We start from the raw sequence: 72,089 nt of genomic DNA on the forward strand, positions 1-72,089 counted from the left end.
TTAGTTAGGGAATTAATCTTGATATGCTCATGGTTTGTTTTGAGATCATTTGATGCTGAACTAATGTATACTCTGCCATTATGACCAGTTTTTGTATTATTAACAAGTGTGATTCTTTTGGAGATAATTTGTTTGATTGTATTAATCAAATTGAGATATATCTGTCATTTTAACCAACCGCTATTGATCTTATTTGCTTATCATTTGTGTTTGAGAGTTATTTTAGTGGCATTAGCATTGTTAATTTAGGGAAATAAATCCATGACTTCTTATTACTAAACTGGTGTAGTTCTTGACTGAAGCTTTATAATATTGAATGTTGTTGTTTATGATGGTCCTCACACCTCCCATTGGTGACATCCCCTCAAACCTATGTCGCTTCGATCCATCGTCCTCTAGCGCAGAATCCACTATTTAGTATTGATAATAGCTAGGATTCCGTGGCGCATTAGCACCTGTTACTGATACAAGTTGCACAGGTGGTGATAAAACCCTGGGACACTGGCACAGGGCCGATTTAGGCCTTGATGCTGAAGTGGGTTTACTCTTTGTTTTATCCAATGCTGGTGTCAGTATTCGCAGGGGGGAGAGGAAGGCAGGTGTAGGTTGAACCGGAGTACAAAGCTGCTGGGGCCAAGCAGAAGCCAGCAATCGCTGGTAACATTGCAGGAGCTATAGCAATTCCAGAGTAAAGCGCTACTGGGCTTCAGCCTCTGGGTAAAAGGAATGGCCAAATAGGCTGATTAAAAACCCTGAATTCGTCCAGCAGAGGCTCTGGGTTGTGGAAGGGAAGGGGCTGGTGCAGTTGCTGCTAATGACTTGTTACTTACTGGTAAATCGTCATTACCCTGACTAGGGGTCCTCCTAATGCCAGTCCTCGTCCCTCCTGTAGGAGGCTGGACTGGCTTGTAGTGAGTACCAAGGGGTACTTGCACCTTGCACCAGGCCCAGTTATCCCTTATTAGTGTATAGGGTGTCTAGCAGCTTAGGCTGATAGATAATGGTAGCTTAGCAGAGCAGCTTAGGCTGAACTAGGAGACGTGTGAAGCTACTACAGTACCACTTAGTGTCATATGCACAATATCATAAGAAAACACAATACACAGTTATACTAAAAATAAAGGTACTTTATTTTTATGACAATATGCCAAAGTATCTTAGAGTGTACCCTCAGTGAGAGGATAGGAAATATACACAAGATATATATACACAATAGCAAAAATATGCAGTATAGTCTTAGAAAACAGTGCAAACAATGTATAGTTACAATAGGATGCAATGGGGAAACATAGGAATAGGGGCAACACAAACCATATACTCCAAAAGTGGAATGCGAACCACGAATGGACCCCAAACCTATGTGACCTTGTAGAGGGTCGCTGGGACTATTAGAAAATAGTGAGAGTTAGAAAAATAACCCTCCCCAAGACCCTGAAAAGTGAGTGCAAAGTGCACTAAAGTTCCCCTAAGGACAAAGTAGTCGTGTTAGAGGAATAATGCAGGAAAGACACAAACCAGCAATGCAACAACTGTGGATTTCCAATCTAGGGTACCTGTGGAACAAGGGGACCAAGTCCAAAAGTCACAAGCAAGTCAGAGATGGGCAAATGCCCAGGAAATGCCAGCTGCGGGTGCAAAGAAGCTTCTACTGGACAGAAGAAGCTGAGGTTTCTGCAGGAACAAAAAGGGCTAGAGACTTCCCCTTTGGTGGACGGATCCCTCTCGCCGTGGAGAGTCGTGCAGAAGTGTTTTCCCGCCGAAAGAACGCCAACAAGCCTTGCTAGCTGCAAATTGTGCGGTTAGCGTTTTTGGATGCTGCTGAGGCCCAGGAGGGACCAGGAGGTCGCAAATTGGACCAGCAGAGAGAGGGGACGTCGAGCAAGAAAAGGAGCCCTCACTGAAGCCGGTAGCACCCGGAGAAGTGCCAGAAACAGGCACTACGAGGATGCGTGAAACGGTGCTCGCCGAAGTTGCACAAAGGAGTCCCACGTCGCCGGAGACCAACTTAGAAAGTCGTGCAATGCAGGTTAGAGTGCCGTGGACCCAGGCTTGGCTGTCCACAAAGGATTTCCACCGGAAGTGCACAGGGGCCGGAGTAGCTGCAAAGTCGCGGTTCCCAGCAATGCAGCCCAGCGAGGTGAGGCAAGGACTTACCTCCACCAAACTTGGACTGAAGAGTCACTGGACTGTGGGGGTTACTTGGACAGAGTCGCTGGATTCGAGGGACCTCGCTCGTCGTGCTGAGAGGAGACCCAAGGGACCGGTAATGCAGCTTTTTGGTGCCTGCGGTTGCAGGGGGAAGATTCCGTCGACCCACGGGAGATTTCTTCGGAGCTTCTGGTGCAGAGAGGAGGCAGACTACCCCCACAGCATGCACAAGCAGGAAAACAGTCGAGAAGGCGGCAGGATCAGCGTTACAGAGTTGCAGTAGTCATCTTTGCTACTATGTTGCAGGTTTGCAGGCTTCCAGCGCGGTCAGCAGTCGATTCCTTATCAGAAGGTGAAGAGGGAGATGCAGAGGAACTCGGATGAGCTCTTGCATTCGCTATCTGAAGTTTCCCTCCCCAGAGACAGAGACCCTAAATAGCCAGAAAAGAGGGTTTGGCTACCTAGGAGAGAGGATAGGCTAGCAACACCTGAAGGAGCCTATCAGAAGGAGTCTCTGACGTCACCTGGTGGCACTGGCCACTCAGAGCAGTCCAGTGTGCCAGCAGCACCTCTGTTTCCAAGATGGCAGAGGTCTGGAGCACACTGGAGGAGCTCTGGACACCTCCCAGGGGAGGTGCAGGTCAGGGGAGTGGTCACTCCCCTTTCCTTTGTCCAGTTTCGCGCCAGAGCAGGGCTAAGGGGTCCCCTGAACCGGTGTAGACTGGCTTATGCAGAATTGGGCACATCTGTGCCCAACAAAGCATTTCCAGAGGCTGGGGGAGGCTACTCCTCCCCTGCCTTCACACCATTTTCCAAAGGGAGAGGGTGTAACACCCTCTCTCAGAGGAAGTTCTTTGTTCTGCCACCCTGGGCCAGGCCTGGCTGGACCCCAGGAGGGCAGATGCCTGTCTGAGGGGTTGGCAGCAGCAGCAGCTGCAGTGAAACCCCAGGAAGGGCAGTTTGGCAGTACCAGGGTCTGTGCTACAGACCTCTGGGATCATGGAATTGTACCAACAATGCCAGGATGGCATAGAGGGGGAAATTCCATGATCATAGACATGTTACATGGCCATATTCGGAGTTACCATTGTGAAGCTACATATAGGTAGTGACCTATATGTAGTGCACGCGTGTAATGGTGTCCCCGCACTCACAAAGTTCAGGGAATTGGCTCTGAACAATGTGGGGGCACCTTGGCTAGTGCCAGGGTGCCCTCACACTAAGTAACTTTGCAGCTAACCTTTACCAGGTAAAGGTTAGACATATAGGTGACTTATAAGTTACTTAAGTGCAGTGTAAAATGGCTGTGAAATAACGTGGACGTTATTTCACTCAGGCTGCAGTGGCAGGCCTGTGTAAGAATTGTCAGAGCTCCCTATGGGTGGCAAAAGAAATGCTGCAGCCCATAGGGATCTCCTGGAACCCCAATACCCTGGGTACCTCAGTACCATATACTAGGGAATTATAAGGGTGTTCCAGTAAGCCAATGTAAATTGGTAAAAATGGTCACTAGCCTGTTAGTGACAATTTGGAAAGAAATGAGAGAGCATAACCACTGAGGTTCTGATTAGCAGAGCCTCAGTGAGACAGTTAGGCACTACACAGGGAACACACACATATAGGCCACAAACTTATGAGCACTGGGGTCCTGACTAGCAGGGTCCCAGTGACACATAACAAACATACTGAAAACATAGGGTTTTCACTATGAGCACTGGGCCCTGGCTAGCAGGATCCCAGTGAGACAGTGAAAACACCCTGGCATACACTCACAAACAGGCCAAAAGTGGGGTAACAAGGCTAGAAAGAGGCTACTTTCTCACACAACCCCCCCCCCCAAACGAAGGACAATAAGGCTAACCTTGGCCAGTTGAGACTTTATTGTCTAAGTGGTGATAAGTAGAGAGTAGCTCTGCAATAGACTGGTTACTCCCTTTATCATCCACTATATGGTTACTTCCCTGTGGGGATGTAAACCACCCTGTTTGAAGTTTTTTAGCTAAGCAACAATGTGAAGATGTATTTTCAGAGTTTCTATCAGTAAGTTTAAGTTTAGAGCAGTGGGAATTGTCCACTGAACCTATTTGTAATGATGGAAATGCCAGACAGGAATGCTGTCTCAGTAAAGCCATAGCTGGGCAAAAACTTTGTCCATATGGCTGGAAGAGAGAACAGGGATGCTGTTTCTCTTGAGTTGGAGCAGGGCAGGGATGCTGTCCTATGAGCTCCACACTAGGGCAGGGATGCTGTCCTAAGTGTTGTGAGGCACTGCAGGGTTTCTGCACTAAAGTTTCTCTGGGAGGGTTGGAGGGATGCTCCATGTTAACTAAAATGGTGCTCTTTTTGTCACCAATGTTAGTTATCCCACAGAGAGGTACTTCTACCTCAGGGAGTCCAGCTTTGCCAGCTGATGATTCCCTTGGAACAGGTGCCACCCCAGGAGAGGTTTCTCCCACCACAGGAATGGTATCCTGAATGGTAGGGTGGTTAGGGGATACTGTGATGCCCTTTTTACCTGTTGATGGAGAGGGATCCTGAGTTTTCAGGCCTTCTCTCCTTTGCTTTTTCATTTCAGTAGAAATGAGAGGGAACAATTCCTCAGGGATGCCCAGCATGGCTGCATGGGCATAAAACTCTACATCAGCCCAACCTGAGGCCTCTAGGTCATTACCTAAGAGACAGTCTACAGGTAAGCTAGGTGATACCACCACCTGCTTAGGGCCAGTAACTCCACCCCAACTAAACTGAATTATAGCTAAGGGAAGAAACTTAGTGGAGTTATGGACATCAATAATCTTATACTGTTGTCCAATGATGTGTTGATCAGGGTGCACTAGGTTTTCAGTCACCAAAGTGATACTGGCACCTGTGTCCCTGTAGGCCAAGGCCTCAACACCATTTATTGAAACTGTCTGCCTGTACTTATCCATTGTAAGGGGACAAGCAGCCAGTGTGGCAAGGCCAATGCCACTAGGTGAGACAGAAACTGTCTTGGGAGTGACTACCCCAGTTTCTACTATGGACCCAAAAGTGAACCCAACTACACCCTTAACTTGACTGTTGCCAGCAGTCCCACCACTAGTACCACTACTGCTAGGGGCACTAGAGCTTGATGTATTAGTGGTGGTAGGCTCAGGGGGTTTACCTGGACAGGACTTATCCCCTGGCCTATGGCCTCTGTTTTTACACACAAAGCACCAAGGCTTTTTAATGTGTGCAGGTTGAGAAGAAGAGGAAGAATTAGTTTTATCCCCACCCTCTGAAGAGTGTTTAAGATTTGAAGTGGGATCTTTGGTTTTACCCTTATCCCCATGCTTATCTTGAGATTTTTCACCATCTTTCTTCTTATTGCCATCTTTGTCACCCCCTGTATGAACTTTTCTGTTCACCCTTGTTCTGACCCATTTGTCTGCCTTCTTTCCCAATTCTTGGGGAGAGGTCAGATCAGAGTCTACCAGGTACTGGTGCAACAAATCAGACACACAATTATTAAGTATATGCTCTCTCAGGATTGTGTTATACAGGCTTTCATAATCAGTAACTTTACTGCCATGTAACCACCCCTCCAAGGCCTTCACTGAATGGTCAATGAAATCAACCCAGTCTTGTGAAGACTCCTTTTTGGTCTCTCTGAACTTTATCCTGTATTGTTCAGTGGTTAAGCCATAACCATCCAGGAGTGCATTCTTAAGAACTGTAAAATTATTGGCATCACTTTCTTTCACAGTAAGGAGTCTATCCCTACCCTTTCCACTAAATGATAGCCATAGGATAGCAGCCCACTGCCTTTGAGGGACATCCTGTACAACACAGGCCCTCTCAAGTGCAGCAAACCACTTGTTAATGTCATCCCCCTCCTTATAAGGGGGAACTATCTTGTGCAGATTCCTGGAATCATGCTCTTTTGCAGGATGACTATGGGGAATACTGCTGCTGCCACCATGGGTTTCTAAACCCAGTTTCTGTCTCTCCTTCTCTACTTCTAAAGTCTGTCTATCCAAATCCAGCTGTTGCTTCTTGAGCTTCAGTCTGGTTTGTTCCACTCTCAATCTATTGAGCTCCCTTTCTAACAATCTGTCATCAGGGTGGGTGGGAGGGACATGCCTTGAAACAGAAGTATGGTGAGAATGGACAGAAGGAGACCTGTCCCTTACAGAAGCCACCCTAACAGCTTGGCTAACAGAAACATCACTACCAGTATGGTGAGAATAAATGCTTTTGCTATGATGTGAGACAACACTATTTATATGGTGTGGCTCCTCATCATTACCAACTATGCTAGACTGTCTAGTAATGGGCAGGCTAGGAAGTTTCTTTCCTGAATCTTTTCCTGGGGGAGTCCCTGGATCTGATTGAGAACCATTAGCTACTTTTTCTACAGATTGGGCACTTATGGCCTTATCCTGTACTCTAAGCATGTTAATTAACAGTTCTAAGGAAGGATTCTTCCCTACACTCAAACCTCTCTCTATGCAGAGATTCCTTGCTCCTTTCCAGCTAAGGTGATCATATGCAAGTTTGGACAGATCAACATTTTGGCCTGTGCCAGACATTTTTAGAGAGAGTTAAAGTGATAGTAAAAGATAAAAAGTTTGTCAGAGCTTTTAGAAAGACAGAGAAAAAAACTTTTAAAACTTTTTAGAACTTTTTAGAAAGTTAGAAGTACTTTTCAGCACTTAGAAAAGAGTGAAAAGAGGAAATGCAAAACTTTTTGGCTATGTGTATATACACTGACCTTGTTTTGTATATTTTTCTCTTATGAAAAGTACAATGACAAGAGTGGTAAGTAGTCTCAAAGCACCTATCCCACCACTGCACAACCAATGTAGGAGGCTGGACTGGCTTGTAGTGAGTACCAAGGGGTACTTGCACCTTGCACCAGGCCCAGTTATCCCTTATTAGTGTATAGGGTGTCTAGCAGCTTAGGCTGATAGATAATGGTAGCTTAGCAGAGCAGCTTAGGCTGAACTAGGAGACGTGTGAAGCTACTACAGTACCACTTAGTGTCATATGCACAATATCATAAGAAAACACAATACACAGTTATACTAAAAATAAAGGTACTTTATTTTTATGACAATATGCCAAAGTATCTTAGAGTGTACCCTCAGTGAGAGGATAGGAAATATACACAAGATATATATACACAATAGCAAAAATATGCAGTATAGTCTTAGAAAACAGTGCAAACAATGTATAGTTACAATAGGATGCAATGGGGAAACATAGGAATAGGGGCAACACAAACCATATACTCCAAAAGTGGAATGCGAACCACGAATGGACCCCAAACCTATGTGACCTTGTAGAGGGTCGCTGGGACTATTAGAAAATAGTGAGAGTTAGAAAAATAACCCTCCCCAAGACCCTGAAAAGTGAGTGCAAAGTGCACTAAAGTTCCCCTAAGGACAAAGTAGTCGTGTTAGAGGAATAATGCAGGAAAGACACAAACCAGCAATGCAACAACTGTGGATTTCCAATCTAGGGTACCTGTGGAACAAGGGGACCAAGTCCAAAAGTCACAAGCAAGTCGGAGATGGGCAAATGCCCAGGAAATGCCAGCTGCGGGTGCAAAGAAGCTTCTACTGGACAGAAGAAGCTGAGGTTTCTGCAGGAACAAAAAGGGCTAGAGACTTCCCCTTTGGTGGACGGATCCCTCTCGCCGTGGAGAGTCGTGCAGAAGTGTTTTCCCGCCGAAAGAACGCCAACAAGCCTTGCTAGCTGCAAATCGTGCTGTTAGCGTTTTTGGACGCTGCTGAGGCCCAGGAGGGACCAGGAGGTCGCAATTTGGACCAGCAGAGAGAGGGGACGTCGAGCAAGACAAGGAACCCTCCCTGAAGCCGGTAGCACCCAGAGAAGTGCCAGAAACAGGCACTACAAGGATGCGTGAAACGGTGCTCGCCGAAGTTGCACAAAGGAGTCCCACGTCGCCGGAGACCAACTTAGAAAGTCGTGCAATGCAGGTTAGAGTACCGTGGACTCAGGCTTGGCTGTGCACAAAGGATTTCCGCCGGAAGTGCACAGGGGCCGGAGTAGCTGCAAAGTCGCGGTTCCCAGCAATGCAGCCCAGCGAGGTGAGGCAAGGACTTACCTCCACCAAACTTGGACTGAAGAGTCACTGGACTGTGGGGGTCACTTGGACAGAGTCGCTGGATTCGAGGGACCTCGCTCGTCGTGCTGAGAGGAGACCCAAGGGACCGGTAATGCAGCTTTTTGGTGCCTGCGGTTGCAGGGGGAAGATTCCGTCGACCCACGGGAGATTTCTTCGGAGCTTCTGGTGCAGAGAGGAGGCAGACTACCCCCACAGCATGCACAAGCAGGAAAACAGTCGAGAAGGCGGCAGGATCAGCGTTACAGAGTTGCAGTAGTCGTCTTTGCTACTATGTTGCAGGTTTGCAGGCTTCCAGCGCGGTCAGCAGTCGATTCCTTATCAGAAGGTGAAGAGGGAGATGCAGAGGAACTCGGATGAGCTCTTACATTCGTTATCTGAAGTTTCCCCAGAGACAGAGACCCTAAATAGCCAGAAAAGAGGGTTTGGCTACCTAGGAGAGAGGATAGGCTAGCAACACCTGAAGGAGCCTATCAGAAGGAGTCTCTGACGTCACCTGGTGGCACTGGCCACTCAGAGCAGTCCAGTGTGCCAGCAGCACCTCTGTTTCCAAGATGGCAGAGGTCTGGAGCACACTGGAGGAGCTCTGGACACCTCCCAGGGGAGGTGCAGGTCAGGGGAGTGGTCACTCCCCTTTCCTTTGTCCAGTTTCACGCCAGAGCAGGGCTAAGGGGTCCCCTGAACCGGTGTAGACTGGCTTATGCAGAATTGGGCACATCTGTGCCCAACAAAGCATTTCCAGAGGCTGGGGGAGGCTACTCCTCCCCTACCTTCACACCATTTTCCAAAGGGAGAGGGTGTAACACCCTCTCTCAGAGGAAGTTCTTTGTTCTGCCATCCTGGGCCAGGCCTGGCTGGACCCCAGGAGGGCAGATGCCTGTCTGAGGGGTTGGCAGCAGCAGCAGCTGCAGTGAAACCCCAGGAAGGGCAGTTTGGCAGTACCAGGGTCTGTGCTACAGACCACTGGGATCATGGAATTGTACCAACAATGCCAGGATGGCATAGAGGGGGCAATTCCATGATCATAGACATGTTACATGGCCATATTCGGAGTTACCATTGTGAAGCTACATATAGGTAGTGACCTATATGTAGTGCACGCGTGTAATGGTGTCCCCGCATTTACAAAGTTCAGGGAATTGGCTCTGAACAATGTGGGGGCACCTTGGCTAGTGCCAGGGTGCCCTCACACTAAGTAACTTTGCACCTAACCTTTACCAGGTAAAGGTTAGACATATAGGTGACTTATAAGTTACTTAAGTGCAGTGTAAAATGGCTGTGAAATAACGTGGATGTTATTTCACTCAGGCTGCAGTGGCAGGCCTGTGTAAGAATTGTCAGAGCTCCCTATGAGTGGCAAAAGAAATGCTGCAGCCCATAGGGATCTCCTGGAACCCCAATACCCTGGGTACCTCAGTACCATATACTAGGGAATTATAAGGGTGTTCCAGTAAGCCAATGTAAATTGGTAAAAATGGTCACTAGCCTGTTAGTGACAATTTGGAAAGAAATGAGAGAGCATAACCACTGAGGTTCTGATTAGCAGAGCCTCAGTGAGACAGTTAGGCACTACACAGGGAACACACACATATAGGCCACAAACTTATGAGCACTGGGGTCCTGACTAGCAGGGTCCCAGTGACACATAACAAACATACTGAAAACATAGGGTTTTCACTATGAGCACTGGGCCCTGGCTAGCAGGATCCCAGTGAGACAGTGAAAACACCCTGGCATACACTCACAAACAGGCCAAAAGTGGGGGTAACAAGGCTAGAAAGAGGCTACTTTCTCACACCTCCCTCCCCATTAGTTGCTCTTGTGCCTTTGCTTGGTAACATAACAGGAGGAGGTGAGGGCGGAGAAGCTTATATTAAAAAAATAAATAATAATGTAAGTAAGACTAGCGTGCTATGACTGTCGCAAGGGGCATAAACTTTAGTGTGTAAGGACTGGTACAAGGAGGACCCCATGAGGGGATAATGGGACAGGAAGCTCACCTGAGGCTGTAACTTTAGAGTAAGTACTAGAAGTCGGAGAATCACTTCTATGCCTTCCTCCTGTCTATTGGCTGAGCAGCGTGAAGGGGAAGAGGAGGCTCTCTTGTGCTTTTATGCTTCTCGAGGTGCGTGTCCTTTTTCTGGGAAACTGCATCTGGAAAGGCATGAAAATCCTGGCCTCCCTTTCTTAAGAGGCTATAGAAATCAAGAGTTAACAGAGCTTTTTACTCGGCTGTGTTGTGGCACCACAGATACAATGTGTGCATTTGTCACTGATATCTGTGATGGCAACATGAACAGGGTTTAAATACAGAGCACTTGGAAGACGACATGACCAGAAAATAATTTCTTAATAATAACCAATTAAAAGGAGACTGTTGCAAGGCCGAGAGTGAGCAATAAAAACAAGCATTGGGAAAGCCAACAGGTGTTGCCTCTGTGAGAGCTCTTGGCTTGGCCAATGTCTTTTAGCCATGTTGTACAGCAGTGTGGCTGCTGTTTAACACAGTTAAATGTTAGTGGCATGGACGAGGACCCCTTGATGAGGGAAAGTAGTGGCTTGTGGCCGGTAACCACGGTAAAGGCTTTGCCGTAGAGATAGATGTGGAAGTGCTGGCACCCCCAGTGGATGGCGATGGCCTTCCGTTCTATTTGGGAGTATCGCTGCTCTGAAGGTATAAGTGTTCGGCTGGCAAAAGCAATGGGGTCCCACTCTCTGCAGTCTTGTTTCTGGGCCAGAACAGCGCCCAGGCCAGTGGGACTGGCGTCTACACCCAGCTGTGATTCGCGTCGAGGATCAAAGAAGCCTAGCGTGGTGTCAGCGGAGAGGGCGTACTTTGTGCTCTCAAAGGTGCTTTCTTGCTCTTCGCCCCAGACCCAGGGATGATCAGCTTGGGTGAGTACTCGCAGGGGGCTGTTGAGGTCAGACAGGTTTTTCATAAACCACCCATATTATGTGACCATACTGAGGAAACTCCTGACCCCTGAGACAGAGGTCGGAGCTGGGGCCTCCTGTAGGTCTTTCACTTTGTGCGAGTCTGTCCCATTTAAGAAACTTGCACTTCTCTTGGTGCAACGTCAGCCCATGTTCCTGCAATCTTGTGAATACTGCTCGCAGCCGTACTATGTGGTCTTCCAGTGTGGGGGCATGCATGCACCAGAATATCGTTGCTCATGTTGAGGACCCCCGAGACCCCTTGCAGGACCCCCTTGATGGTGTGCTGGAACACCTTGGCTGCGCTGGAGATGCCGAAATTTAACTGGGTGTACCTCTAGAGGCCCGTGTGCGTGGAGAAGATAGTTATTGGGCGGGAGGTTGGGTGTAACCCAATCTGGTGGTACCCAGACTGGAGGTCCATTTTAGAGAACCACTGGGATCCTGAGAGCTCTCCGATAATATTGTCTATGGTTGGGGCTAAATGTCTCTCCCTCTTGATGGCCTCACTGGGTAAGTGCATGTCCACACAGATCTGGATGGTGTCAGGTTGCTTGGGTTTCCTTGCAATGACTATCGGGGACACCCAAGGGATGGGGCCCGACACTTTTTCGATGATACCTGCTTGCTCAAAAAGCTGTAGTTCACGTTCCACCTTTGGATGCAGATGGAAGGCCACCTGTCTGTGTCTGAGGGTGACGGGGGCTACGGAATTGTCTTTATGTAGTCTGAAGAGCAGTCCCTTCAGGCACCCAATGCCGTTGAAGAGCAAGTGGAACTCTTTAGTGAGGTCTCCCAACCTGCTAGCGTGGACGCTGAATGCAAAGTGCACCAGATTCATGCCTTAGGCTGCCTGGCAGCTGAGCAGGAAACCTGACCCTTCGTGTGACACATAAACTTTGGTTGTGATTTTCATGCTCTCGTGGGCAACATCCGCTGTGAAGACTCCAGCTATATCGAGCGTGTGTGCATTCCCAAAAGCGTAGACTTGCACCCTTGTGGGTTTGACTGTCGGTGGGTTTGGTAGCCCATGGTACACCTTGGCGGCCATGAGATTTATCGAGGCCCCAGTGTCAATCAAGGCTGAGATGGGTTGGTGTTGCAGTAGCACCTGGCACGTAGGCAGCTGCTGGTTACAGATCGCCCGCACTACATGGACTACTTGTTGGTCGTCATCCATGTCACTGTCTGACGAGGTGGTAGGGAGAGCTGCTACGGCCCTGATGGCTTTCTTGGGTGTGGGCATCGCTACCTTGGGTGAGGAATGGCTAACCTTTGTGAAATGGTTGAGCTTGCCACATGTGCTGCAGGTCTTCCCTCGGGCCGGGCAATCCCCAGGGTGTGGCAAAGGGTTCCTACACCATCTGCAGAGTGTGTCTCTCAGTTTCCCCTTATAGCCTTCAACTCTCGCCTTTGACACGTCTGTGGTCACCATGTTGACTGGCTCCATTTTTACTTGGACGGTTGGCGCCTGCTCCATATGCATGGCACTGCACCTTCGATAGCTCTTTTAAACGTCCTAAGGTAAGGATTTCTCTCATCCGCATGTTCGGTTCATGCAGGATGCATTCCCGGACTTTTGATGAGGAGCACCCTTGGATGAACTGCACCCTGACTTTGTTTTCTTTGTCAGGCAACGTACATGTGCTGACCAGTTCTCTTAGGTGTGCATAAAAAACATCCACTGATTTGTCAGACTTTTGGCACGCTTGGTGCAGTAGGAAACATTCATAGTCCGGATTTGCGTAAGGTTCAAAATGCGCAGTGATCAAGCCTTTCAACATGTTGTGCATGTGAGGTGTTGCTTCTGTCACTTACTTGGATACTTTGTGGATGTCCACCCCTCACAAATGAAGGAGCAGAGGTCTTTTGTGTTTATCTTTCACCTCTAATGCCTCGAAGTAGGTTTTGAGACTTTCAACCCATGCCTTCCACCTCACAGCTTGGGTGGGGGGACTCCGGTGATTGTAAAAGGCTCAAGGGCAGGGATGCCAGCCATGTTGTGGGGTGCACTGGGCTGCCGGCAGGATTCAGGATGGGGTGCTTCAAAATCCATGCCCTGGGAGTGGTGGCCTGTGCAGTGATCTGTCTGCCTCCTCATCTCATATAATGCAGCTGGTTCGCCTCCTGGCTGCTCACCCCTCCTCCCTTCACCAGGGGCAGCCACCTTGCAGAGGAGTGCTCACACGGAGCCAAGAAAAGCAGGGGCAGGCACTTGTTTGCTGGATCACACGTGGCTGATGCTGTGTATCACCGGGGCAGGCCACAGCGGCAGGCGTCCAGGCCGCTCCAAAACGCGGTGTGCTGGGGGGCTGCAGGATGTGCTGCCAAGGCAGGGCCGGGCGAAGCCACTTGGATGGGGCCACAGACAGCTTCAAGATGTGCCCCTGTGCCAAGTGTGGCCAGGGAGCACTGGAAGGGTGTGTTGGGTCAGGTGGAGGTGCTCGGGCAGGGCAGCTGGCAGCCAGGGGATGTGCCACTGCGTCGAACGGGGCACAGGAATGCTGGGTCGCTGTGCACGGGCTGACACACCACTTCCGATAGAAGGCCTCCGTCCACACACCAGAGGAGCGCACACCACTGGGTTGCACTGCACTGCAGCTTGTGTAGGTGTCGGCACAGGGTCGGTGCGGCAGCTGGGTGTAGACGCCAGTCCCACTGGCCTGGGCGCTGTTCTGGCCCAGAAACAAGACTGCAGAGAGTGGGACCCCATTGCTTTTGCCAGCCGAACACTTATGCCTTCAGAGCAGCGATACTCCCAGATAGAACGGAAGGCCATCGCCATCCACTGGGGGTGCCAGCACTACCACATCTATCTCTACGGCAAAGCCTTTACCGTGGTTACCGGCCACAAGCCACTACTTTCCCTCATCAAGGGGTCCTCGTCCAAGCCGCTGCTGCAGATCGAAAAATGGATACTGCAACTGCAGGAATTAAATTTCACTGTGGAATACCAACCATGCTCTCAAAACCCTGCCGACTTTCTGTCACGTCCGGCTACACCCCAGGAAGCCGAAGAAGCCTTTGAAACTGAAGAATATGTTCGGCTAGTGGTTGATTGGGCCAAGAGGCTGCCCATACCGCTCATCGAAGTGGTGGAAGCCCCAAATCAGGACAACTGCTTACAGATGGCCATGGAAGCTACATGATCTGGTGACTGGTGCCCACGGCCTTTTGCACCGCAGAAGCCCGAGCTAGGTTTCAGGCTCTTTTCAACGTTCGGCACAAGCTCTCAGTTAACAATGGTGGGTGTCTGCTGCGTGGACTCCGCCTCGTACTACCTCTTGCCTGACATCCCGAGCTGTGTTACTAGCGCACAGAGCCCATTAGGGTATCGTCAAGTCAAAGAACCGGCTCCGGAGCAAGGTCTGGTTCCCCGGTCTGGACCAGCAAGTAGAAGATGTGGTGAGATGGTGCCTCTTCTGCCAAGCAAGTGGAATGCCAGACCCACGGTGCCAGTCATCTCAAGGACTGCCCTAACTCCCCATGGCAGAGGGTCAGTGCAGATTTCGAGAGCCTGCCCAACGGATCCTACATGCTAGTGGTGGTGGACGATTAATTGTGATACCAGATGGTGCTGCTTGTGCTATCCACGTCAGCGTCCATGGTCATCCTGAAGATGGAAAAGTTGATGGCTACCCACAGTCTGTTTGGGGAGGTCTGCCCAGACAACGGACCCCCATTCAACAGTCAGGGGTGGGCGGACTTTCTGAGATCTAGGAACACCAAGCATCGCCGGATCACACCGGTGGGCACAGGCAAATGGCGAGGTAGAGCTGTTTGTCAAGACACTAACCAAGGTAATCCGCATCACCACTGCGGAATCTCAGAACGCTGAAAGTGCCATATACACGTTTGTCCGAGAGTACTGAAGCCACACTCCACGCCACCACTGGTGAGACCCCGAGCCAGCTTTGTTTCAGAAGGGTAGTAACCGATGCCATCGGGCACCACCCTTTGTGGACAACTCAGTTGCCGCCCCAGAGCCAATCCACAAGGCAGAGGTCTCGCGCCAATGTCTATGCTTCAGGGAAGCAGAGAGCCTGAGTGATTCCAATCTGAGTGGGAGACACCATCCTAGTGAAGGATCGCCTCCCAGGAGGAAAGTTCAGGTTGCCTTTCGAGACAGTCATGGTCTGTGACCACCATTAAGGGAACGATGGTAACGGCAAAAAGGGGGGGAACGAGAGTTTGACCCGGAATGTGTCCCAGTTCAAATGTTTCTCTTTCGCCACCCCCTCAGTATGCGACAATGATAGCTCTGTGACACCCGGAAGTCACAGTGACCATGAAGATGCCCAACCTCTGTTCGATGTCCCTATTGGACGAAGGGTCTCAGCAGCAGAGGGTGCCATGTCGAGTCAACATGTGCCACTGAACCCACCCATACCAGTGCCAGAGGGGGCCCCCGTCCTGGTAGGAGAGGCACCCAGCACCTTGAGAACTCAGGGGTCGCTGTCTGGGAGGTCCAGAGGCGGGCAGAACCATCTGAGGTACAGCCCCAACCCATCCAGGCGCTATGTTTATTTTGAGGCTGACTTAAGAGGACACGTAAGAAACACCCCAGTGTTTTACACTAACGTTTATGTCCACCAAACTCTGACTGTGTTTTCTAGATAGAAGTGTTTGTGGGTTTTCTCTGTGTTTGTTTCCAATTGCGGAGGAATGTAGTGTTGGCCTGCATCCAGGCCAACCAACCCTGCAGAGTCCCGTAGGAGGATAATTAGTTGTACCCCTCCCCAGAGTGCTAATATGGCCGCGTCTTGAAGTGACGTCGCAAAGTGTATATATATTAGTAGCCAGGATGGGAAGATTCATTCATGCCCTTACAATTCACGTGTAGTTTACGTTGCCAACGACTTCACACTGATGACAGCTAGTGGTACCAAGGCACCTCTGGAGTCCCACACATGGTCTGCTTCCTGGATAACTTCAGCGGCTGGCCCCAAAGAGTTTCTTCGACTGCTACTGCTCCTTGAGCCTACAGTTAGCACTATGCCGTGCTCAGCTGGCTAGAAGCACTGCGACTGGGTCCAAGGGAGGACTGTTGCCCACTGGTAGAGGCTAAGCAGATGCCAGAGCATGCAAAGTATTCGCAGCTGAAGTAAGCAGGCGCTGGCACACATACACTTTTATCTGGACCATAATTTTGATTCTGGAAATATCGTCGCAGCTGCTGGCGTGGCAACGAAATTCAAAGCTGCCTGTGTCAGTGAATCTGTGTCTGGCCAATTAGGCCTTGAGTGGTCAGTGCAGTAAAGTAGGTGCCTTGCCGGGAAAAGAACCAGCAAGGTAGACACCCTCCCCGGGATCCACGTGGGGCTGTGGCACTGACTGTTGGAGCTTGATAAGAAGTCCTGCGGGTATGTGTTCCTTCTCATCTTTGGATTGATTCATCCACCTGGCAACAGAGAAAAGAGGTCCTTTCAATTCAGACATGGCCTACGTATAAACATTAACACATATGATGCAGTCCTCACATTGCTATCCAGGAACAGTAGTGCACGTCAGCAAAATCACTTTAATGGTATGCAGGTGAGCTCTTACAGCATGACTCAGGTGGTCAAAATTCAACAGTTGCATGACTAACTCATTTTAGTGCTGGGATGTGGACACCAGCACTAAACTTTGTTAGTCTAACCCCTGATGGATGGTACTTGGCAAGGCTGGAGAGTGGAGTAGAGTGGCATAGTGTGCAGTGAAGTGCCATGGAGTTGAGTGGAGTGGCGTGTCATGGAGTGGAGTTGCGTAGAGTACTTAAAGGAAATCATCCTGGGCAAAATCCTATACTTTCTTCTAATTCAGTTCTCTTTGTTGCCAAAGTCAGCATGTGTGCCTGGAGAGGGAGGTTGGTTTACAACAACATTTGCTCCAGGAGGATGAGGGGGTGTGGGAGATGTCCAGACCAGGAGAGTTGCAAGCAGCCTTTTAGATGCAAACACCAAAAGAGAGCAGAGCTGTTGCGTGAAAAGAGGCACAACCCTCCCATAACTAGTGATCTACAATCACAACGTCTGTTATGCAATGTCTTAGTTCTATGTTAACCAATAATAGTCTTTTTCAGGAATACTGACAGTTTCATTATATCATGCTAAGATGCAGAACGAGTCTAAGGAAAGTGGTTCTTGCTTTTATCAGCTTCTACATAAAGTACTCTGTATTTTATTTAAAGGCATCTCTCATGCATTTTTTCAATGCAGTACTCATGCATCACCCTAATGTTTTCCTTTTTGTGTTCTCTTCTAAGTGAGTTTTTACTATTTATTGGTATATATTAAAGCTGAAACGAGGGAGAGAAACCCGGGGGGAGGCACATGAGTGACCTGATTTAGGCCAGGAACCACTCTGCGCGACGAGCAGCTCCACCAGACTGCCCTCGTGCTCCCGACCCCACCCTCACTGCTGCCGCAAGTTCGAGGCCCTCGACCACACGCAGCCACTCGCTTGCACCTCATCCCTGGTGCCTAGTGGTAGGCGTGATTATCGTAGGTCTTGTCTTGTTATGTACTTTCTGTGACTGTTGTGCTGTTTTTTTCAACTCGTGCCTTTTTGCTTTTGATTGTGCCTTGTTATTGTGCCTTGTTATGGTGCCTTTTATTGTGCCTTCTTAGTTGGCCTTTTATTGTGCCTTCTTAGTTTGCCTTTCTTGGGCATCTCTGCCCGTTTCTGGTCCTGCCCAGTTCCCGCCGCTGCGTCCCCTTCGGCCCCACCCCCCTCGTGCCCCCATTCATCACACCCTCCCACCTCCCAGCTGCTCCTCCCTCCCACCTTTTCTTCTTAAGAGGCAAGCTCATCTGCGCCCGTCCGCACCTGGACTGCGCCCAGCGCCCGTCCCCCTGGCCTGTGCACCCCAAGATGCCACTACACCACCGCAAAGCGCCACACTCTCAACTCCGGCCGGCACACCGCCTGCACCCAGGCTAATCCCAGGCACACCCACAGATCCTTTGCCTGCCGCTCATGCCACTTCTCTTGCAACCAAACCAACAAGCTCCACATCTACGCCAGATGCCCCAACCCTTCTCAGCTGCATCCTCCTAAACACCCGCTCCATCCACAAGCACGCCATCGAGCTCTGGGACCTGCTCTCGACAATCTACCCTGACGTCGCCTTCCTCACTGAAACATGGATGAACCCCTCATCTGAACCAGACATCGCCATAGCCATCCCGTAGGGATACAAGATCACCCGAAGAGACCCGAGCAACAAACCAGGAGGAGGAATCACCACAGTACACAGAAGCTCCATCGGGATTTCCAACAACACCAACGACACCCCGGATGCCGCAGAGCACCTGCACTTCCAGATACACATTAACGCCAACACCACCCTGAGAGGAACCCTCGTCTACAGACCACCAGGCCCCCGCCCCCAATTCTGCGAAGCCATCACCGACGCAATCAGCTCCCATGCCCTCGCCTCCCCAGACTACCTGCTCCTCGGTGACCTAAATTTCCACCTGGAGAGCTCCAGCAACTGCAACTCCACTGCCCTACTGGACAACCTCTCAAACCTCGGCCTCAACAACTGGTCACCTCGCCCACCCACTCAGCTGGGCACACACTTGATGCCATTTTCTCCTCCAGCAGCCACGTCACCTTCACTCACATCACTGAACTCCATTGGACCGACCACCACTGCATTCACTTTTCCTTCGCAAAGCCCACCATCCACCTCCAACAACACCCGATCTCCTACCGCAAGTGGAACAAGGTCATCTCCAACCTCGCCCAAACCACACCACCCATGACCAGCGACCCCAACACCGCCGCCCTCAACCTCAAACGATGGCTCGAAGACTGCGCCAACACCCTCACCCCACTCAAGAAAACCAACAGCACCCGCATCTGCAAGAAAGCCCCCTGGTTCTCTGCGGAACTTCAGACCTCCAAACGAGAATGCCGGAAATCTGAGAAAACCTGGTACCAAGAACAATCGGAGAACAACTTCACCGCCCTAAAATCAGCCATGCACAAACACCACCAGCTCATCCGGATCACCAAATGATCCTTCTACAGAGAGTGGATAGACAATCACACAACAGCAAGGAACTATTCAACATCATCAAGGAACTCACCAACCTCAAAGCCTGCTCCATCAACCCTCCCCACTCACAAGACCTCTGCGACTCCTTTTCCATTTAATTCCACCGCAAGATCACAGAAATACATGAAAGCTTCGCAACGCTGTTCCCCACCACCACCACCATGGACATGGTCAACCCCATCGCACCAACATACTGAGCGCCTGGAGCCCCACTAATGATGAAGAAACCACCAAAACCATGAGCACAGTCCACTCCGGCTCCCCCACAGACCCCTGCCCCCACCACATCTTCACTAAGGACAGCAAAATCATCGCTCACCAGCTCCAGACATCATAAACAACTCCTTCGAGACCGCCATCTTTCCAGAAAGCTGGAAACACGCAGAAGTCAACGCCTTGCTCAAAAGACCCAAAGCCGACCCCAAAGTCCTAAAAAATTACCGACCTATCTCCCTACTCCCCTTCCCAGCAAAGGTTATAGAGAAGATAGTCAACAACCAACTTTCCCGCTTCCTGGAGGACAACAGCCTACTTGATGTCTACCAGTCTGGATTCCGCAAAAACCAGAGCACCCAGACCGCCCTCATCGCCTGCACCGACGACATTAGGACCAGGCTTGACAAAGGTGAAACCGTTGCCCTCATCCTTCTCAATCTTTCCGTGGCATTCAACACTGTATGCCACCAAACCCTTCGCACACGCCTCTTTTACACCAGAATTCACCACAAAGCGCTTGACTGGCTCACTTCCTTCCTCTCTGAAAGAACACAAAGAGTTCGCCTCCCCCCGTTCCGGTCACAGGCCACCAAGACCATATGCGGAGTCCCCCAGGGATCCTCACTCAGCCCCACCCTCTTCCATATCTACATGGCTCCGCTCGCCAGCATCCTCCGATCCCACGGATGTAACATCATATCCTACGCGGACTACACCCAGCTCATCCTCTCCCTCACAAGGAACCCCACAACCGCCAAGAACAACCTCCACACGGACTTCTCGCCATCGCTAACTGGATGACAGCAAGCCACCTCAAGCTGAACTAAAAAAAAAACTAGATCATCATCTTCGGACCCAACAAATCAGCATGGGGCGACTCCTGGTGGCCGGCCACCCCCGACACCCACCACTCGCACGCAATCTTGGCTTCATACTAGACTCTTCTCTCTCCATGACCCAGCAAGTCAACGCCATATCATCCTCCTGCTTCAACACCCTCTGCATGCTCCGCAAGACCTTCAGGTGGATTCCCGTAGAACCCACGCCCTCGTCAGCAGCAGACTGGACTACGGCAACGCCCTCTACGTGGGAACCACAGCCAAACTCCAGAGAAAACTCCAGCGCATACGCCTCTGCACGTCTCATCATCAACCTCCCTCGCCACGAACACATCTCAGGCCACCTCAGAGACCTCCATTGGCTCCCAGTCAACAAAAGGATCATCTTCAAAATCCTTATCCATGCTCACAAAGCCCTCCATGACACCGGACCGGCCAACCTCAACGAACAACTTAATTTCCACATCCCTACATGCCAGCTCCACTCTGCCGACCTCGCCCACGCAACAGTCCCTCGCATTCACTGCACTACTTCCAGCATCAGGTCCTTCTCCCACCTCGCCCCCAAAATGTGGAACTTCCTCCCCACCAACCTATGCAAGACCCAGGACCTCCTGTCCTTCAGAAAGCACCTCAACACCTGTCTCTTCGAGCAGTAGCACCCCCCCCCCATCCCCAGCACCTTGAGACCCTACCGGGTGAGTAGCGCGATCAACAAATTGATTGATTGAGTGAGAAAGAAACAAGGAACACTGGGGAGGCAGGAAGTCTATAGGGGAATCACAGAAGAGAGAGCTGGCATCACAAGACACAACATCATAGAATGCAAAGACATGGGAATTTAGGGGGAGAAGTACACAGGGGAAAAACAGCAAAGGTATGGGGTTAGAAGTGCACAAGGGTGAAAGAAACTGGGAGGATGGGAGAGAAGAACAAGAGGTTGAAAATATGGCGATCACACAATTTGAGATCCATTTACGGTTCAAGTACATTACAGTAGGGTTGAGTAGATTATTCAAGTTACTCGAACTGCAGGTCTAGTAAAAATTTTATAATTTGAGTTAGCGATGATGGGATGCTTTTGGTTCCTGATGGATTCCATAACTATGATGTAAGTGTTAGGGCAAGGTGAATAGATTTCATGTTTAGAATGTTGAGTTTGCACTTGTATGCAGAAGAATAAAGACGTGTAAAACCATGCTCCTTGTGTGATGTGTTCATTTACGAGTATGCAGGCTTGCTACAGCTAGCAACAAGATAGGGGATATGTAACCCCAAGAAGCAACAATGCTCTCCCACAGTTGGCTGTGGTCCAGCAAACTGCTGGTGCATGTCACATGCACCTCAGTCAAAGTGAAGATCTATGTTTGGCGTATGTGGAGTCAAAGCATCACTTTAGCCAGTGCCAAGCTTTCAAAGAAGATGAAGGCCCTACAAAGAAATTTGTGAATTATTGGCCAGGAACTTGCTGGTGAGGGTGGGAAAGAGGTGCAGACCACAACGCAGCAGAGAGCTACAAGATATACAGAACAATAACGCTAAGGCAGTGATTATCAGATATGGAAAATACAATGAGAAGTGACAGACAGGTGCAAGAGAATGCTGTGAGTGGAAGCAGATAAATACGGAGAAACATTAGAGGTGGTGATTATGAGAAATATAAAGAAATACGATCACACTTACCAGAACCTGAGTAAAGACAGCCATCCAACCTGAGCACAAGGCACCGCAAACCAAGTGATTGGTCAATCCTTCAAGAGGCATACCACCAAAGTTGCCAGGTGGGGCTTAGGACAACTCAAAAAGTCTTTGAGAAATTGAAGGGTTCCAATGGCCACAAAGAAAGAGGCCACAAGACTTGAAATTGTTCATGACAAACCTGATGCCAGCACGCCAAAGGCATAAAAAATAGTGAAAATGAAACAGGTCCAGCGAACAACAGACGGTGCTGGAGAGAACCCCACTATCAACGTCAGTAAGTTCCACAAATGGTTATTATGTCCTCTCCTTCTTGAAACCACCACTTCCATTCAATACTGCCAAAAAGCAAATTATGGTGACAGAAGGACAGCTTGCAGGGGCAGTTTCTCTTTTAGGGCTGAGGGGCTACCCTCTGAAATTCCTACACATTCACATAAACATATTATACAGATTATTTTGTTTAGAGATACAACAGAATCTCTAAACAAATTGATGCATTTAAGTCTGGGCTGTCTGTCCCAGGCTGTCTGCCCAGCCCCGCTTTGAAGCACGAGACAGAAGCCGGGCAATAAATCAACTTTTTACACCATGATGCAGGATGCAGGGCTGACTGCTCTAAAGCCCTTCATTTCCATTGTGGTCTATGGCAGCATCCACTATAGGGCAGTGACACTTTTAGTGTCATGATTTTGGGTGTTGAAGTCTTCATCCCTGTGTGAGGGCAGCCATCTGTCATTAACAGGCATAGATTCCACCCTTTTCCCCATTCCTCATGCAGTAGGAGTGGATACAAGCATGTGTGATTCAGGGGGTCATTCCAACCTTGGCGGTCGGTGTTAAAGCGGCGGCTAACCCGCCAACAGGCTGGCGGTTAAAAAAATTGAATTCTGACCCTGGCGGAAACCGCCAACAGAGACCGCCACTTTAACACTCCGACCGCCACGGCGGGACAAACAAACAGTGCGGCGGTCACCGCCAACAGACAGGCGGAAGACAATGTACCGCCCACCCTATCACAACCCACCAATCCGCCACCTTTTCCGGGGTGGTAGCCCCGCCGATAAAAACACGGCGGAAACAGACATTTCAAACCGAAAACGCTCACCTCCATACACCCCACGAGGAATCTGGACAGCATGGAACCCGAATTACACATCCTACCAGCTATTGTATTCCTGCTCGTCTACCAGGAGCACGAACGCCGGCGCAGAAGACAACGGTGAGTACTGCACCTACGACACAGGGGAGGGGGGAGGAGAAAATATTACGGGGACACACATACGCGACACACCCACCCCCACCCACTACAACACACACATCAATGCATAGCAATACATCACTGTTACAACCCCCAAACCCCCCCAAAAGAATGCAAAGACAAAAGGAATAGATCATAAACAGTCGAATATATTGTATTATTGCCTTATAAAAATATCACACATTTAAAACTAATATATAAATAAATATTAAAAGTCCGATAATTCTAGCTGTCATCGTCCGTGGACCTCTGGGCCCAAATCACATGGGCAAGGCTCACACAAGATACCTGACACCAATGGAGAGAACACTGCAGGGGCATCAGATAGCAAAACTACAGGAACCTCACGGGGAAGGGAGGGCACCTCAGCCACATGAGTACACGACGCCAGATCCACGAGGGGCCTCCATGGCCACTGTCCCATCCTGGGGAGTGCAAAGCCACAGTCTCACAAGTCTCTACAGTGGGTGGGTTGCCCACTGCCATATCCTGGGGAGTGCAAAGCCACAGTCTCTCAAGTCTCTACAGTGGGTGGCTTGCCCACTGCCATATCCTGGGGAGTGCAAAGCCACAGTCTCTCAAGTCTCTACAGTGGGTGGCTTGCCCACTGCCATATCCTGGGGAGTACAAAGCCACAGTCTCTCAAGTCTCTACAGTGGGTGGCTTGCCCACTGTTCAATCCTGGGGAGTGCAAAGCCACAGTCTCTCAAGTGGATAACAGTCTCAACTGGTACTGGAGGGGGACTAGTGCCCAGAGTGCTTCGTGCAGCCCTGCCCGACACAGATGCGGGCCTGCCCCTTCCGCCAATGGGCCAGCGGTGCTTGAGATGAAGGGCCCAGTTCAGCGGTTCTTGAGACGGCGGTGCCCAGCGGAGCGGTGCTTGAGATGAAGGGCCCAGTTCAGCGGTGCTTGAGACGGCGGTACCCGGTTCAGCGGTGCTTGAGACGACGGTGCCCTGTTCAGCGGTGCTTGAGACGGCGGTGCCCTGTTCAGCGGTGCTTGAGATGAAGGGCCCAGTTCAGCGGTGCTTGAGACGGCGGTGCCCTGTTCAGCGGTGCTTGAGATGGCGGTGCCCTGTTCAGCGGTGCTTGAGACGGCGGTGCCCAGTATAGCGGTGCTTGAGATGAAGGGCCCAGAGGAGCGGTGCTTGAGACGGCGGTGCCCTGTTCAGCGGTGCTTGAGACGGCGGTGCCCTGTTCAGCGGTGCTTGAGATGGCGGTGCCCTGTTCAGCGGTGCTTGAGATGAAGGGCCCAGTTCAGCGGTGCTTGAGATGAAGGGCCCAGTTCAGCGGTGCTTGAGACGGCGGTGCCCTGTTCAGCGGTGCTTGAGATGAAGGGCCCAGTTCAGCGGTGCTTGAGATGAAGGGCCCAGTTCAGCGGTGCTTGAGACGGCGGTGTCCTGTTCAGCGGTGCTTGAGACGGCGGTGCCCTGTTCAGCGGTGCTTGAGACGGCGGTGCCCTGTTCAGCGGTGCTTGAGATGCCGGTGCCCTGTTCAGCGGTGCTTGAGACGGCGGTGCCCAGCGGAGCGGTGCTTGAGACGGCAGTGCCCTGTTCAGCGGTGCTTGATTGAAAGGGCCCAGTTCAGCGGTGCTTGATTGAAGGGGCCCAGTTCAGCGGTTCCGGCCCAGGCATGGGTGTCACTCGCCACCTGGCATGTGGCTGGCAGGGCCTTCCTGCCCATCTGTCCGTTGGCTTGCGGGGCCCTCCTGGGCTGCCATATCGGGCCTCTGGGTGTCCTCCTGCACACCTGGGAGGGGGCTGGTGGGGCACTCCTGGGCAGCTGGCCTGCTGCCGGACTTGTCGGGCGTGCTGCCCTTCCCACCCTTCCCTGGTAGTCTGTGGCCCTTTAACACCTTTGGCGGTGTGCCAGGTGGAACCCCACTTCCAGACGGAGCCAGGGTAGGGATTTTGGTCCCTGGTGCCCGTGGCCTCTCGCGCCGGGCACTGCTAACTTTTGGGTGCTTTTCCGGGGGTGGGCTGGCCGTGCCTTGGCTCCTCGCCGGAGTTGTTGCCCTTGAGGGTGGGGGACTCCACAGTCTGGGTGGAGGAAGTTGGAGGGGGGAGGCTAGAGACAGGAACAATTGCTGCTGTCAGTGCTGAGGCCAGAGCGTTGAACGATCGCTGATGGGCAGCCTGACCCGAATGAATGCCCTCCAGGTATGCATTACTCCGGTGCACCTCCCTTTCTACACCCTGGATGGCATTCAAAAGGGTAGACTGCCCAACAATGATGGTCCTCAGGAGGTCAATGACCTCCTCACTGAGGGCAGCAGGGGTGACTGGGGCAGGGCCTGAGGTGCCTGGGGCGAAGGAGATGCCCACCTTCCTGGGTGAGCGGGCACAGGGCGAAGGCTGAGGGGCTGCTGGGAGGGCAGTGCTGGTGCGCTGGGTGGCAGCTGTACCTGTTTTTGCAGGGGCACGGATGTTGCCGCCACCACAAGGGAGCTCCCTTCAGAGGACGAGTCGCTGCCACTGACATCAGCACGAGTCCCCGCTGTGGAGCTCCCCTCGCCCTCCGTCTCACTGGTGAAATCCGAGTCAGTTGCATGGCCCGCCATGGCCATGTGAGATGCAGCTCCCTCGTGCTCCGATGCCACTTCTCCTCCGCCTGATGATGCTGATGCACACATGAACAGGAAGACCACAAAAAAGGGGGGGGGGGAGAAATAAAGACATGTTGAGTGCATGGATTACCGCTACCGTTGGCGGACAAGACAGACTCAGAAGCCCCCTGCACTACGCCGCGCACTTGGGGTCCACTACGCAATCCGTGGGACATGGCCTACAAGCCTATCGACGACAACTGCACACATAGATGACACAGGGCCATGGATACCTGAACTTGGCACCCTACAGAGGTGGGGGGCGGGGGCCCAGGGCCATGCCTTACGGAGGGGCCTGTCCTACTGAATTCACCCTGGCCTAGGGAGACCCACAGCCCTCCTCCCCCACCCAGACACCTCCACTGCGCGCAAAGTCACCAGAATGAGAGTGTACTCACCCCCTTGTGTCTGCTGTGATGTCCTCACGCGCCCATCCAAATCGGGGTAGGCCACCGCCAGGATCCGGGACATCAGGGGGGTGAATTGACGACTGGCACCCCTCCTACGTTGGGAGGCCATCCCCAGCAGAGCCTCCGCCGTCTTCCTGCTCCCGTGGCGGATGTCCTCCCACCTCTTCCGGCAGTGGGTGCCCCGTCTGTTGTGGACCCCCAGGGTTCGGACATCCTTGGCGATGGCACGCCAAATCGCGATTTTCTGGTGGGCGCTGACCTATGTGACATGTACAGGGAGAGAAAAATTGTCATCACCTTCTGCATGCTCGATGTGAGTGGCCCCCCATCCCCACCCTTGCCATGTGGCACATGCTCTCATCTATCGTCTGATGCATGCCTCAATCGCTCCCCTCCCCACCATCTTTCATCCACCCGACTCAACCCAGGCATTGCCCACAAAGCATGCTCCCAGTGTACTTACCAGTTGGTGTGGAGGACCGTAGAGTAGCGCATACTGGGGGAGGACCCCATCCACGAGTTTCTCCAATTCTTCAGAAGTGAAGGCAGGGGCCCTTTCCCCAGTCGCAGCAGCCATTGTCTCTTCCAGACCGAGGTCACAGCAGCACTTGCAATGTAGGTCCTCTCCTGTGGAAGATCAGGTATCGAGTGATTAAGCTGATAGAAAATGGCGGTCACGCCCGCGGCGGTGCATACCGCGACCGCCGGCGCACATCGTCATTGGCTCCTGAAACCCATAGGTTTCAATGTTAACCAATGCGGCTTTGCGCCGTGGTCTTCGACCGCCTACCGCCACGGTGTGCAACGCCAGCGCATTGACCTCACATCCCATTGTCACATTTCACAGGTCAGGCAGCCGCCATTTCAAGGGCCCACATGGCTTAATTTCTACTGCGTCACACATACCTAGGCCTTTCCTCAACACTCATACACACCATTCAATGCATGGTGAATCGTGTTGTGTGCAAGCTGTGGGAACGTACCTGTGGGTTGATTGACTCTGTGCTCGCTGTTGTCCTTCCTAGGCACCGTCCGCTTGGCAATGCGAGGAGATGGAGGAATCTTCCCGTGTACAGACCGCTGGTGGACCTGTCGACAATGGAGGAACAACATGTCATTCTGACATACAGGCTTGACCGAGCCACTATACATGAACTGTGTGCCCAGCTGGAGGCAGACCTGATGACACCCATCCGCCAACCCACAGGGATCCCCCCTCTAGTGCAGGTGCTGTCAGTACTCCATTTCTTAGCAAGTGGGTCATTTCAAACAACAGTGGCCATATCATCAGGGATGTCCCAACCTATGTTTTCCAAGGTGTTGTCCAGAGTGTTGTCTGCCCTGCTCAAACACATGCGGAGCTACATCGTTTTCCCTGAGGTGGGGGATTTGCCTACAGTGAAGGGTGACTTCTATGCCCTTGGACATATCCCCAACATCATAGGTGCCATTGATGGGACCCATGTGGCTTTGGTACCCCCCAGAGAAAGTGAACAGGTGTACAGGAACAGGAAAGGTTATCATTCGATGAATGTACAGATGGTCTGTTTGGCAGACCAGTACATCTCCCATGTTAATGCCAAGTTCTCTGGCTCTGTGCATGACGCCTACATCCTGTGGAATAGCAGCATCCCGTATGTGATGGGTCAACTCCAGAGGCACCGTGTGTGGCTATTAGGGGACTCTGGTTACCCCAACCTTTCCTGGCTATTGACCCCAGTGAGGAATCCCAGGACCAGGGCAGAGGAACGCTACAATGAGGCCCATGGGCGGACTAGGAGGGTGATCGAACACACCTTTGGCCTCCTGAAGGCCAGGTTCAGGTGCCTCCATATGACAGGTGGATCCCTAATGTACTCACCAAAGAAGGTGTGCCAGATCATCGTGGCCTGCTGTATGCTTCACAACCTGGCTTTGCGCCGCCAGGTGCCTTTTCTGCAGGAGGATGGTCCAGATGGTGGTGTTGTAGCAGCTGTGGAGCCTGTGGAGAGTGAAGAAGAGGAAGCCGAAGAGGACGACATAGACAACAGGAACACAGTAATAGAGCAATACTTTCAGTGACACACAGGTAAGAGTAGACACCGGCATATTACATTTACTTAAAGACTCCTACCTCTCTACTGTCTGACTTTTCCCCCCAGTGTATGGTAACTGTGTTGTGACTTTCCCTTCTGTTTTCAGAGCTGTGGGCCCCACTGCGTGACATCTGCTTAGTTTCCCCATGGACTACAGCTGTGTGACAGCGGTTTTTTGGCATCACAATGTGAATAACAATTTTGGCACTGTCATGTCTAATACATTTGTTAAAATCACAGACAGACTCCAGATTGTTTATGTGCAATAAGTGTGTTTATTCAAGTGCTCTAATTTGGATGGGTGGTTGCAAATCGGTGAGGGGTGATGGTGGAGGATTGTCCATGGCAGAGTCCAGACTATCAGGTTCACAGGTGCATTGTCCAAATGCCTGTGGGAAGTGGAGCAGGGGCAGTTTAAGGTTGGACAGGGTGACAATGTGGGACAGTGGGATGACAATCAGGGCGGTATCCTTTGCTGGCAGGGGTCTTGACATGTTACTCTGTCTTCTTCCTGGATCTCAGGGCCCGCTTGCGGGTGGGTTCTCCTTCTGCAGGGGGTGGGGTTCTGGTGGCCTGTTGGTCTTCTGTCGGGGCCTCCTGTCCACTAGCGCCGGCGGAGGTGGTAGCCAGTTCTTGGTCCATGCTAGTGTCAGGGGCCCTTTGAGGTGCCAGAGTGGTCCGCAATGTGGAGATTAACTCATTCAGGGCCACTACGATGGTACCCATGGCGGTACTGATGTTTCTCAGTTCCTCCCTGAACCCCATATACTGTTGTTCCTGCAGAAGCTGGATTTCCTGAAACCTGGCCAGGACCGTCGCCATCGTCTCCTGGGAGTGGTGATATGCTCCCATGATGGAGGAGAGGGCCTCGTGGAGAGTGGGTTCCCTTGGCCTGTCCCTCCCCTGTCACACAGCTGCCCTCCCAGTTCCCCTGTTTCCATGGGCCTCCGTCCCCTAGACCGTGTGCCCACTACCACTGCCCTCAGGTCCCTGTTGTTGTTGGGGTGGTGGGTTAGCCTGGGTTCCCTGTAGTGGTGGACACACCACTGATTGACGTGTCCTGGGGACAGAGGTATGGGCCCGCTGGGTGGGTGCTGTGCTGGTGTTCCCAGAGGGGGGTAGGTCTGCTGTGGCCTGTGCCTGTCTGAGGGGAACCGACTGTTCAGAGGTCCCCGATGGACCGGGCTGGTCATCTAGATCCAGGGAGATAGAGCTGCTGTCATCACTGTGGGCCTCTTCTGGGGGTGGAAGGGACATTTGTGGACCCTCCTGCGCGGTGACCTGGCGTTCGGGTCCTGCAGGGGTATAAAAGTATGGTTATTGCTTCTGTGTGTGCCAATGGCGTGCAATGGGTGGGTGCCCGTGTACCCCAGTGCTGGCATTCCTTTGTGGGGGCTGTTGTGACGGTGTTTGGGGGGGGGGGTTGACGGGTATGTACATTGGGCATGCTTTGGTGATGGGTGTCCATGCTTTGGGGCCGCATGCAGGGCTAAGTTTTGGGATGGGTGGGTTGTGATGGTGAGACATTTGCAAGGGGTAGTTGTGAAGGGGGTGAGGGATGGGGGTATGAGTTGGTATGCAGGTGGGGTGGGGGGGGATGAAGTAGTGAAGATGAGACTTACCAGAGTCCATTCCTCCAGATACTCCAGCGAGGCCCTCAGGATGCAGGATGTTCAAGACTTGCTCCTCCCATGTTGTAAATTCGGGGGGAGGAGGTGGGGGTCCGCCGCCAGTCCGCTGTACCGCGATGTTGTGCCTTGATACCATGGAATGCACCTTCCCCCGTAGGTCGTTCCACCTCTTCCTGATGTCATCCCGATTTCTTGGGTGCTGTCCCACAGCGTTGACCCTGTCCACTATTCTGCTCCATAGCTCCATCTTCCTGGCAATGGTGGTGTGCTGCACCTGTGTCCCGAACAGCTGGGGCTCTACTCGTAGGATTTCCTCCACCATGACCCTGAGTTCAGCATCTGAGAACCTGGGGTGTCTTTGAGGTGCCATGGGGTGGTGTGGATGATGTGTGGGGTGGAGTGTGTAGTGATAGGTGGGGTGCTATTTAGTGATGTGTTGTGTGAGATGCGTGGAAGTTCTGTGGGTATTGGTATTGTGTGCCTGTGGATGCTTGGTAGTTGACTGTGGTGTCTCTCTCTGGTCTTCGCTCGAAATTTTTGGCCGTAGGGGTTTGTGGGTGATGTGGGTGTGTGTTTTATATTGTATTGGGTGTGTGGGAGTGGTGTGTATGTGTATCAGGTGTGTGTATTTCGAATTGTCCAATGTGGTAGTGTTTTGTAGGTGTATGTGTATTTCGACCGCGGCGGTGTGTACCGCCAATGGAATACCGCGGTTGAAAGACCGCCGCGTGGATTCGTGGGTCGTAATGGCATGGGCGTATTTCTGTTGGCGTGACGGTGGAGGTTTGCTCATCGCCAGTTTATCGCTGACCTTTGGTGTGGCGGACTTTTGTGGATGGCGGTATTTTGGCAGTTTGCCTAGTGTGGGTCAGAATGAACGTGGCGGTTTACCGCGACCGCTGCGGTGTTATGGCGGTCTTCTGTCTGGCGGTAAGGGCCTTTTACAGCCGAGGTAGGAATGACCCCCTTAGTGCCTTGTCTTTGGTAACGGTAAGTGCTATAATAATAATCTTGTGTTATTTTTATTGTACTGAGACCCTTTGACATGCTAACCTCCCTATGTGACAACCCAGGCCCTGTCTGCAGATCGCTGGCTCATTTAGAAGTCGAGCTCCTCTATGTGTTCCTCGTGAACCTGTTCCAAACAACTGGCACAGTTCATGCTCCCTTGCAAAATGGATCCAAATATCCGAGTCAAGCACAAGGGGAGAAATAAATGCTTACAATAAAGGCAGTTATCTGTGTATGGTGTTAGAGCTATCTTCATACCCTTTCAATTAATGCCACAAACATGGATTGGTATACTAACAATGCATGTTAAAATGTGTGTAATATGTGTCAGCCATTTAGTTCCTCTCTTATTTCACGTTTTACTTAATGTTGCATTCCCCAATAGAGTTAGTTTCATCATGCTGTGTTTCTGTGCATTGTATTACTCTTGTGTAGTGCATACTTTGTTTTGTGACAAGTGTTTATGAGGGGCTTTAATTGAGAACACTGGTGCTGAAGGCAAAGCAAAGTGCCTGACAGTGGGTTGGTCTCTGCAGAGCACACAGAACAATGGTCATGTATTCCAGTTTGTTGGAAAATGGGTTATTGGTAAGGGCAGGTAAGTACCTACACTTAGCAATAGGCCACTAACCTCCACTTAGGTCCAGTTAGGTCTCAGTAAATTAAACCCAGCTCAACCCTTGGTAGCTTGGCAACGAGCGACAAGGCTTAACTTAGGAGACAAAGAGTAAAGCATTCAAATATCACAAAAGAGTAATTAAATAAAACACAGGAAACTGTTTAAAAATCCCAAATCAATTTATAAAAATAGATTCTATTTTTATGTTTAAAATGACACCAAAACAAATAAAATCGGATAAGGGGAACCAGAGATATGATTTTTTTAAAGAGTTAATGCTTTCTAGGGCATAGAAGCAACTAGTGCTCAAAGGGTTGAAAAAGGTCACACTGGAAAGGAACAAAGTCCAGAGTTCAGGCCACCCACGAGGTAACACTGTCACACTTACTTTCAGAAGTGTTTGATTCAGGAAAGTGGTCCACAGCACCTGCAAAGGGTTCAGAGGCTCTGGTGTGCCTCTTGGGGTCTGGGACTACAAGTCCCACAATGCACTTCTTCAAACTTATGCAGTTGTTCCAAACATCTCCAAACTTCTGGGTCTTCTTCCAGAGGTCCTTTTTGTGTCCTTGAAGTGTCCACAACTTGATCCAAGGTTCCAGGAGCTCTGAGTTACTCCTTGGGAGTTGGGACTACAATTCCCAGAATGCACCTGGTCAGAACCCTCAAATGGCCACTGGACGCTGGTCAGCTGGGCTCTGCTTGCAGGACTTGATGCAGGGGACTCTGGGCAGTTCCTCTGTACCTGTAGCAAACAGGGAGTCCCTTCTTCAAGCAGTAGAAGACAGGGAAAGTCCTTTTAGTGGTGAAGCCCAAGAGTGCAGGTGGTGCAGTACTCCAGAGTGCAGTGTCCAGGTGCAGGTCAGGGGTCCAGTAGGGCAGTCCTTCTTCTCCTGTAGTTCTTCCTTGTTGGAATCTGATCGGGATCTGAGGTGTGGGTGCAGGTCTGCTAGTTTTATACTTGCTCCTGGGTGAAAAACAGGGGGGTCCTGGTTCTCCAATCAGGGGCAGGGTCCTTCCCCCTGTGATGACCACTTCCTGGGAAGTGTGGCAAAAATCAATCCCAGGGAGCAACATTCTTGAAAAATCCACCATGGCTGAAAGTGATTTTTGGAGGTTACATCTGCCTCAGCCCACCCACTGGTGTGGCTAAAAATCCTAAACACACCCCTCTCCTGCCCTCTCCTAATCTAATTAAGGGGGCACCTAATTTTATGGGTTTGCAGGATGTGAGGGTGTTGCTTGGTAGCTCCAAATGTCCTTCTCTGCCTTTGAAGACCAGTTTGCCAGCCCTTCCCCTTCCTGCTTCACTATCTGCCAAGGGGAGACCTCCTCCCCCAGGCACATCTCTTTGTGTGGAGCCAGGCCACTTCACACCTCATCAAGGCAACCTGGCCAGGCTGCCAGAGACTGGCCAATCAGAGCACAGCAGCAAAAACACTGCAGGGCTGAAGTTGGCAACTTTTCAGGTAAAGTTTAAAACTCTTTAACTGAACATGTTATATTAAATTCAACAACTGGAAGTTGTGGGATTTATTATAACAATTAATTTGATACCAAACCTATGGTATCTTTACAAATTAAAATAAAGTCTCCACATTCTAGCCTATGGAGGCCATTCACTACAATGAGGGAAAAACGAATTTGACTGTTTTACCTCACCAGGGCTTATAAAACTATTTTTATAAGGTCCCTGCTTATAGTTACATGGCACCCAGCCCTAGGGGCACATAGGGCACACCTTAGGGGTGACTTATATGTAAAAATAAGGTAGTTTAAGACTTTGGAACTACTTTTAATTCCAAAGTCGAATTTGCATATAACTTTAGTTTAAAAGCAGCCAGCAAGGCAGGCCTGCCTTTAAAATGACACTGGGCACCTCAGCAGTACACATATGGGTGCATTACCTATAATGGGGTCCCTAAACCTATATGCCTTACCATATAGTAGGGACTTATAGGCAGGTTGACTTAGCCAATTATAATTAGCCTAATTTGCACACTGATTTTACACAGAGCACTGGCCCTGGGGCAACTGGTTAGCAGTACCCATGGCACCATCAGAGTCAGGAAAACACCAGCAAAAAGTGGAAAATACACAGTTGCAAATGAAATTCAGTGTAAATGTTTGCAATGGGGGGCGTAGAGGTCAAAATATTTATAAGGCAAAAGCAAAATGAAATAAAGTGCTTAAATGTGAATGTACAATATATGTTTGGGTTGGTAAAATGAGAGAGATGCAAGGGAGTACATTCAGGGGAGAGGGAAAAGAGGGTGCTGAAGAGGAAAGAGAGGAGGTTGAAAATGTACAGATGGATGAGATGTGAAGAGAAAAAGGCAATACATATCTAACGCAAAGCACACATAACTGAAGGCCATACTCCTTCCATAGGCCTCAATAAATTTTAATTCACAGTCTCAAAATTTCAGAATTGAAACATTTCCAATGTTAATTATTAATAACTAATCATTGTTGTTACTCATTTATCTTAAACAGCTAGCAACCATTGACAAAGCCAATAGTACTGAGAGGTTTTAGGTGTATGTCAGTTGTTGTGTTATGTTTCTGAATGCAATAACATCTCAGAAAGAAACCAAAACACAGCCAGGGTGGCACACTATGGGAATCATCGAAATGTATATTACATGGTCCCTGTTAGAGAGCCCCCACTTTTTCATCCCAATAAACATCTGTCTGCACATATTTCCATATGATTGATTGCAGCCAGCAGCTGTGGGTTCTTCCTGATGCCTGGCTAGAGCATTGTCTTCCAAAGTTAATGCTGCATGCAATGAAAGACTCTTGGCAAGCACACACTTTAAAGGGCCTGAAGTTGTCGCACTGTACATTTTGCACATTAAAGTAGCTGATGAACGTATTAATGCAGTACAATCTGGGTACGTTTTTAATGTGTTTCGTATTTCAAGACTATGGGGCACATTAAGACATTGGGGGTAAGTGGCGCCTACTGCCGCGGTGATGGCCGTCAAAAGACCGTTGCCGCTGCGAACATCCGTCTGCCAAATTATGACCACAGCCGGATTTCTGCCACAAAAAAGGCGGGAATCCGGCTGTGGCCATACTGGCGGATGGTGTTAAGGTGGCGCTGCTACCACCAGCAGCGCCACACCAGTAGACCGCCGCCAGCCGTATTATGTCAACTAATACGGCATGGAGGTGTTCTGCTGGTGGGTGCTGCTGGTGGTAGCAGCACCCCCTCCTGTCCCCTGCTGGAAGACTCCCTGGATGCAGGTAAGTTGGGTTTCCGACAGGGGAGGGGGTGGGGGTTGTTGTGTGTGTGTGTGTGTGGGGGGGGGGGTGCATGAATGTGTGAGTGTATAAATAAATGCGAATGTGTGTGTAGGGTTGTTTGTGTGTGTGTATGCATGTGTGAGAATGCGTGTATGAATGGAAATGTGAATGCGTGTCTGCATGTCAGTGTGAATGTGGTACGGATGTATGTGAGAATGAATGGATGCATGCTTGTATGAATGTGTGTATGCCTGTGTGTGTGTGTGTGTGTGTATGCGTGGTGCGTGTCTGCAAGTGTGCGTGTATGGGGTGGTGAGGGATTGAGGGGGCGGAGAGCACTGATGGAGGGGGTGGGGGGCGTATGGGGAGTGTTGGGGGGGTGAGCCTCCTACCAGTGACAGAGAAGGAATTCCTTGTCACTGGTAGGCCTTCCGCCATGGTTTTATGCCACGAAAACCATGGCGGTAGGCAGGGTCAAAATGCCGCGGGCAGTTCATTATCGGCTGCCGGGCTGGAGATTCTTATCTTCAGCCCGGCGGCTGCTACCACCATGGCAGTCAGTGTATTGGCGGGTTGGTTTCAGCCAACCCGCAAATGTCGTAATGTGGTGGCAGGCGGTACTACTGCCACATTATCACCGACCGCCAGGGTCATAATGACTCCCTATATGTTCCCACTGCTCTATAAACCTTGCTTTCTCACTTTATTAATTTGTTTTCAAGTGCACCATTTGTCAATCTTTTTTTAATTTTTTCATGGGAGAAGGACTCACCTTGGACCTCATGTTTGTCCATTTAGCTTGCTCGCTTCACTCACTGCATAAAAGTCATACCCAACTTTTACGCCCCACCACTTTCAAATGTTACCAGCCACCACTGACTGCCTGGATAAAAGCTTTTGATGATTTTATCGATGCACTGGAAGAAACAGATAATACAAATATTGTTGAATACCTCAAGAATCCTGCCGGTGAAGAAGTAAGAGAAGTAATAAAGACAAACCACATGCTGATGAAGTATCATACCATCAAATCAAAGAAGCGCTAAATCTTAAATTCAATCCAATGCTAAATGTTGATTACAAAAGCTATATTTTCAGTCAGGAAAAGCAGAGTGCTGGTGAAACAATTGACAAAGTTGTTGGGAGACCTAATACCCTCATCAAACATTGTAAGTTAAATTAATTTAATGGTGAAGAGGCCATAAATCTCAGCGTTATGGAAGGATGTTTGTCAGATTAATTCAGATGATGAATGCTCAAATGGGGTCTTTGGTTGACAGTCAGGTTACCCCCTGTTCAAGCAAGGACCCTCATTCTAGTCAGGGTAAGAGAGAATCACCCTCCGCTAACCTCTGCTTACCCCCTTGGTAGTTTGGCAGAGCAGGAGGCTTAACTTCAGAGTGCTAGGTGTAAAGTATTTGTACCAACACACACAGTAACTTAATGAAAACTCTACAAAATGACAACACCAGTTTAGAAAAATAGGAAATATTTATCTAAACAAAACAAGACCAAAATGACAAAAATCCGACATAAACAATTCAACTTATGAATTTTTAAAGATTAAACTCAAAAATAGCGCTTAGAAACACAAAATGCTTCGATGAGGTGTTAACCCGGCATCATGACGAAGTCGTTCCCAACAAGCCGACACCAGAGGCACTGGACACGGAGTCGCATAGACCCCCAAGTACAGTACCTGTGGTGAAGAGTGAAAACAAGTCGATGCGTGAAGTCGGGGATCGCAGCGTCTGTGCGAAACATTGAATCCGCGCACTTCGAGCGGCTTCGGTCATGACGTGGTGCGGCAACTTCCACGGAGTCACGGACTTCAGCGGGGCTGCAGCAGCGTCAGGCCTGCGAAGGTCGTCGCGTTCCAGCGAAGATCACGGAGTCGGTTGCAGGCGGCATCACTGGGTTCAGCAGTGGCATCGGTCTGAAGTTGATTTCCTTGGATTTCCACCAGCTTTACTTTCAAGGGCCCAGGGACTGGATCGGGCACCACTTGTCAGAGCTGGTGCTGGCAGAAAGAAGCCTTTGCTGTCCCTGAGACTTCATACAACAGGAGGCAAGCTCTAAATCAAGCCCTTGGAGATTTATTCACAAGATGGAAGGCACACAAAGTCCAGTCTTTGCCCTCTTACTCTGGCAGAAGCAGCAACTGCAGGATAGCTCCACAAAGCACAGTCACATGCAGGGCAGCTCTTCCTCCTCAGGTCTTCTCCAGACAGAGCTTCCTCTTGTTTCCAGAAGTGTTCTAAAGTCTGTGGTTTTGGGTGACCTTCTTATACCAAATTTCTCCCTTGAAGTAGGCCTACTTCAAAGTAAAGTCTCTTTTGAATGTGAAATCCTACCTTTCCCAGGCCAGCCCTCAGACACTCACCAGAGGGTCGGAGACGGCATTGTGTGAGGACAGGCACAGCCCTTTCAGGTGTACGTGACCACTCCTTCCCTCCCTCCTAGCACAGATGGCTCATCAGGAAATGCAGACTATACCCCAGCTCGCTTTGTGTCACTGTCTAGTGTGAGGTGCAACCAGCCCAACTGTCAAACTGTCCCAGACAGGGAATCCACAAACAGACAGAGTCACAGAAATGGTATAAGCAAGAAAATGCTCACTTTCTAAAAGTGGCATTTTCAAACACACAATCTTAAAATCAACTTTACTAAAAGATGTATTTTTAAATTGCGAGCTCAGAGACCCCAAACTCCACATGTCCATCCACTCCCAAAGGGAATCTACACTTTAATCAGATTTAAAGGTAGCCCCCATGTTAACCTATGAGAGGGACAGGCCTTGCAACAGTGAAAAACGAATTTAGCAATATTTCACTGTCAGGACATATAAAACACATCACTATATGTCCTACCTTAACCATACACTGCAACCTGCCCGTGGGCCTACCTAGGGCCTACCTTAGGGGTGTCTGAGATGTAAGAAAAGGGAAGGTTTAGGCCTGGCAAGTGGGTACACTTACCAAGTCGAATTTATAGTCAAAACTGCACACACAGACACTGCAATGGCAGGTCTGAGACATTATTACAGAGCTACTTATGTGGGTGGCACAACCAGTGCTGCAAGCCCACTAGTAGCATTTGATTTACAGGCCCCGGCACCTCTAGTGCACTTTACTAGGGACTCACTAATAAATCAAATAAGCCAATCATGGATAAACCAATCAACAATACAATTTACACAGAGAGCATATGCACTTTAGCACTGGTTAGCAGTGGTAAAGTGCTCAGAGTTCAAAAACCAACAGCAACAGGTCAGAAAAAATAGGAGGCAGGAGGCAAAAAGATTGGGGATGACCCTGCATAAGCAAAAAGGTCCAACACAAAAGCTATATTTTCAGTCAGGAAAAGCAAAGAGCTGGTGAAACAATTGACAATTTTGTTGGGAAACTTGATACCCTCATCAAACATTGTACGTTCAATGAATTTAATGGTGAAGAGGCCATAAATGTCAGTGTTATGGAAGGTTGTTTGTCAGATTAATTCAGATGATGCATGCTCAGAGAAACCCTTAGTCTGGAGCGAATACTAATGGATGCCAGAGCTGAGGAACATGCAGAATGACAATCTGCTGATGTGGAGGCTGGAGGTGCCCACAGTAAGTCAGTCATGAACATGAAAAGGAGTCAGAAGCTCAAAGGGATGTCTCCAAAGAAAAAGAAAATGAATTTCAGATGTGGATTTTCGTGACCACATGAAGGTAAATGTCTCACCATGGGACAAATATGCAAGGGCTGAAGGAAAGTAAAACACTTTTTAATGGTTTGTAAGGCGAAGGAAAATCTAAGTGCGCCACACCTAAAAAACAACATAGAACCCCAAATGTTCCAGAAGCAACGTTCTACACACGCCTAAAATGAATCGAAGAAAAGTCAAGCAGCGAAATCACAACATTTTTTCAAACATTGTTGTAAAATTACAATAAGGAGTAAGGGCTGCTCCATACCTTTCTATTATTGGCAGTGGTGCATTGATTAATATCATGCCTGAGGAGAAATACAATGAGATATCTCCATTGCCCCATCTCACAAAGTTGAAGACCAAAATGTATACATGGGCTGCATCAACGTCATTAAAGAGTCAAGGTTCATTCGTAGCAACTTGAAACACAAAAAGACAAAGGGCCATATGTACAAACACTTTTTCCCATAGACACAGAATGGGTAAAAACCTTTGCTACATCTGGCCCAAAGATACCAACACCCATTTATGTACTTCAAGGTACTGTGTCAAGTGACTGTTTATTCAGTTTCAATACTGCTGCTGAAATGGGACTTATATCTATGGACTACGACATGAATGATCATCACGAACTAGTAAGTCAGTTCCCTTTGATGTTTAGTGGATTAGGAAAGCTTAAGACTATGAAAGCAAAACTGCATATCAATGGGGACGTTCGTCCTGTTGCTCAAAGATATAGACAAATTGCATTTCATTATTAAAGCATAATATCATTAAGTGATCTACTGGTCCAACTCCGTGGGTTTCACCAGTAGTGTTAGTACCCAAAAAGGACAGTGAAGGAGCTGTATGCATCTGTGTTGATATGCGTCAAGTTAACAAAGGGTTTGAAGGAGAACAACATTTCAGTCCGCACATGCCCAACATGATCACACAGTTAAATGGTGCCAATGTGTTCTCTCGCCTTGATCTGAACAAAGAGCAAAATCAATTGGAATTTGAAGAAAATTGCAGGTACAATAGGTCCTTTTCTATTCACAATGGTTTGTTCAGATATAAAAAGATTTAGTTTTGGTGTGTCATCAGCCACAGAACCTTTTCAAGATGTCATTCGACGTATAAACCAACCTGCCATGAATACCTTCAATTACGGAGATGACATATTGGTCTTTGGGGCTACACGAAAAGCACATGATAAAGCTCTTACTCAAGTCTGTTGACAGCTTGCTGATGTGGGTCTAACCTTGAATGCAAAGAAGTGTGAGTTCCACAAAACAAACTCAAATTCTTTGGCCATATATTTTCTGATGGGGGATATGACGCCAGATCCAGCTAAAGTACAAGCTTTGTCAGCCAACAATCCCCTCCAAGATGTTAGTATGTTTCGTTCATTCCTTGGCATGGCCAGTTACTGTTCTAGATACATATATGACTTTTCTGAAGTAAGTGCTCCCTTAAGAGACTTAACAAAAAGAAATGTTCTATCCTACTGGCCACACAAATGTCAACACAGTCCTAAGAAAATGAAGACATGCAATTCAGACCACTACTGAAATAGTCTACTTTGATCCAAAGCTACATACTGAGGTTGTTGTTGATGCAAATCAGTCAGGTTGGGCAAGTTTCTTGCCCAACACAATGGACACCCAAAAGCTTGAAGGTATATTGCAGCATATGGAAGCATAAGTTTGTCTTTAACTGAAACTGCCTATTCACAATCTAAAAAATTAAGTTTAGCAGTTGTGTGGGCATGTGAACATCTCCACGCATTCTTATATGGAAAAACTTTAACTCTTGTAACTGATCATCAAGCATTGCTTACCATCTTTAGCAATCCAAAAGCCAAGATGCCTCCCAGAATTGAATGGTAGGGTTTGCGACTACAGGAGTATGACTAAACTATTGTGTACCGACCAAAGAAAGACCAAAAACCTGCTGACTACTTTTCACAAGTATCAGTACAGTGTCACAGTACCGCTTTCAAAGCAGCTGAAGCATACATTAACTTCATTTTAAAGTCAAATTATTACTGCAAAGATATTGACATGTTGATACTGAAGGACATTATTGCACATCAATCCTGGAGACAGCACACTCGATCTCTCACACGTGACAGCGAATATCAGAAGTTGATGAACTGTCCGTTACTCAAGAAGGTATTGTCTTACGAGGTTCAAGAATTGTTATAAAAGAGAGTCAGCAACAACAAGTAATTGAAGTAGCCCATGAATGACATTGTGAAATTGTTGCCACTAAAAAAGCTCTCAGAGACAGAGTTTGGTTTGCTCATCTTGATGAGAGAGTTGACAAAGATTTGAAGGCCTGTCATTTATGTAATTGCTTATCTCCCAGAATCATTCATTATACCTGTCTTACCCAAACATGTAACAGAAAGAGATTTGCTGTTGATTTCTTTGGTCCTCTCGACAATGAATACTCCCTCTTTTCACTAGTAGGAGATCTCTCTTTGAGTACATAACAAAAAGTAATCAAGAGATTAGATGACATTTTTGCAATCTGGGGTTTTCCTTCACCCCTAAAGTCTGACAGTGGTCCGCTTTTCAACAGTTGAGAATTCCGAGATTTTCTTACTCATCTCAATGTGAAGCATCAGAAAATCATACTTCTTTGACCACAAGCAAACGGTGTTGTCGAACGCTTTATGAGTACACTTAAAAAGACTGTCCAGCATGATAAATTGGAGAAGCTTAATCTGAAGTCAACTCTCTATGCTACTCTTCAAAATTATCACTTGATTCCTCATTCAAAAACAGGTGAAAGTCTTGCCACAGTGGTGTTTGAGAGAGCCATGATGACCAGGTTCTCACAGTGGACCATCAGGAGATCTACAAAAGATGGTGAACTTCATCGAAAAGACTTGTGTCATAAACAAAAGATGAAATTATATACTGACAAGCGGCGATGTACCAAGAACATTACTTTCAATGAAGGACACTGAGTATTGGTGCAACAACAGAGAAAATGTAAATCCAATGCTGTCTTTGATGCAGAACCCTTCGAAGCTGCGACTAGCAAAGGACACATAGTGACTGCTCGCCATCCTGGAAAGTTTGTTACATGAGATTCTTCACACTTCCGACATCTGCCTCATCATTCACCAGTTCCTAATGTCAGAGATGATACTGGTTTCATTGAGACTGCAGAGTGCCCTCTAACTGTATCTGTCCCTACATCACCAGTCATGAATGCTTCAATGCTTCTCTTCCCAGCCTCAGAGATCACGATCTGGGTGTTTGGTTAGAGTTCCAAGACGATCTGTTAAAAATTGTATTTTATTTAACAAGGGGGGCGGTGTAGTGTCTTGTGAGTTAGCGATGATGGACCCCTTTTGGTGCCTGATGGACTCTGTATAATTATGACATAAGTGTTAGGGTGTGGTGAATAGATTTAATGTTTAGAATGTTGAGTTTGTGCTTGCACGCAGAAGAATAAAGGCGTGTAAGACTAAGCTTCATGTGTAGCTTGTTCATTTATGAGTACCCAGGCTGGGGACGATGCTACAGTTGGTATATGATAAATCAAGCAGACTAGAACAGTTTATTGGTGTATATATATTTCTATATGGAGCATAGGTAAGAGACTCAGCCGGCCAAGTACTTTTAGCATAATACTCCCCACATGTTAGAATCAAGAGAGACTCTAAAGCAGATTTTGCCGGTAGCAGGAAGTGGTAGCAATTGTGCCATTAATCAATAGAACACTTCAGGCCATGGACGCTTTGCGGCTTTAATTTAAAAAATGCTTCCCATGATTCATAAAAGGCCACTCACACGAAAGTGAAAGCATTTATAGCACATGATCCCAACCAAGTTAGAAAGAACTATTTCACTGGTGGCTAGGTTTGCAAACTATCTTACTGAATGTTGCTGTTCTACTATATACAACACATATATTTTCACAAAGCAGGCTTTTATTGTTTACTGGAAGGCATACACCAAATCAGGGTTTTTTAAAGCAATAATCTATACATAATTTTCTGCATTCAATGCCATTCGCCCAGCCTCCATTTATCCTCAAGAGTATAAAGTGTGTGCTGCTTTCTAGCCTCAGTGCTGTGCCTGGTGACACAAATAAAATTGCTCCCCATCAAAGTGCATTATTGCAGAAAAATGAATCTCATGATGGGCAAGCACAGGGGTGGTGTTTTTCCACCTGACAAGATGTTGGCAATCTCTTGAGCTCCATTGCATCATGGACCTTATATTCTTCATTTCACCACTTTTCCTGTAGAGTTGTGACCCCGTCAACAGTATCTACAGTCCAACATATTTGAGTGGTGGACACCATTTTTTATGTGCTTTTCAACTCTTTTGGACCTCATATTTGGCACGAGACACCATTTTGTGTGCTGGACTAATTATACTTCATAATGACCTTCTTCTGACACAGTTCTTCTTTCACTGCAACTACTGCTATTAGTCAATTACATATGCCAATTCTCCTTTTTGGGTACTTTTTTCTCTCTGCATTTCCTGACTGCTTTCACCAATAAAATTCATGTGTTTCTTCAGTTTCTTATTTTATATACTGCACTGTTCATCATTTTCTTCACTAATGATCCTCTGAGATGTGTGCCTCCAGCAATGAAAAGGAGTATGGCAATATTTTGCTCTAGATAATACAACTGTCATCAATTCTCCAAAATGCCAGGGGTAGGGGAAGTGACATCACATGCCCTTTGACCTCCACTTTGGTTCACAGACACATACACGCAAATTTACACTTACACACTCTGTCGCATAAACACACTCTCTCCCAAAAGCGCACACACACACACACACCTTTAAAAGCATTTTACTCATCTTAGATGCCACAAAAAGGCATATACACATTATTTTTAAACTCTTAGTGAAAAATATTGTATTTTTTACTATTAGTGTAATACAAAATTGATAGAAAACAAAGATAGCAGAGCCCCACTGACGTGTATAAGGAAGAGCTGCCACTGTGTTCTTGGCATTGAATTTTCCACCTCTGAAGCCAAGGGGCCCAATGGCAGTGTCAGGGGTCACAAAGTCCAAGACAGGGATCACAGCTGTGACCCCTGGAGACCCTTAGCCCATGAATAAAACCCCACTAGGGCAATAAAGGTTACATCCCTCTTTTGCATTGTTTTGTCAGTTGCTGTTCGCAAATTTTCATCTCTTCAATTTTATTTGCCCTTTGACACGACACATTGACATAATTATTGTACATTTATCATTATATCTGGCTGGTCTCTCTAGAATTTCTTGGCATACAGGCATAACAAAATAAATAATGTGTGGTTCATCTACAGAAAAAGCATAAATATCAAAATGGCCAATGATACCCTTGTCAGAGCTAAATCTATTATCGATGGAGCAAAACATAAGAGAGCCAAGAATAATCCTCCATCACCTGTTGCTTCATCTACACATTAAGTTTTACACTCCAGTCTTGATGAAGTAAGAGCCTTTCAACCCTTCATGAGCTCTACCAATAAAAAACTACAATGGATAGAGGACAGATGGATAATCATGGAAAATAAGATGGTTAAAATGGAAGAACGCATTAGCTCAATTCAAGATGTTTCTGTGAAGATTCCTATGGTTGAACAAGACATTTTGAAACTAAAACTCCATAAAGAGGATTTGGAAAACATAAATCATCACAACAAACTACAACTGTATTGTCTGCTGGAAGTGATGAAGGCCCTAACATTCTTGACTTTTTGTAGAAGCTCATTCTGGACCCTCTCAACATCTCTATTTCTTCTCCCCTCAATATACATCATACTCATTGTTTGTGGAAATACAATCCCCACTCCTCTAAACCTCAAGGCAATATTATGCTATTCCTGGAAATAACTCACAAGCTCTCCACTTAATCTATTGATGACCGTGTTAAACTAAACATTTTCCTTTAGAATATTTCTTCTCATGCAATATAGATTGCATCATCAAAACCATAGAAATATATAGTTTTTTTTGTTATCCTTTATTGTTTATTTTTTAGTTCTACTGCGAGACTTGTCATGTTATCTACACATCACATCTACTTTTTTTGTATTTCTTCTTTTCAGATTTGGGTTTCCCCTATTGATCTGCTGTCTCTTTTATTCTTTTTGACAATTTTTCGATTCTTATTTTGCTCTTTCCTTTTTTAGTGCTACTGTAGTGTATGATATGGTTTGTTCTCCTAGGATATTTTCTTTGCATATCATAGTTACCATTTTCATATTATGTATTTTCTTATTTTGTTCCAGATTGTCACCCTTAATCCAGTTCATGGAATTGGAAATTAGGTTGAAAGACAAAATGAACATTGTGTCATTGAATGTTCATGGACGTGGGGATTAGGTTAAAAGACAAACTGAACATTCTAATTTATCTAAATTTGAAACCAAAAGTGCTATTTGCTTTTTATAAGAAACACATTGCAGTGATTCTGAATCTGCTATATCGGTAAGACTATGGGTAGGTCTTGTTTTTTTCTCTTGAGGAATTGATTGCATAGGTTGAGTTACCATTCTTTGTCATACGTCTTTCAGACTGCAAGTTTTATCTGCAGAATGAGATAGTTTTGGCAGATGAGTATTAGCCGATATTACTAATGATAATAGACATATGACTTTGGTTAATCTTTATGGCCCTACTTAAGCTTGAACATAAATTCCGGCACACTATTAAAATTCAACTTGTTAAAATTTCTAACTCAAATGTCATTGTGGCAGTTGACTTAAATCAGTTAATAGATCCTTTTACTGATCAAAAATCTAAATATAAATTCAAAATGGCACATTTCATAAGGCGACCAAATCTGTAGTCTCCTCTATAACTTTATTTGATGTTTGGAGAACCTGAAATCCTGACAAATCCAATTTTTCTTAATGTTCACAATAGACTTTCCAGAACTGCTTATATTGTTGTTGCTAAATAGTTATTATCTAGTTTACACTCTGCTAAGGTTGGCTCTACAGCATTCTTCTATTTGACCACGATTCAACTTTGGATTCTGTAGATATCACCTGTTGAATCAAATGTTTGTAGATGGTGATTTAATTATCATCTTTTGTCAGACAAAACACTTATCTGTGAAACCACTACTTTTATAAAATATTTTTTTCAATGTAATAATTCCTCAGATACACCCACTGTTGATGTTAATGAATGTGGTGCCCTTAAGGCCTCTTTAAGAGCTGATTAGTGAAAGATTTTAAATAGTAAGTATGACCTTCTTTTACAAACAATAAAACACTTGAAAATAATTATTTTGCCTCCAAAGCCTCCAATATTCTCCATGATTTAATTAAATCTAAGTTTGAATGAAATAAAGTTGCTACCATTGATGCTTGCAATGTTTTACCAAGATTTAAATCCAAATTTCATAGTTGTCAGAATCAGGCAGAAAAGATGCTTGCTAATTATTTAAAAGTTAAAATGGAGCATAAAGCTGTTTATTTTGTTGTTAATGAACTTGACACTTATATTGCAATTTCTAATTCTGACATTTCTAACTCCATTCAAACATTATAAATCATTATATACTGAAGATACCCACCCTTGGAATACTGATTTTATGAAGTATTTTAAAGATATTCCAAAAGTATCCTATGTAACTGATACATTTGAAGATATAGACGCAGATATTGAGTTGCAAGAAATATTGTCTGCCACTAAATACCTCAAGAAAGCAAAAGCGCCAGGTGCGGGTGGCTTTTCCATTGAACTTATTTCTTCAACATCCCCATTGTCAGACCTAAATTGTTGGAATTTTTAAATGTACTTCTAATCCTAGGCTAGTGGCACCTTTCTCGAAGAATTAATGACCATAATTCCCAAACATGATATGGACCCTAAATATTGTAAAAATGATAGATATGTATTACTTATTAATTATGATTGTAAAACGTTTTCTAAGATCTAAGCTACTAGTTTAGATTCTATCGTCCCCCCATCAAATCTGACTACTCTGCTTTTATTAAAGGTAAACGTACAGCTGACAACGTACACATTTTTTTAAACGTTTTCTGTCAAGCTAATAGATTCAAATCTCCCCGAGCAGACTTTAGCTTAATGCTAGGTTAGCTTTTGACAGTATAAATTGACAATCTGTTTAAAATACTCCAGTGGTTTGGTTTTGGTCTTAAATTCATTTCTTCTGTCCAATTATGATTCCAATGCCTGAACCAGTGTATTTGCTAACAGACGATTTTCCCCCATTTTAATTTACATCGAGGTAATTTTGCATTAGGTTTCTAACCCTTAAGAATTCAATGTAATTCAAATAGATCTGATTGTAGTGACTTAAAAGCTAAGGGCAAGATGGTTTCTTCCTCAGTGCAGCACCCCTAATTGTGCTGAGGACGAGACCATCTCGTCCCTAGCTCTCAAGAAGTTAAGCATGGTTGAAGAGAAATTAAATTATCTGCATCCCTGTTACTTCTTTGAATCCATTCTTTCAAGAAATCTAGGAAATCCATTGTAATCTAGTGTCTCATGCTATAAACTAAATTTTACTAAGATTAAGATACTTTCTTTGAACTCTGTGTGTTTTAGGCATATGTATACCAATTTGAACTTTGCACCATATGTTATTTATACTATCTCATTGCTACCAAACTATTACTTCCAACAACTTAATTCTTATTGTTTGAAATTCTTATGGAATGGTAAGATTCCCCACATTTCTCTTTCTAGGTTAAAGAGACCAGAGACGGAAGGTAGTGTCAGACTTTCAGATTTCAAATTATACCAGTCATCTTTTATGATTAGACTCTCTTGCACCTTGATACATGATTTTCATTATAACCCTCTACCCAGCTGGACTGTATTTGAAAGATTGTTGTTTAGTGACTTCTCTTTGAAGGATATTATTTGTATGTCTAATTGTAGTTCTATCTTACAATATTCTCACTTCCTGTTGGAAAATGGGTTATTGGTAAGGGCTGGTAAGTACCTGCACTTAGCAATAGGCCACTAACCTCCACTCCCCTTAGGTCCAGTTAGGTCTCAGTAAATCAAACCTAGCTCAACCCTTGGTAGCTTGGCAACAAGCGACAAGGCTTAACTTAGGAGACAAAGCGTAAAACGTTCAAATATCACAAAACAGTAATTAAATAAAACAAAGGAAACAGTTTAAAAATCCAAAATCAATTTATAAACATAGGAAATATTTTAGCTGATGATGACACCAAAACGAATAAAATCGGATTAGGGGAACCGGAGATATGAATTTTTAAAGAATTAATGCTTTCTAGCGCATAGAAACAAAAAGCTCCAATCTGGTCATCTGGTCACACCTGGACCCGGGTAAAGTCAAAGTTTAAGGCCGACCACGATGGAGCCCGGCCCAGCTACAGCCCGCGGGAGGCCTCAGTCAAAAGTTTACCTTAGAACGTAGTCATTTTTCAGGAGATTTTCTTCAGCTGGATGAACCTGCCAGTTCAATCCGACCTCCTGGAACTCTTCCTCGGATACGCGTCGCAGGAGCCCCCGTGGATATTTTTTCCTTCGGACTTAGTCGTTTTTTTTTAGGTGAAATTCCTTTGACCGGGGCAAACCTGAATCTTGATCTGACGTCCTTAGAGCCCTCTTCGGATACACTGCTTGGGAGGTCCCTGTCAACTTCCTATGTTCTGACTTTTTGGGAGATTTTATTCATGGGGACAAACCTGCAAGTCAGGCTGGGTCCCGGTTGAGGCAAGCCGGCTAGAGTTGCTGCGGCGGGTCGGTCCCTCTATGGAGCTTTTTTCCAAAAGTTCTCCAAAGTTCTCCAAGCTTCTGGATCTTCTTCCAGATGTTATTTTAAGGTTCTTTTGAGGTCCACGGTTCACCCCAAGGTTCCAGAAGCTCTGAGATGCTCCTTGAGGGTGCGGACTACAACTCTCAGAACGCACCTGGCGCAAACTCCTTTTTGGCCACTGGACAGTGGTCAACTGGTTGGTTTCTTCAGGATTTGGTGCAGGGGACTCTGGTCAGCAAGTTTTCGCCTGTAGCAAACAGGGAGTCCCTCCTTGAACCAGTTGAAGCCAGGCAAAGTCCTTCTTGTGGTGAAGCCCAAGTGTGCAGCTGGTGCAGTCCTCCAGAGTGCAGTGTCCAGGTGCAGGCCAGGGGTCCAGCAGGGCAGTCCTTCTTCTTCTGTAGTTCTTCCTTGTTGGAATCTGATAGGGATCTGGTAGGGAACTGAGGTGTGGGTGCAGGTCTGTCAGTTTTATCCTTGCTGCTGGGTGAAAAACAGGGGAGTCCTGGTTCTACAATCAGGGGCAGGGTCCTTCCCCCTGTGATGACCACTTCCTGGAAAGTGTGGCAAAAATCAATCCCAGGGAGCAACATTCCTCAAAAATCCATCATGGCTGAAAGTGATTTTTGGAGGTTACATCTGGCTGAGCCCACCCACTGGTGTAGCTACAAATTCTAAACACACCCCTCTCCTAATCTAATCAAGGGGGCACCTAATTGTCTGGGTTTGCAGGATGTTAGGGTGTTCCTGGTTGCTCCAAATGTCCTTCCCTGCCTTTGAAGACCAGTTTGGCAGCCCTCCCCCCCCTTCCTGCTTCCCCACCTGCTGAGGAAAGATCTCCTCCCCCAGCCACATCTCTTTGTGATGAGCCAGGCCACTTCACACCTCATCAAGGCAGCCTGGCCAGGCTTCCAGAGGCTTGCCAATCAGAGCAAAGCAGCACAAACACTGCAGAGCTGAAGCTGGCAACTTTTCAGGTAAAGTTTAAACTCCTTACCTGAACAAGTTATATTAAATCCAACCACATGGAAGTTGTGGGATTTATTATAACAATTAATTTGATACCAAACTTGTTGTATCTGTTACCTAAGGGGACCTTTAAAATTAAAATATAGTCTCCCCATTCTAGCCTATGGAGGCCATTCACTACAATGAGGGGAAAATGAATTTGCCTGTTTTACCTCACCAGGGCTTATAAAACTATTTTTATAAGGTCCCTGCTTATAGATACATGACACACAGCCCTAGGGGCACATAGGGCACACCTTAGGGGTGACTTATATGTAAACATAAGGTAGTTTAAAGCTTTGGAACTACATTTAATTCCAAAGTCGAATTTGCAAATAACTTTAATTTAAAAGCAGCCAGCAAGGCAGGCCTGCCTTTAAAATGACACTGGGCACCTCAGCAGTGCATGGGTGCACTACCTATGCTGGGGGTCCCTAAACCTGCATGCCCTACCATATACTAGGGACTTATTGGTAGGTTGACTTAGCCAATTATAATTAGCCTAATTTGCATACTGATTTTACACAGAGCACAGGCCCTGGGACTGGTTATCAGTCCCCAGGGCACCATTACAGTCAGGAAAACACCAGCAAAAAGTGAAAAACGGGGGCAAAAAGTTAGGGGGCCTCTGCAATCAGCCCTGTTTTCTCACACTTCCTGTTAAATACATTACATGATACATTTACACCCAACACACCAACAATGTGTTATGAACTCATCAAATTGATATAATAAGTTTTTAAAGATATATAAGAGAGATTTGTTGTAAACAATGGAAAGAAAATAATATACTTCATATTTATCAATTTTGGAATGAGAACAACATTGCAACTTTCTATGATTTGGAGAAGAAATATCAATTACCTGCTTAATTTATAGCTGACTACAATCTCATTCATGACTCTATCCAACATTTTATTTCCAAGTCCTCTACAAATTATTATTCTTTGTTACATTTATTGAATGTAAATAGTGATAATATTTGAAATGGAGCTCTTCCCATGGCTGCTCCTTATACTCCAACTAGAACTAAAAATAATATTGAACTCCTTCCTTTGGGAAGAAGATTTAACAGTTTTGTTTGCCATTCAATTGTGGGACACTTTATGGTTGAAATTATTTATAACTCTGGAGCTATGAATATTAATCAATAATTGTATTATATAATAATAGAACTTTTCTTAATCAGGTGCATATTGCTAAATTTGATAAATCTGCTTCATCTCTTGCTGGTCTTGTAATGATGATACTGGCTCTAAAATTCACTATTATACAATTGTCACTACATGAAGGCTTTTTGGGTCAAGGCTTGGTGTAAATGTTCAAGAATTTTTAATTTTAAACTACCCCTTACTTTACTCTAGGTTATAATCCAATTTGAAAATCTTACTAATATACCTCTTTTGTTTGATCTCTTAATTGTAATTGCTTTTAAAGTAATATTATCCTGCTGGAAAGTCTTTTTAATTTATCTGTTCTTACTTGGTGAAATTCTGTGTGTGATGGTCAGAGAACGCACACTGCCTCTTCTCCTATCCTTCAGGAAACAATCACATGATTTATTTTGGCTACATCTTACTAATGTCCTTTCCTTGAACTCAACTGTTACTCTTAGTATGTCATAGTATTATCTCCTTTTCTTTCTCTTTTCTTCTTTCCTTTCTCTATCCTCTTGAGCTTTTTCTATTTCTTTCTCTTTCTCTTGTTACATATAATTCTTCAAAATTTGATAAGCAATGTTTTATTACTTCTAATTATATGTGATTTTAATTCTATTTACAAATTACTACCTTGCTTTCCAGTAAAAATTACTAAACTAAACAAAACGGTGAGCAGGTGTGATAAGGAACATTATAAACATCTAATGATTTGGATAGTCCTAAGCATGGTGCTACATCACATGACCCTGAAGTGGGAGATAACTTCCCTAGAAAAAACTTTCAAAAACATAATCCAAGAGCTTACGCTTTAGTAAATTCTGAATTCACACAATGAAAAACTATATACAGTTCTTAGGATATTCTGGCTTCTCCATTTAAGAATATGATTCATACGTTTCAGCACTCGCTACAGAATGGCCCTAGCAGGAAGAAATAAACAAGCTTCCAGTGATTATCATATTTACAGTCCCTACTCCATTTGAAAGTTACAGCAGCAAGGGTAAAAAAGAACACCATTAGTCTAATATATAGATTCCTGATTCACTGTGTTGCTTTTATTCAAACAGAGTCATCCACTGCAGGGAAAGAACGACTTTGACCACTGATTTTATTACTTTGAGATGTTATTGTAAAGCATCTTACCCACTAAGCACTGTAACCATTTATGTCACTGTAGGTTGCAGCCCCCCACAATATTTAAAAAAAAACAGTTGGTGGTGCCTCTGTCCCTTCTACGGGCACCACTAGGGAAAATAATATAATTTAAAAGCCCTTGCAGAGCATTATGGGGTGCTTTTAGCCCATAACAGCGATTAATAAATGAACTGCTTCTGTTGCTCATTCATTAGTATTTGTTATGTTTTGAAGTTTATTTGGGTGGCACATCCACACTTCGTTTAAATTTGGGGGGCTGTTGGTGGATCCCCAAAGCACTGTTCCTGTGCTGGCTCCCCAGCAAGCATCCATTTTGGGTGTTGGTGGGAGCCAGACATGTAACTTTTACCATGTATGTCCTGGAACCTGTCCTGGGCTCGCAAACCCTTTTTTTTTTTTTTTTAAGTTGAGGGCTTTTGCGGGAGTTCTAAGGCCCCTGTGGCCACTGCAGGCTGCACAGCCAGCACTCATAGTGGACGCCAGACACTGTATTCCCATGGATGCCCCGGTGCCAACCTAGTGCACCCACAACAGAGAAATTATACCATTTATTTGCTTAGGCAGGGAGCACAGCAGTGTGCCAGGGGATTGGGACCCCAGGACACTGCTGTAATCAGGTCCCAGGGGATAGGGTCTCTAGGGCCATAAGATGGCTCAGGGAGGGGAGCCCCAAGCCCTTTCTACCCATTAAAAATTCCTTTGGCCCAGGGGAAAGGGGCTCTGGGGCCTTTCAATGGCCTGGGGAGGGTAGTCTCAGGTTCCCTCCCCATTAAATAAATAAATTTGGACCAGAGGTGTGGTCACCAGGCCTTCTACCAAGCTCTGGGAGGGCTCCAAATGCCCCCCAACATTAAAACTCAGCCCCACAAATAAACTAATTGGTTCCAGGGGATGGGGTCCCCTGGGCTTTACAGAAGTGCATGGAGAGGGGCAGTATATATATTAGAAATTAATGAACCAGCCCTGGATAATGGGGTCTTCAGGGCCACCAGAAGGGAAGGAGGGGGCGCACACCTCTCCCCAAACAACACATATTGCAACTTCCAGGCCCTGACAAAGCCCAGGGGACTTATTTTTTAAATGTGTGAGAACCCACAGTTTATTTTTTGTGAACAGGACCATTGATCTGCGGATCTACAGTCCAGTTTAAAAAAAATACATTATTGGCCTTGGGGGTGGGGGCCTTTAGGACCACTCCATCATGGCATGGAGAGCAGGACTTTTTTTTCAGGAGAGAGGACTGAGTCCCTGAGTCCTAAAATGGCTGCCTCCACATCTTTGTTCATGTGGTTGCAGCCAATCAGTTCTTATCTTTAGATCTGTCGATCAGCAAATCTTCTATGGTGAGATATACACATACATTTTGAAACAATTTCTCAAAAACTACTGAACAGATTTACACCAAATCACAAAAAGCATGCTTTCTGGACCTAGATCTAGCTTTCTAACAAATTTGGTGTAATTCTGCTCAGCCATGTTTGCTGTAGCCCCGTCTAACTTTCCTATGGAGAAACTTCATAGGGGAAAAGGAGTTTCGGGACCCCACGTTCACTTGGCCCTAAAGCCTTCCAGGAAGGAGTTGAGGAGAGTGATACTTTTTTGGAAGGTTTTGTGAAGATTTGTCAAACAGAGCCAAAGTTAAAGGCAAACCAAAAAAACAATTCCTATGGAAAATAGACTCTATCTATAAGTAACCAGCCACTTGGGGTCCTCTAGTGGCACCAGATTACAAAATATAAAGTTTCGGTGTGCTGACCTGTGAGAAATTTTAAATATTATTTTGGATACTGCTGGTGCCCCCAGAAGGGGCCGAGGCACTACCAAGCAATGTTCTAACATTATGAAGGGCTGTAGGGAGCACAGCGGCCCCCAGCAACATATAAAACAGTAAGACTCCTTGGTCATTGAAAGCAGGTCAGTAAAAACGTTAACATCTTGGAGCACAAGTCCTTAGCCTCACCAAAAGATGGAATACTTCATCATTGGCCTATGGTTTATGGTGCACTGGCCTTGAAATGGCCAAGAGACCCCTTATGTAGACTCTTTGCTAGAAATCTTTTGTGAGTAATGGCCATGGTGTTTGCAATTGTGCGACCCGGTTACTACCGAAGTGTAAGTTGGAGGAAAAAATGCAAGATGGTGATGGTGTGACATATAAAATCAACTACAGAACTCTGGTTTTACTCCATTTATTGTTGAGGGACTATGTCACAGATTAAAAACAAAGGAGAATATACAGTTACAAAATCGTACTTATATTCTTATGAAGTGGTCAGTGGCCAACATGTTTCTTGCCCATCCTGTCGCTAACAATCTATGTCAGTCATCAGGACCATAAAATCTATCTAATATTCTTGTGTGCGGGTATCTTAAACTCTTAGAGGAATACAATGTGCGCCCACAACCATGTGATTTCCATTCGCTGATGACAAAACAAAGATTACTGTTGCCCTTTAAAGACTTACATCTGTGACTTAGGAATGTAGTCTCTAGAAACGCTTATGACCAAAATCCTTTGGAGAATGGGCCCCTTGGGATTCATGGAACACGGGCTATACTGCCTACCAAGCTTAACAATCCAGGAGTGGTGGTGACAGGTAGGCGAAAAATGAGGAATGCAAGTCTCTAAAGACCATATTAATTGTCCTCATAAATAAGAAATCATAAAGGAGCCCCATCAGCCAATCAGAAGGCTTGTATTTATTTCTATTTCAACTCAATTGCCTAGATATCTACAAGTTTTGAACTTTAATTTCTCAAAAGCTAAACAGAATTAGACCATATCTCAAAAGTACTCTTTCTGGGTAATGATCCAACTTTCTGCCAAAATTAGTGTAATTCTGGTCAGCCGTTTGTGCTATAGCACTGTTCAAAATTCCCTACAAAAATTACATGGGGAAATTGTGTGTTGGGACTCCCCCTTTTTCTTTGCCCCTCACTTGACAGACCACTCTGAAACTTTCCAGGAAGGAGCCGTGGTGGATGAACTTTTCTTTGGAAAGTTTCGTGAAGATTTGTCAAACAGCACCAAAGTTATTAGCAAAACAAAAAAACTATTTTATATAGTAACTAGGTCCTAACTCAAACTACACAGTTATCGTTCAAGCAGGGGAAAATGTTAATTCCCATAGGAAACATGGCTCTCTGAAGCAGAACATGGCTGATGGGAATTACAACAAATTTAGCAAAAAGGTAGAAATTCAATCACAAAGCATGAGTTTTGTGATTTGGTGTAAATCCGTTCAGCCACACTAGAGTACTTAGAATTTAAGGAGGTACTTGAGTTGCGCATAAAGGAGTAAAAATTAGATATATCTGGATTGCGTGTGTCCATTGTGCTCTGATTGGCCAATTTAAAGGGGCATAGTCAATACTGATTAGCTGCCACACCATGAACACTGTGTTGTGGCAGCCATTAGCAGACTGAGGTACATGGTCCTTGCGCCCTTACAATGAATTAGAAAAATATAGGATGGCAAGGTGAACACACCCTCACCTCATGGATATGTGGGTGGTCCCCAGGGGTCCTTGCTTTTGTTTGGCTGGCCATAACATCGACAACAATGGAGGATTTTCCACCTGAGGAGACTGCAGGATATGAACAAAATTAGGGTTTTTTTTGTCATAACATTTATGTTTAGTGCTATAGAAATCTAAAATGAGGACACATTTTCTGTGAGGTCTTAAATATCTTCATCCATTTCAGTAAAACATTCTGACAAGCAGAGTGAAATGTAATTCCAACACCATCAGCATTCAGTCAGCTAATTCCGAAGTAATCAACTGGAGTGTCACCATGGGGTCCTAATGAACATCTACAGCATTAACATTTTGTATTCAGGATAAAAGGAGACACTTGTGAAAGCAGTTTCGTAGGAAAAGGAGATGTTGCGTGCATTTTTAAAGGGGCTAAAATAGTTAAAGACGGAGATAACTCTATAAAAACAGCATCCCTTTTCCACTATAGTCACTGAAGAAAACAAAAGTTGCAGTGACATTATAGTGAGGTTAATGCTAAGACCTTCACTTATGTTAAAACAATAAACAGAAATTCACTGAAAAAATAATGGCTAAAGTTATAGTTAGATGTTGGAATGAGACACAAACTAGTTACAAAAACAAATCAAAACACTTAAATGTGCCAGTTATAACATAACATGTTCCCTCATCATTCACTGCTTATGTCCTCACATATTAAATCACTCATGACGGGTTAAATGACATCATTGATTACATCACTCATGACATCTCATTCATGCCCAGACCCTGCATTCAGTCTGCCTTAGGGTCCCGGCTTCAGTAAGTCAGTGCATTCAACCCTTAGCAAGAATCAAACCTCCACTGCAAAGTATCTTCCACCATATGTAAGGCAAGCTTGACACAATGCTGAGCCTGTGGCGAGGGTCTGCACCCATTCCTTCACAACTTGCCAACCTCCACTATGCAGAGATTTTGGGCATACATACTGCAGGTTGCCTGCAAGGCCTGATGTCACAGCAAACCCCACATCCAACATACAATAGGGGTTGGGCAGTGGGCATGCCCTATAACCAGACCATGTGCTCAACTCTCTTCATGTGGCTAATCCCTGCTTAACATAGCCTCCAGGCGGAAGGCAGCAGGGCCTTACTTGTGGCCAGGGTCTAGACCCATCCCTCTGTGACCACATAACTACCTACTTGCTCAGATTTCAGCCCTTCACAGCAAAGTTTTAACAAAGGGCCTATTGATCAATGATGTTCAGTTGCTAACTTTCTGCAAGTGACCTACCCCTCCTGCACCCATCTTTTGGGTGAATACAAGTAAAAAAAGACAATGACATCCACAAAAGTTCTTCACTCCTGAATTTTCCAATATCCTTTGCATCTTCTAAAAGCTTACAGACATGCTTATAAATATCGATTGAGGGTGTTGTATTACTCTTTCTCACAAAGCCTACAGCAAACAGACAAAACCTTTGGCGGTCATCTTTAGTATGTTTAACAATCTTGTCATTTAAATATAATCATTGAAGCCATAATTGATGTGTATTTAAGGTTATTAGTGAGGTAATTTGTTAGGTCATAATGCATGATAGGCTGCAAGTTACAACTAATTTATTAAACTATAAGTGGTATACTGCAGTGTGTTTTACATTAACTTGTGTCTCATTCCAACACCTAAATATAATGTAACTTTAATCATTGTTTTTACACACACAATGTATGTGTGTGTGTGTGTGTGTGTATACATACACATTGTGCCTTGTGCATATCATTAATTTAAATTCTAGTTCTAATTGTAAGACATCTAAATTGTATACATTAACTATGTTTCATTTTATTTACACGTCATTATTTTACCGCTAAAATGACATAATTCATTTTATATTGCAAAGTATTTTTTAAATGATTTGTTTTGTTAATAATCGTCTAATTTAAATAATAGTTTGTTTTACTTTAATTGTAACCCAAAAGAAATGTAAATTCATTTATTTAAATAAATCGATTGATTGTATGTACCCTACATGACTCCTCCTATAAATACCAATACCCTGACCCTCTAAAAGCCTTAACTAAAATAAAACCTTAAAAGCCCGACACCCCAGAAAACTACCTATCCCTGAACCAAAAACACCTTACTCACAAAAGTGTACATACCTCAAACCTAAAAATCCCATTACCCCAAAACACTAGCTGAGCTCTAATAAAATCTCACTTCACTCCAAAATACTACCCATCCCTGAACTCTAGAAATTCCCTATGTCCAAACACACTACCCACCTTGAATCTTAAAAACACCTTATAATTCAAAAGACTACTGAATTATAAAAAGTACTAAAATATGAACTATCGCATAATCCTTAGAAACGCTTCATACCCCAAAAAACTTTAAAACTCTGATGCCTTAAAAACTTTCACCCCAAAAAACTACACACCCCTGAACACTAAAACAGTTATACCCCAAGAAACTATCCACCCGTGAACTTTAAAAAAAAAAAAACCTTTTACTCCAAAAACCTACCCAACAAGGAACCCTAAAAAACAACTTACACCCCAATTCATTATCCACACATGTACCTTAAAAAAAAACACTTGCACCCCAAAAAGAGACCCATTCGTGAACTGCAAAAATTCCCTTATGCCAAAACACTAACCACCCCAATCCTAAAAAAAACTATCATGTTTAAAAATGTAATTAATCTAATTAAAAATTTAACTTTAAAATGTACACATAGTTTTTGGAATAGTTTTATTAAATATAACTAAGGACATATTTACAAATAATTCAATGTAGTAATTACTCCCGATGTAACTCCCGCGAAGTAAGGGAAGCAGACCCCTAAGAAGGCGTTATTTGAAGTTTGCCTTCACTTTCTCTCTTGACATGCAGACAATTGCTTCCACCTTCAAGGTCAGTGTCAGAGTTGGCTCTGAGGGCGACATTTCTGTTGGTGCATAAAAAAGGTCTGACCGAATTGCAGAGGGAACATTGGAAAGCTTCAACTGTCCTTTTTGGGCACTGGGCTGGTGTTCTCGGAGGTGCACCATCTGTTGCCATCGAGGTCAGAGCTGCTGTGCATCCTATATCGCTCACCCACTTAGGAGTGGCTCAGAGAGTAAAACAGCCATCCTATACAAGTACAGCACAAGCTTGCGGCGGGGCAGGCAATGTACACAGAAACTCCAGGTGAATCGTTTTCTATGTCAAAATTATATCGGACAAGGAGGAAATGGCCAGTGTTAGGCTATGGCATCAAGACTCTTAACCGTCCAGTACTGAGACCATTTCCTAGAATAAGAGACTACTCCTTCCTGTTTCAGATCCTAGGAGATTGTTACCTGATAGGGGGTCTTACCTGGTGGTGAGTGAGAATGCTGTGGCATATCCCTCGTGGCCTGAATCAAAAGCTGCTTGGCTTCCTGCTACCGGGTGTCCTCCTGGTGCACAAAAGGCATCACAAGTGGTGGAAGTGTGTTTTCTGAGCCCAGACACCATATGCAGATGTGATGCAGGTTCATTAAAGACATCATCTTGTAGCATGTGCGACATAACTTGAAAAATTACATTTTCAGGAGACGTTCGACCTAATCGATGTCAAAATACAGAGGAATTAAATTGTGGAACACAGAGTCTACATAAAAGAACAGGAACTGATGCCAGTATGATGGATGGTACCCAATATACTCTGCTGTCTGTGCGGCACCATCAGGGAGCCCTGGAGAGATACCGCTGGGAGAACAACCAGTACAGCCTGGAATGATAATTCTTTAGGTGAGATTAAGTCTTGCGGAAGATATAACTATCAGACCTCTAAGAACTCAAGAACTCCCTATGGTGAAGCAGCTGTAAGATAAACACATCCCCAATGTCTATTTTCAGGGTTATGTATTGCCTATAAAAAAGCCTCAAAGTCTGAACTGTTACTCCTGTCACCTCATGTAAAGATGCTTCTGTTCACTTACTATACACATTTCAAGTAGCCAAGCCAGAAAGGCTCATTGAAATAACTTTGCAAATATGTCAGTACTATTAATGAAAGGAGCCTATATAGGTACCAGGATAGGTGTGGTGCCATGTTGTAGCAATAAGCATATTCTCTGGCCCATTCAAAAAGAGTTCTATTCTACTGGTATGCAACACTGCTTTAAAAGTTGGAAAGGGTCTACATCCAAAGGATGAGATCAGGGTTATTTAAATCTGACTGTTACTATCCAATCCAGCCTGATCCCAGCATTTTGGGCTTTGACTGTGTTGTATGCTTCTTTGAAAGAAAATAAAGGAATGTCCATACAGTGAGGACACAATTACACATTCTTGGCGTCCTTTTCGTACAGTAAAGAAAAGTGTTACATGCCAAACCACATAAAGTAACATGCATGTTTTTCTTGAATATGAGCCTTAGCCTCCTTCGGGCCACCATAAACAAAAAACTAAAAACACACACGTTTTGTTTTCTTTTAGATCAAGCACCACTTGCTTTTCCTTATGAGTCAATGTGAATTTCTGACTCATGGATTCTAGAGTTTATGATGCTGTTTCATAGCAATCATTACAAGATTTCCTTACCTATTATTTGATCCCTCATAGTGTGTTTGCTGATTGGTTGGGTACTCAACTAAACTGTAAAGATCTGAGAAAATAAAACTATTACTTACCAGTAAACTTCATTTTCCCAAATTAGGTCCCCTGCGACCCAGTCCACACCTTACGAGGCGGCCTGCCCATCATAGGCCCTTACCATGCAATGTCCTACTTCTGTGTCCATGATTAGTAGGGACTTAAGGTTCCTCCTCTCCCCGCTCATTCTATGAGAATCACAAAAATAAAAAAGGAGGCAAAGAATAAATACTCAACCAGGAGGGAGAGAGTGGCTCTCACTTGGACGAGAGGGACATAATTCGGGGAAATTACGTTTATTGGTAAGTAGTGGTTGTATTACTGTCATGAGGATTTCACAAGCTTCCAACAAATGACTCTGTACCAGAGGCATTTGTTGCTATCACCGTGTAATACGATAACAATGATTATCTCATTGCTGCTTTTACAACATTCAGACCTAAATTATTTCATGTTTCAACACATCCAATCTAAAATTTTATTACCAATTACAGTTGCTAGGAAGATTGGTGAGCTAGGTTCCCTGGTGGTTACCCATATCTGAAGATTTTGCTAGATAGGGTGATCCTACATCAGGATCCCAAATTCATTCCTAAGGTTATTTCGAAGTTTCATGCTGAGCAGGATTTAATTCTACCGGTTTTATAGGGAGATGATCAAAAGCAGGATCTTTCATTCCTGGATATAATAATAACTCTCTTTTGTTATCTGGATCATCTAAGGGGGTTCAGAATTTCAAATTCACTCTTAATTGCTTTTGGGAGTGTTAACAAAGGAAAACAAGTATCTGCATCCACCTTGAGTCCATGGATAAGTCAAGCCATTTTTCAGGCTTGTAAATCAGTTGCAGAATACCCTCTGTCTCAGATTCAAGGTTGCTCTACAAAGCCTGTCTTCTCCTAATGTGCTGAGATTGGTGGGATGTTTCCATACAAGAGATATTCTAGGGTGGCCACCTGGGTATCCCATTGTATGTTTGGCAAACATTACAGATTGGATCTGTTGAAACATCAAATAATTTAGATCTGAATGTTGTAAAAGCAGCAATGAGAATTGTTGTTATCATATTAAATGATGATAGCAACAAATGCCTCTTTTACAGAGTCATTTGTTGGTACTATTGGAATCTGTTTTAAAAACAACCATTGGATAGATTCATCCAGAAGGAGAACCAAGACCATTTTGGTCAAAAAGGTGCCACAATGATCACCAGCATTCCCCACCCTCCACCCGGTGAATCACCCTTGAGAGGTGCCGAATTGGGGGTAAGCATATAGAAGACCAGGGAGCCAAAGAATTGATGGAGCATCCATTGTGTGGGCCGGGGAGCATATATCAGACCCGGGGACAAAGAATTGATAAGGCATCTATTACCCAGACCTGTAGCCAACTGAACACCATACAAAACACTGGGAACATTAAGTGCTGAGGAGACGCAAACATGACTATCTATAGGCACCGAAACAGTTGACATATTTACTGGAAGACGGAAAAAACTGAAGAGGGCAAATTGCAACTCAGGCAGAGCATCCTGAATACATACTAATCTTGGAGGCAATAAACAGGTCTTTGCCCGAGAACAGATCTCAGTTGCTAGCCGGTTCAGATGAGGACACTTTGGGGGTTATTCTAACTTTGGAGGAGGTGTTAATCCGTCCCAAAAGTGACGGAAAAGTGACGGATTTACCACCAGCCGTATTACGAGTCCATTATATCCTTGTGAACTCGTAATACGGCTGGTGGTATATCCGTCACTTTACCGTCACTTTTGGGACGGATTAACACTCCTCCAAAGTTAGGATAACCCCCTTTGTTCCCTCTTGTCGATACAGGTAAGATTGAGCTACCTGATTGTCCGTCTGGTGTTAGAGGCAGTTCCTCTTTAACTGAGGTAGAAAAAAACTGCACTGCTTTCAGGACTGCAGCCAGTTCACTGCAGTTGGAAGATCGACATCTGACCTCCTTGGACCATTGCCCCTTGCACTGACAGTCCAATAGGGTTGCACTGTACCGCCAGAAACTTTCATCTGTTGTCAACAGAAGTGAAAGTGGCATCTGAAATGGGATTCCCTTCACCAAATTCGGAATGTGTAACCAGTAACTGGGAACCTGGACTATTTCTTGTGTTACTGAGACATATGCCTCGCAATTGTTCGAAGCCAGATCCAATGACCCAAGAGCAGTGTTCTAAAGGTTTCATGTTGATGTGACACGATGCTACCATAGCTGTCATTGAGGCCATGAGGCCCTGGACTCACAATCAAGATCTTGTTGAGGAAGAGATTTGAGATAGTAATGTATAAATACCCTCCAAAGCAATACAATCCATTCTCGAGGGAGAAACACAGGCCTTTCCCATGTATCCAATATCTTCACTATGAATTCTCTGATCTGGACCAGAGTTAAGTCTAATTTTTTGAAGTTCAACTTCAAACCCATTTTGCAGAGAAAATCCTTCAATGTAATCACTTCCTTGTGAGCCTTAGAGAGAGAGGAAATACATATTCCCCTGTCATCCAAGTAGGGAATGAGAGAAAACCATCAATATTGTAAAATGGCCTCATCTGGAGCCAATACCTTCGTGAATGTCCTTGGGGCAGTTGACAATCCAAACGGCAGCACCTGCAATTTGAAATGCCTCAGTCGAACACAACCTTAGGAATGATTGGCTGTTGGGATACATAGGTACATGGACGTCCGAATTTAATGTCACCAAATTATCTCCTGCCCCTACCAATGGGATTATCGTCTGCAAGAGGATCACTTGATATTGATACAAGAGGGCCCATTTGTTCAATGCCTTGAAATCGAGCACCGGATTATATGACCTATCTGCTTTCAAGACTAAGAAAAGGTTGAGTAAAACTCCTCCGTTTTCTGATGTGTAGGAACTTGAACAATGGCTTTTTTTCAATAGAAGTTTTTCTACGCCTGACAGCGTAGCTTCACTCTTTGTATCATTGTTTGACAACGCCATACACGTGAACGCTAGAAGAGAAGGAGGTTCTCTGAAAGGAATTTTTGCATCCCTTCTGAATAATCAACAGCACTCAAAGATCCTTAACTGAGCGCTTGACTGATGTAGGAAAAATGTCAACCTGGCTCTCACTTCCATATAGTCATTTATGACTAGCATCTCTTTCAGACTGTCCTTGTGGCCGGGATTTATTAACGGATGCAGCTCCCCGACCACCAACCCAGCGGCAAAAGGGAAAAGGACACTTCCCTTCTAGCTACTGTTGTGACTGTTTCTGTCAAATGACTTATTCCCCTGATATAGTTTAAAATGTTTCAATATTTTATTTTCCTCTGCGGATTTTGCCACCATTTCGTTGAGTTTTCTCGAGAACGTTTTGATACGGTAAACAGATGTTTTGCACCAGTGTTCTCTGGGAAGATTCTAATTTCCAGGGTTTCATCCAGAGTGTACGTCTTCGTGCCATAGCAGCCCCGCCCCCGACACTGAAGCCCACAACTTGTAAAATGTCATATCTGAAAGGAACTGGCACATCACCCCTATTTTGTCTAAAATTGCTATAGGATCTGCATGGTCTTCAAGAGGGCGGGCTTATATATGCCGAAAGAGAGAATGGACTCTCTTTGGGGGAATCGGCGTACTCGCTGACTTCACGGAAGCTGAATACTGGTACGGGTTCGCGCTGATATGTAAAGGGATCGATTAGACAGGTGGGCATATAAGGAAGTTATTAATCCCTAACTCATGTTACAGGATACGCCTCTTTTGCGAGATTTTATTGGGGCATCCGGGTCAAGATTAAAGATATTAAACACATTGAACAACCGCAGACGGCCTAGGTAAGCGTTATGAACCAAATTTTGCTTCACCAATTAACTAACAGTGACAAGGGACAGAGCTGATGACAAAATGTATATTTTATAATTACAGATGGCAAATGGCACCGCAGTATCAACAATATAAACCAGTAGAAGGACAGAATTTGATAGATGTGATTGACATTGAGAGATCAGGCACCGATTCTCTATATTGACACAATAAAGGGAGATTATGATCAGATCACCATTAAGCATGGGCTTTTCACATGATATCAAATCAAATCATTAACATTTATAAAGCGCGCTACTCACCCGTGCGGGTCTCAAGGCGCTAGGGGAAAAAGGGGGGGGTTATCGCTGTTCGAACAGCCAGGTCTTTAGGAGTCTCCGGAAAGCGGAGTGGTCCTGGGTGGTCCTGAGGCTGGTGGGGAGGGAGTTCCAGGTCTTGGCCGCCAGGAAGGAGAAAGATCTCCCACCCGCCGTGGAGCGGCGGATGCGAGGGACAGCAGCGAGTGCGAGGCCAGAGGAGCGGAGGAGGCGGGTGGGGACGTAGAAGCTGAGGCGTCTGTTGAGGTATTCCGGTCCCTTGTCGTAGAGGGCTTTGTGTGCGTGGGTGAGAAGTCGGAAGGTGATCCTTTTGCTGACAGGGAGCCAATGCAGGTGTCTCAGGTGTGCGGAGATGTGGCTGCTGCGGGGTATGTCGAGGATGAGGCAGGCCGAGGCGTTTTGAATGCGTTGCAGGCGATTTTGGAGTTTGGCTGTGGTCCCGGCGTAGAGGGTGTTGCCGAAGTCCAGGCGGCTCGTGACCAGGGCGTGGGTCACGGTTTTTCTGGTGTCGGCGGGGATCCAGCGGAAGATCTTGCGGAGCATGCGGAGGGTGAGGAAGCAGGCGGAGGACACGGCGTTGACTTGCTTGGTCATGGTGAGAAGAGGGTCCAAGATGAAGCTGAGGTTGCGGGCGTGGTCAGTGGGGGTCGGTGCGGTGCCGAGGGCCGTGGGCCACCAGGAGTCGTCCCAGGCGGACGGGGTGTTGCCGAGGATGAGGACTTCCGTTTTTTCAGAGTTCAGCTTTAGGCGGCTGAGCCTCATCCAATCTGCGACGTCCTTCATACCCTCTTGTAGGTTGGTCTTGGCGCTGGCGGGGTCCTTGGTGAGGGAGAGTATAAGTTGGGTGTCGTCGGCGTAGGAGGTGATGATGATGTCGTGCTTGCGTACGATGTTGGCGAGGGGGCTCATGTAGACATTGAAGAGTGTCGGGCTGAGTGATGAGCCTTGGGGTACGCCGCAGATGATCTCGGTGGGTTCTGAGCGAAACGGAGGGAGGTAAACTCTTTGGGAACGGTTTGAGAGGAAGGAGGCGATCCAGTCCAGGGCTTGGCCTTGGATCCCGGTGGAGCGGAGGCGGGTGATTAGGGTGCGGTGACAGACGGTGTCAAAGGCAGCCGAGAGGTCGAGCAGAATGAGGGCGACTGTTTCACCGTTGTCCATCAGGGTTCTGATGTCGTCAGTGACTGAGATGAGGGCGGTTTCAGTGCTGTGGTTGGTTCGGAATCCGGTTTGTGAGGGGTCGAGCAGGATGTTGTCTTCCAGGAAGGTGGTCAGCTGTTTGTTGACGGTCTTCTCTATTACTTTGGCTGGGAAAGGCAGAAGAGAGATGGGGGGAAGTTTTTTAGGTCGCTCGGGTCAGCCGTAGGTTTCTTTAGTAGGGCGTTGACTTAGGCGTGTTTCCAGCATTCGGGGAAGGTAGCAGAAGAAAAAGAAGAGTTGATGACTGTCTGGAGGTGCGGGGCGATGATGTCGTCGGCTTTGTTAAAGATGAAGTGCGGGCAGGGGTTCGAAGGGGCGCCGGAGTGGATAGAGTTCATGATGGATTTGGTTTCTTCCGTGTTGATGTGGGACCAGTTGTTGAGGGTGATGGCCGTAGATGCCGGTTCGGTGGTGTATGGATGGGTCTGGTGTCCGAAGCTGTCGTGGAGGTCGCTAATCTTGCGATGGAAGAAAGTGGCGAGGGATTCGCACAGATCCTGTGAGGGCATGACGGCGTTGGCGTTGGCGCTGGGGTTGGAGAACTCCTTGACGATGCTGAAGAGTTCTCTGCTGTTGTGTCTGTTTTTGTCCAGTCTGTCGGTGAAAAAGTTCCTTTTGGCAGCGAGGATCAGGTGGTGGTGTTCGCGGGTAGCGTTCTTGAGGGCGGTCATGTTGTCAGCGGTGCGGTCCTTGCGCCAGGCTTTCTCAAGGGCGCGACAAGTTTTCTTTGATTCTTTGAGGGTGTCAGAGAACCAGAGAGGTTTTTTGGTGTTGGTCTGTCGATGCGTGCGTTTGAGGGGAGCAAGGATGTCTGCGCAGTTGGAGATCCAGTTTGTGAGGTTGAGGGCTGCGTCGTTGGGGTCGGTGGTGAGGGTGGGTTGGTTTGCGGCAAGTGCGGAGAAGAGTTGCTCTTCGGGGATCTTGTTCCACTGTCGACGAGGGATGGGTTGGGTGCGGAGGTGGCGGGTCTCGCGTCGGAATGTGAAGTGGACGCAGCTGTGGTCGGTCCAGTGTAGGGCGGAGGCGTGGCTGAAGAAGACGTGTTTGCTGGCGGAGAAGATGGGGTCAAGCGTGTGTCCGGCGATGTGGGTGGCGGTGTTCACCAGTTGTTTGAGGCCGAGGTTGGCGAGGTTGTCGAGCAGGGTGGTGGTGTTGGGGTCGTTGTTTTGTTACAGATGGAAGTTGAGGTCACCTAGGAGGATGTAGTCCGGCGAGGAGAGGGTGTGCGGGGAGATGAAGTCGGCGATGGCGTCGGTGAAAGGGGCGCGTGGCCCGGGAGGACGGTAGACGAGGGATCCTCTGAGGGTGGTCCTCGGATCGGTGCGAATCTGAAAATGCAGGTGTTCAGCGGCGAGAGGGGTGTCTTCGGTGGAGGTGGTGACGCTGATGGAGTCTTTGAAGACGATGGCGATACCTCCTCCTACCTGGTTGGTGCGGTCTTTTCTGGAGATCTTGTAGCCTTCAGGGATGGCAGTGGCGATGTCAGGGGCCGAGGAGGCGTTCATCCAGGTCTCCGTGATGAAGGCGACGTCCGGTGCTATGGAGTCCAGGAGGTCCCAGAGTTCAATGGCGTGTTTGTGGACGGAGCGAGCGTTGACTAGGATGCACTTGAGGTGGTTGATGGTGCGTGGGCTTGTGGTCGTGGTTGTTGCGTGGTGGAAGGTGCGTTTGCAGGAGTTGCAGGCGAAGGGTCCATGGGTGCGTTTGGGGTGAGCTTGGAAGCAGGTGTTGGAGCGTCCTGGGTTGAGGGCGTGGAGGGTGGTGGGGTCGTAGCGGGTCAGCGGGGCTTGGGGGAGCTGGGGACCAGGGGTCGTGGCGCTGGGCGTGGGCCAGGCGCAGACGGGCGCAGACGGGCTTGCCTCTGGCTCGCCTACTGCGTTTAAGGGTGGAGGGGGGTGACTGTTAGGAGGTTTAGGAGATAAGGGAGAAAGATAGGAGTAGGGTTGAGAAGATAGGGGAGGGGGGTTGTAGAGGTGGGTGAGGGTGAGAGGTAGAGTGAGAGGATAGGAAGATAGGTAATAGAGGTGGTGAGGGAGGGGGGAGATAGAGAAATAGATAGAGAAAATAGATAGGGAAATCGATAGAGAAAATAGATAGGGAAATCGATAGATAGGGAAATAGATAGAGAGATAGGAAGATAGGAGGAGGTGGAGAGTGAGGGAGTTAGATAGTGGGATAGTGGGATAGAGAGATAGGTAGATAGGAGGAGTGAGGGAGGTAGATAGTGAACGGGTTAGATAGGAGAGATAGAGAGGGGGATGCGAGTGGGGGAGGGGGATGAGGCAGGAGCAGGAGGGCAGGCGCGGGGAGAAGAGGACGGAGGAGGCAGAAGAGCCGAAGACAAGAAGAACAGAAGACAAGAAGAACAGAAGAACAGAAGACCGGAAGGAGAGAAGAAAGGAAGATCAGAAGACCGGAAGGAGAGAAGAAAGGAAGACCGGAAGAACACAGAAGAAGATACAGAAAAACGAAGAACAGAGGGCAGAAGACCACAGAAAAAGATGAGGAAGAAGAGAAGAAGAGTGAAGACGGGGGAAAGAAGAGTACAGAAGAAGATTACAGACGAGGAGCGAGGAGGAAGAACAGAAGAACAGAGAAGAAGAAAAGAAGCAGGAGCAGGAGAGAGGGTGAGTAGCGCGGGGCAGAGCGAGGGGCTGGGAGGGGGGGGTACTTACTGTGAGGTGGGTCTCAGGAACTCAGGAACCTAGAGGAGCTGCAGCGGCAGGGGGAGCGACCTACCCTTGGGTCAAGGGTCGCTACCACTGTCGCGCAGCGGCCGCCATATGAGGTAGGAGGGGGGGGGGAGGGGTCAGGTGGGGGCGAATGGGAGCTGGGGGGCGGGGGCGTGCATGAGGTCGCGGCGGGAAAGCGCGAGGGAGGGGGGACAGGTAGAGTGAGAAGAGCTGGGGGAGGGGGGTTTAAGGGTGGAGGGGGGTGAGTGTTAGGAGGTTTAGGAGATAAGGGAGAAAGATAGGAGTAGGGTTGAGAAGATAGGGGAGGGGGGGTTGTAGAAGTGGGTGAGGGTGAGAGGTAGAGTGAGAGGATAGGAAGATAGGTAATAGAGGGGGTGAGGGAGGGGGGAGAGATAGAGAAATAGATAGAGAAAATAGATAGGGAAATCGATAGATAGGGAAATAGATAGAGAGATAGGAAGATAGGAGGAGGTGGAGAGTGAGGGAGTTAGATAGTGGGATAGAGAGATAGAGAGATAGGTAGATAGGAGGAGTGAGGGAGGTAGATAGTGAACGGGTTAGATAGGAGAGATAGAGAGGGGGATGCGAGTGGGGGAGGGGGATGAGGCAGGAGCAGGAGGGCAGGCGCGGGGAGAAGAGGACGGAGGAGGCAGAAGAGCCGAAGACAAGAAGAACAGAAGACAAGAAGAACAGAAGAACAGAAGAACAGAAGAACAGAAGAACAGAAGAACAGAAGAACAGAAGAACAGAAGAACAGAAGAACAGAAGAACAAAAGAACAGAAGAACGGAAGGAGAGAAGAAAGGAAGATCAGAAGACCGGAAGGAGAGAAGAAAGGAAGACCAGAAGAACACAGAAGAACACAGAAGAACACAGAAGAACACACAGAAAAACGAAGAACAGAGGGCAGAAGACCACTGAAGAAGATGAGGAAGAAGAGAAGAAGAGTGAAGACGGGGGAAAGAAGAGTACAGAAGAAGATTACAGACGAGGAGCGAGGAGGAAGAACAGAAGAACAGAGAAGAAGAAAAGAAGCAGGAGAGAGGGTGAGTAGCGCGGGGCAGAGCGAGGGGCTGGGAGGGGGGGGTACTTACTGTGAGGTGGGTCTCAGGAACTCAGGAACCTGGAGGAGCTGCAGCGGCAGGGGGAGCGACCTACCCTTGGGTCAAGGGTCGCTACCACTGTCGCGCAGCGGCCGCCATATGAGGTGGGGGGGGAGGGGTCAGGTGGGGGCGAATGGGAGCTGGGGGGCGGGGCGTGCAGGAGGTCGCGGCGGGAAAGCGCGAGGGAGGGGGGGGACAGGTAGAGTGAGAAGAGCTGGGGGAGGGGGGTTTAAGGGTGGAGGTGGGTGAGTGTTAGGAGGTTTAGGAGATAAGGGAGAAAGATAGGAGTAGGGTTGAGAAGATAGGGGAGGGGGTTGTAGAGGTGGGTGAGGGTGAGAGGTAGAGTGAGAGGATAGGAAGATAGGTAATAGAGGGGGTGAGGGAGGGGGGAGAGATAGAGAAATAGATAGAGAAAATAGATAGGGAAATCGATAGATAGGGAAATAGAGAGATAGGAAGATAGGAGGAGGTGGAGAGTGAGGGAGTTAGATAGTAGGATAGAGAGATAGAGAGATAGGTAGATAGGAGGAGTGAGGGAGGTAGATAGTGAACGGGTTAGATAGGAGAGATAGAGAGGGGGATGCGAGTGGGGGAGGGGGATGAGGCAGGAGCAGGAGGGCAGGCGCGGGGAGAAGAGGACGGAGGAGGCAGACGAGCCGAAGACAAGAAGAACAGAAGACAAGAAGAACAGAAGAACAGAAGAACAGAAGAACAGAAGGAGAGAAGAAAAGAAGATCAGAAGACCGGAAGGAGAGAAGAAAGGAAGACCAGAAGAACACAGAAGAACATAGAAGAAGATAGAAGAACACAGAAGAACACAGAAGAACACAGAAGAACACAGAAGAACACAGAAGAAGATACAGAAAAACGAAGAACAGAGGGCAGAATACCACAGAAGAAGATGAGGAAGAAGAGAAGAAGAGTGAAGACGGGGAAAAGAAGAGTACAGAAGAAGATTACAGACGAGGAGCGAGGAGGAAGAACAGAAGAACAGAGAAGAAGAAAAGAAGCAGGAGCAGGAGAGAGGGTGAGTAGCGCGGGGCAGAGCGAGGGGCTGGGAGGGTACTTACTGTGAGGTGGGTCTCAGGAACTCAGGAACCTGGAGGAGCTGCAGCGGCAGGGGGAGCGACCTACCCTTGGATAATCTTTATAGGAAAGGGTTTCACTAATAAGACTGTTATAACTCTGAGATCTTTATGGGGGTTTTAAAGACAAAGAGGTTTAAAGACATAGAGGTTGGGTGTTCTATAAGATATGGGGGTGATATCTATATAGGTTGTTTCAAATCACGGTTTGCACTTTTTGTCTTTGTAACAATCATCGAGTCACTTTGCATGGCAATAGAAGATGGTAATGTGAACTTTTAATTGGTACGCGTATTTTAAAAAATGTATGTTGGACACTGTTTGTTGTAGAAAGTCCTGAGAAAGTCAAGGGGTAATCCCCAGATGAAACACGTGTTGACTGGGACTGGAACGGGAGCAATTCTGGATTAAAGAACTTTAAGAAGAATAAAGAATATCATGAGTCAAACAATGGAGCGTTTTTTTAATTAAGGACTTTTGATTATCTAATATTATACTAATTAATATTGTTTCTAGGTTAAGGCATGCGCCTTTCATAGTTTATATATATGGTCTTCAGTGCAATCAAGAAGTCTGAACATCCTTGAGTAAGACCTGAGATGCATAAGCTGCATGCAAACTAACTTGAACCTCAAATATGGATGTGGCACAGCATTGTTTCAAGGAAGACTCAACTTTCCTGTCAATAGGATCAGATAAAGTGGGTTCCGCAGATGGAAATGAGGTAGAGACAATTGAGTTGATTTTTGGAATTTAAAGACATTTTCCATCAAAACCCTCCTCTTTTATTCAAGAAACGCTGTATGTTTTGTCAACATCCTTCCACTCCTTCAGGATTATCTCTTTAAGAATATAATGGAAAGGAAGATCATCTACAAGGGTCCAATGTGCTGGGCAAAAAACCCTTCCTTATGCTGAGCCTTTCTCTTGAACCCCAGCACGTCCTTGATATGGCAAAGCATGGCAGTCAAAACTTTTCTTTGCACATATTTATACTTAGAAGACACGTCCAGATTATCATCATTGTCCAGTTTCTGTTTCTTAAGTTGGGGGTAATTCACAGCTTCATCAACTGCTTGCTTGATCATGCTTTGTAAATCTGCTTTTGAAATCTGAAGGGTATCCTCACTCTTCAAAGTCCCAATATTGAGGTGCTTCTCAGCTCTAAATCCTGAGTCAGCAGACACCATTGCTCATGGGAGGAACAGGTAGTTTACCCCAGCTACACTTCCTATTTATACATGTTGCTCAGCAACCCAGTCTCCTTTCCCATGAGATATGGTTGCTGAAAAACAACCAGCCTGCAGCCTATCCTATCCGTAGCTCGTAATTGTACACCCTTCAGGGATCAGGATGCCCTGAAGTGGCCCGCAGCATAGAGCAATGTTCTACTCCCCGTCCCAACATGGATGGGGAGCGCAGGTGTCAGAAATGCCAAGTACACTTGCAAGTAAGAAATTCCAATTATAGGAAAAACATTTTTAAAAGAAGAGGCCAGTACCTTACCTGTCAAAGACAAGAAGAAACTGAATGAGCAGGGAGGCACAGGAGCCTTAAGTCCATACCAATCATGGACATAGAAGTAGGACGTTGCGTGGTATAGGCCTGTGATGGGATCGTTACATAACATGTGGACTGCGGAAAGGGGAACCATTAAAGGGGTAAATTAGGTGTTTCTTTCTGTGAACGGCACTTATGAAATTGGGAACTTTGTCACTTGACTTTTAACTCAAATTGGAGGCACTCTTGTGCACTTGCACTTTAACTTTTACAAGATACAGCTAGTTTTCAACACATATTGCACTTTACCCTTAATATTTTTAGGAAAGTGTTTTTGTACTATATTAAAGCTTGACGCGAGTGTAGGAAGGCAAGCACCTGGATTTAGTCCACACTCCACTTCTGTTATTATTTTTCTTTTCCCCTCCCGCAGGCTTGTCATTTCAGGAGTAGGCAAATAAGTTACTTACCTTCGATAACACCTTATCTGGTAGAGACTCTTTCGAGCCTCAGATTAGTTACCTTAGAATTATCCCAAGGCATCAAACTGAATATGTACATTTTTCTTGAACAGTATCTCTGTGCCCCAGTAGGTGACATCATTCAGCTTCACAGGATGTCATCATTGTCGCCTGCACAAGAAGTGGCATACGCAATGCCTATATAGGTGCCACCTCGGAGCACTGATGTCAG

The sequence above is a fragment of the Pleurodeles waltl genome, chromosome 6, assembly GCF_031143425.1.
Source record: "Pleurodeles waltl isolate 20211129_DDA chromosome 6, aPleWal1.hap1.20221129, whole genome shotgun sequence".
NCBI classification, from domain to species: Eukaryota; Metazoa; Chordata; class Amphibia; order Caudata; family Salamandridae; genus Pleurodeles; species Pleurodeles waltl.